Below are 72,089 nucleotides of genomic sequence, written 5' to 3'. Positions count from 1 at the left end.
GATTAGTCATACGGTTAGGGTTACAGTTAAGGGTTAGGGTTAGGTTTAGGTTTAAGCTTAGGGTTAGAATTAAGGTTAGGGATAGGGGTTATGGTTAGGGGTTTTGGTTAGTGTTACAGTTACCGTTAGGTTTAGGGTTAGGGGTCAGAGTTAGGTTTAGGATTCGGGATAGGGTTTGGGGTAATGGTTAGTGTTAGGGTTAGCATTTGGGGTTAGTTTTAGGGTTATGGTTAGGTTTAGGTTTAGGGTTACGGTTAGGATTAGGTGTTAGGGTAAGTGTTATGTTCAAGAGTTAGTGTTAGGGTTAGGGTTAGTTGTTAGGGGTCAGGGTTGTTAGGGTTCAGGTTTGGTTTATGGTTAGCATTAAGGTTTGGGGTAGGTTTAGGGTTATGGGTTAATGCTGTTAGGTTTATGGTTATGGTTAGGGTCAGTGTTAGGATTAGTATTAGCTGTTAGGGTTGTTAGGGTTAGCGTTAGGGTTAGGGATAGTGTTAGGGTTAGGGCTAGGGCTAGCGTTAGGGCTAGGGCTAGGGCTATGTCAAGGGCTAGGGTTAGGGCTAGGGCTAGGGCTGCTGTATGCAGGGTCGAGACTGGGAGCATGGCTGGTAATCCACTCCGTTGTACCCAGGTCATGGGACCCTGGGTCTCATGTGTGACACAGGAGTGGAGCGTCATCTCACGCATGGCATGTGTTGGTTGTAGGCTTGCTTATATCTGTGAATGGAAGAAGTGTGAGAATTACATTTAGGGTTAGGGTAATGGGTTAAAATTATGGTTAGGGATAGGTTCTGTGGTTAGGGTTAAAGTTAGGGTTTAGAGTTAGTGTTGGGGGTTAGGGTCAGGCATTAAGTTTAGGGTTAGGGGTTAGGGTTAGTGTTAGGGCTTAGATATAGCAGTCCTCTGTAAGGGCAGAGGACCTGTCTAGTCTATGGTGACAGGGATGCAGACAGGATCAGCGCAACACCACACCGTTGTACCCTGAGCCATTGGCCCTGACCCTCATGCATGACTCAGGGAGAAACTAATCTCACGCATGGCATGGCTGTGTTGTAGGCTTGCTTAACTCTGAGAATGGAAGAAGTATGAGAATTAGGGTTAGGGTTATGGTTAGGGTTTTGGGGTTAGGGGTTAGGGTTAGGGGAGAGGGCTTAGGGATCTGGGTTAGTGTTAGGATTAGGGGTTAGGTGTTAGGTTTACAGGATAAGGTTAAGGTTAGGTCTAGCATCAGGGGTTGGTGTTAGGGTTAAGGTTAGTTTAAGGGTTAGGATTAGGGGTAATGGTTAGGGTTAAAGTTAAGTTTAAAGGTTAGTGTTAGGGTTAACGGTTATGGTTAATTTTAGGGTTAAGTGTTATGGATAGGGTTAGGGTTAAGAGTTAGGGTGTTAAGAGTTAAGGTTTGGGTTAAGAGTTAGTGTTAGGGTTAGTTTTAGGGTTAAGCGTTAGGATTAGGGTTAAGGGTTAGGGTTAGTGTTGGGTTAAGCGTTAGTATTAGGGTTAAAGCTTAAGGTTAGGGCTAGGGTTTGGTTTAGGGTTAGGGTTAACGGTTAGGGTTAGGTTTACGGTTAAGGTTTTTGGTTAGGGTTAGGGTTAGGGTTAAGTATAGGGTCAAGTGTTACAGTTAGGGTTAGGATTAACAGTCAGTCTTAGGGTTAAGTTTTAGGTTTATGGGTTTCAGGTTACGGGTTAGGGTTTTTGTTAGGGTTAGGGGTTAGGGGTTAGGCTTTGGGGTTAGTGTTAGGTTTAGGGGTTACGTGTTAGGTTTACAGGTTAGGGTTAGGGTAGGTTTCAGGATTAGGGGTCAGTGTTCAGGTTAGGTGTTAGGGTTAGTGTTAAGGGTTAATATTCTGGTTAAGGGTTAGGGTTGGGGTTAGGTTTAAAGTCTAGTGTTAGGGTTAAAGTTTATGGTTAGGCTTAGGGTTAAGGGTGAGTTTTAGGGTTAAGGTTGGAGGTTGCATTTAGGTTAAGGGTTAGGATTAGGGTTAGAATTAAGGCTTATGGTGAGGGTTAACGGTTAGGACTAGGGTTAAAGGTTAGGTTTAGGGTTTAGGGTTAGTGTTAAGGTTTCAGGTTAGTGTTAGGTTTGGTATTAAGGGTTATTTTTAGGGTTAGATATTCGGATTAAGTTTAGGGTTCATGGTTAGGGTTAGGGTTAGGGGTTAGGGTTAGGGTTAAGGGACAGGGTTAGGTATAATGATTTTGGTTACAGTTAGGGTTAACGGTTAGAGTGAGGTTTAATGGTTAGTCTTAGGGTTAAGTGTTAAGTTTAGGTTTAGGGGTTTGGGGTTAGGAGTTAGTATTAGTGTGAGCATTAGGGTTTAGGTGTTAGGGTTAGGGTTATGCCTTAGGGTTAGGTTTAGGGTTCTCGGTTAGTGTTAGGGTTAGGACTAGGGGTTAATGTTCGGGTTAGGAGTTAGAGTTAGGATTAGGGTTAAGAGTTTGTGTTAGTGATACGGTTAAGTGTTAGGCTTAGGGTTAAGGTTTAGGGTTAGGGTCAGGGGTTAAGCGTTAGTGTTAGTTTTAGTGGTTAGGGTTCAGGGTTAGAATTAGGGTTAAAGGTTAATGTTAGGATTAAGGTTAAGGGTGAGTATTAGGGTTAAGGTTTGTGTTAGTGTTAGGGTTAAGGGTTAGGTTTAGGGTTATCGGCTATGGTTAGCTTTGGGTTTAAGGATTTGGGTTAGGGTTTGTGGTTTAGTTTTAGGGTTAGCTTCAAGGTTTCAGGTTATGCTTAGTGTTAGAGTTAAGTGTTATGGTTAGGCATAGTGGTTAAGGTTAGGATCAGGGTCCACGGTTAGTGTTGGGGTAAGAGGTTAAGGTTAGGGTTAGGGTTTAGGGTTAAGGTTAGGTCTAGGCTTTAGGGTAAGGTTTAGGGTTTAGTTGTTATGGTTATAACTTGGAGTTAGGGTTAGAATCATGGGATAGGCATTGTTGTCAATGTAATTGTTATGCATTACGGTTAGGTGAAGGGGTTAAAATTAAGGCTATTGTTAGGTTTACATGTTAAGGTGACAAATAGGGTTAGATTAGGTGTTATATTTAGGGTTAGGGTATGGGTTAGGGGTACTGATTATGCTTAGGGCATGGGCTCTGTCTGCACTGGGGGTGGTTAGGGTGCTGGGATTGTCGCCGGGAACCCACTCTATTATACCCTGGGTATGAGTCCCTGGGTTCCCTGCAGGACACAGTGACAGAGCCTCCTTTCACGCATGGCATGCAAGGATTGTAGGCTTTCTTAACTATGAGAAAGCAAGAAGTCTGAGAATTAGATGTAGGGTTAGGATTATGGTTAGGATTAGGGAATAACGTTACTGTTAGGGTGAGGGCTTAGAGTTAGTGGTTAGGGTTAGGGCTAGAGATGTTGTAAGTGGTAGTGTTAGGCTTAGGGCTGTCATTAGGGTTAGGGTTAGGGTTAGTGTTTTACAGTTACTGTTATGGTTTAGGTACTACTGTTATGCTTATGAGTTAGGGTTAGATTTAGGGGTTAGAGGTTGGGTTTAGCATTAGGTTAGGGTTAGGGTTAGGGTTAGCAATAGGGTTAGACTTATGTGTTAAGGTTAGGGTTAAGGGTAGCGGTTAAGATTAGGGATTAGGGTTAATGCATGGGCCTTATCTGCTCTATGCCAGGTGGGGAACATGGAGCATCACCGGGACCCCACTCCATTGTACCCAGGGCATGGGACCCTGCCTCTCACTTGGGATACTGGGGCGGAGCCTCATCTCATGCATGGCTTGGGTTGGTTGTAGCATTCCTTATCTCTGCGAATGGAAGTTGAGAATTACATTTAGGAATAGGATAAGGGGTTAGGATTACCATTAGGGTTAGGGATTAGGAGTAGGTTTAGGGGTTAATGTTAGAGTTAGAGGTTAGGGTTAAGGTTAGGGTTTAGAGTTAGGTTTGGGGTTTATGGTCCGGGGTTAGGTTTAGGGTTAGGTGTTAAGGTTAGTGTTAGGGCTTAGATTTAGAGGTTAGTTTAAGGCCACAGGACCTGTCTATCTATAGTGAGAGCAGGCAGGGTCGCTGCAACACCACTCCATCGTACCCTGGGCTTAGGGCCCTGACTGTCATGCAGCACTCAGGCGGAGCCTCGTCTCATGCATGGCATGGCTGGATTGTAGCCTTGCTTAACTCTGAGAATGGAAGAAGTGTGAGAAACAGGGTTACGGTTTGGGTTAGGGGTTAGGAGTTAAGGGCTGGGGTTAGTATGAGGGTTAGGGATTGGTTTAGGGTTAGCGGTTAGTGTTTGGGTTAGGATTAGGAGTTAGCGTTATGGTCAGGTGTAAGGGTTAGGATTAGGGTTAAGAGTTAGGATTAGGGTTACGGTTAAGTGTTAGCGTTAAGGTTTAGGGTTAGGGTCAGTGTTAACGGTTAGGGTCAGTGTTAACGGTTAGGGTTGGGATAAGCGTTAGAATTAGGGATTAGGGTTAAGGATTAGGATTAGGATTAAGGGTTAAGGTTAGGGTTAGGGTTAAGGGCTAGTATTAGTGTTAAGGGTTTGTGTTAGGGTTTGGTTTGAGGGTTAAGTTTAGGGTTAATGGTTAGGGTTAGGTTTAGGGTTAAGGGTTAGGATTAGTGGTTTAGTTTTAGGGTTAGGTTTAAGGGTTCAGGTTAGGGTTAGTGTTAGAGTTAAGCGTTATGGTTAAGCTTAGCGGTTAGGGTTAGGATCAGGGTTCAGGTTTAGTGAAAGAGGTTAGAGTTAGGGTTAAGGGTTAGGGTTAGGTTTACGTTTAGGTCTAGGCCTTAGGGTAAGGTTTAGAGTTTAGGTGTGACGTTTATGGGTAGGAGTTAGTGTTAGAGTTATGGGATAGGGGTAGATTTCAGGGTAAGTCTTATGCATTAAGTTTAGTTTATGGGATTATTGTTAGGGTTAGGGTTACATTTATGTGTTATGGTGAGCTTTAGGGTTAGGTGTTATAATTAGGGGTAGGGTTATGGGCTAGGGGTAGTGTTTATTCTTACGGCATGAGCACTAGCTGAACTAGGGTGGTGAGTTGGGGGGCTGGGATTGTCTTCAGGAACGTACTCTATCATACACTGGATATAGCCCCGTGGGTTTTATGCAGGACACAGTGGCAGAGCCTCCATTCATGCATGACATGCGAGGATTGTAGGCTTGTTTAACTCTGAGAATGGAAGAGTCTGAGAATTAGATTTAGGGTTAGGATTATGATTAGGGTTAGGGATTAACATTAGTGTTAGGGTGAGGGCTTAGTGTTAGGGGTTAGTGTTAGGGTTAGGGCGATTGTTTGCTTAGGGTTAGGGCTAGAGACTTTGTAAGTGGTAGTGTTAGGCTTAGGGTTGCCATTAGGGTAAGGGTTACAGTTAGTGTTTTACAGTTAGTGTTATGGTTTAGGTACTATGGTTATGGTTACAAGTTAGGGATAGAGTAAGAGATTAGAGGTTTGGTTTAGTGTTAGGGTTAGGGTTAGGGTTAGCAGTAGGGTTAGGTTTAGATATTATGGTTAGGGTTAGTGGTAGCGGTTAGGCTTAGGGATTAGGGTTAACGCGTGTGCCCTATCTGCTCTATGCTGCGTTGGGAACAGGGAGCATGATCGGGACCCCACTCCATTGTACCCAGGGCATGGGACCCTGCCTCTCACTTGGGATACTGGGGTGGAGCTCATCTCATGCATGGCTCTGGTTGGTTGTAGGCTTGCTTATCTCTGTGAATGGAAGAAGTGTGAGAATTACATTTAAGATAAGTGTAAGGGATTAAGAATATGGTTAGGGTTAAGGATTAGGAGTAGGTTTAGGTTTTAGGGTTAAGATTAAGGGTTCATGTTAAGGTAGGGTTTAGAGTTAGTGTTGGGCGTTAGGCACAGGGGTTACGTTTAGGGTTACGTGTTAGGGTTAATGTTAGGGCTTAGATGTAGTGGTTAGTTTAAGGGCACAGGACCTGTCTATCTCTGGTGAGAGGGGGGCGGGCAAGGTCACTGTGACACCACTCCATCGTACACTGCATCTAAGACCCTGACTGTCATGCAGCACTCAGGCGGAACCTCGTCTCATGCATGGCATCGCTAGATTCCAGGCTTGTCTAACTCTGAGAATGGAAGAAGTGTGAGAATTAGATGTAGGGTTAGGGGTAGGGTTAGGGTTAGGGCTTCGGGTTTGGGTTAGGGTCAGGGGTTAGGGGTAGCATTAGGTGTTAGTGTTAGCATTAGGGTTATGGTTAGGTGTTATGTTTAGGGTTAGGGTCAGGGTTTAGGGTTATGGATTCAGGTTAGGACATGGGCCCTATCTGATCTATCAGTGGTGGGCAACTGGGAAGATCGCCTGGGCCCCACTCCATTGTACACAGGGCATGGGCCCCTGCCTTTCATGTAGGCTACAGGGTCAGAGCTTCATCTCACACATGGCATGGGTGGATTGTAGGCTTCCTTAACTTTTAATATTGAAGAAGTTGGAGAGTTACATTGGGGTTAGGGTAAAGGGTAACGATTAAGGTTAGGGTTAAGAGTTCAGGACTAGGATTAGGGTTAGGGATTATGGTTAGAGGTTAGAATTAGGGTTAAGGTTACAGTTACAGTCAAGGATTAGAATTATGTTTAGTAGTTAGGTTTAGGTTTAGGGTGAGGGGTTATGTTTAGGATTAGGGATTAGGGTTACTGTTAGGATTTAGGTTCATGGGTTACTGTTAGGGCTAGGGATTCGTGTTAGTGTTAGGTTACGTTTAATGATTAGTGTCAGTGCACAGACCCTGTCTACTCTATGGGGCACTGCGGTTGTGGAGCGTGGGTGCGTCCCCCCTCCATCATACCATGGGTCTTGGGCTCTGATCGTCACGCAGGACTCAGGCAGAGCCTCATCTCACGCATGGCATGGCTAGATTGTAGGCTTGCTTAAATCCTAGAATGGAAGAAGTGTGAGAATTATATTTTGGGTTAGGATTAGGGTTAGGGTTTAGGTTTAGGGTAAAGGGTTAGGGTTAGGAATATCATTAGGGTTAGGGGCTAACAGTGTTAGTGCTAGGGTTTAGGGTTAGGGGTTAGGGTGAGGGTCATTGTTCGGTTAAGGTTAGGGCTAGGTTCACTGTAAGGGGTAGGGTTAGGGTTAGGTATGTGGTTAGGGTAAGTGTTAGGGATAGCGTTTTAGGGTTAGTGTTAGTGTTTATGTATTATGGTTTTGGTTACAGGTTTTTCTCAGTGTTAGGGGTTAGGGGTTGGGGTTAGGGTTAGGGATGAGGGTTTGTTTGAAAGGTTAGGGTTAAGCTGAGGGTTAGGTTTAGTTTATAGTTTTAGCATTATGCTTAGGGTTACTGGTTAGAGTGAGGGATTAGGATGAAGTCAGGGGCCCTATATGCTCTATGCGGGGTCGGGACTGGGAGCATCGCCGGGACCACACTCGGTTGTACCCAGTTGATGGGATCCTGTCACTTATGTGGGATACACGGGAGGAGCGTCATCTCACACATTGCATGTGTTAGTGGTAGGCTTGTTTACTTCTGCGAATGGAATAAGTGTGATAATTACATTTAGAGTTAGGGTAACTGGTTAGGATTATGGTTAGGGATAGGGTCTGTGGTTAGGGTTAAGTTTAGGGTCTAGAGTTAGTGTTGGGGGTTAGGGTCAGGGGTTAAGTTCAGGGTTAGGTGTTAAGGTTAGTGTTAGGGCTCAGATTTAGTGGTTGGTTTGAGGGCACAGGACCTGTCTAATCTATGGTGAGAGGAGTACGGAGAGAATCGCCACGACACCACCCCAATTTACCCCTGCATTAGGCCCAGACCTACATGCAAGACTCAGGCAGAGCTCATCTCATGCATGGTATGGCTGGATTTTAGACTTGATTAACTCTTAGAATGGAAGAAGCATGAGAATTAGGGTTAGGGTTAGGTTTAGGGGTTTGGGGTTAGGGAATAGGGTTAGTGGTAGGGTTAGGGATTAATGGTTAGGGTTAATGTTAGGGTCAGGATTAGTGTTAGGGTGAGGGTTAGGGTTGGGGTTAGGTTTAGGGTTAGGGGTTAGTGTTATGGCTAGGGGTTAGGGTTAGGGTTAGGGTTGTTTGTAGGGTTGTGGTTAGGGTTAATGGTTTAGGGTTAGGGTTTAGGTGTTACAGTTATGGTTAGGAGGTACTGTTACAGTTAGGATTAGTTTTAGGGCTTAAGGTTAAGTTTAGCGTTAGGGTGGGGGTTGGGGTTAGGGTTAGGGTTTAGGGTTAGAGTTGTGGTTGGGGTTAGGGTTGGGGTTGGGGTTAGGTTTAGGTTTAGGTTTAGGGTTAGGGGTTGGAGTCCTGGTGTAGGTTGGGATTGGGGTTAGGGTTCAAATTAGGGGTTAGGGTTTGTGTTAGGCATTAGGTCAATCCTAGAATCCACCCCTTTATAGTGGCTTTCTCTCCGTGAATGTAAGGGTTCTTGTTTATGACTCCTCTCAGGCTAAGAGTTACCCACTTCCTATGAAATGACTCTTTCTTCATTGTGTTTGACAGAACCTCTCACATTTCTTCCACTCTCAGAGTTAAGCAAGACTACAATCCAGTCATGCTATTTGTGAGATGAAGCTCCGCCCATGTCCTGCGTGACAGTCAGGGCCTCATGGCTAGGGTACGCTGGAGTGGAATCCCTGTGACGCTCTCCGTCCCCGAGCCCTCATAGAGTAGACAGGGCTCGAGCCTAAACCTAAATGTTAAACCTAAGCACTAACCCTAAACATAATCCTCACCAAACTGCTGACTCTAACCCCTAACACTAAACTTAACGGTAATTGCTCACCCTAACCCTAACTCCTAAAAATAATCCTAATTCCTAACCCTAACCCTAACCCCTAACTCTATTCCTAACCCAATTCCTAACTCCTAACCCTAACCCTAAATCTAAATCTCATACTTCTTCCATTATCAGAGATAAGCAATCCTACAATATCCTCATGCCAAGCGTGAAATGAAGCTGCACCCTTGTGTTCCACATGAAAGACAGAGATCCTCGCCCTCCATACGATGGAGTCGGGACCCAGAAATTCTCCCAGTTCCTGACTCCCCGCCATAGAGCAGATAGTGTCCATTTCCTAACCCTAAACCCTAGCTCTCACCCATCACTCTAATCCTACCCATACCACCTAATCCTAACCCTAATGCTAACACCAAACCCTAACCCTAACCCTAAAAGTAATCCTAACCCTAAGCCCAAACCCTATCCCTTAACACTAACACTAACCCCTATTTATAACCGTAACACCTAAACTCTAACACTAACTTAAAAACTCCCACCCTAACCCTAACACTATCGAAACCACTAACCTTATCCTTAACCCTAACAACAACCTTAACCCTAACAAGGACCCTAACAGTAACACTAAACCATAACCCTAATCTTAACCCTACCCCTACCCCTAAACTCTACCCCTAACAGTTAACCCTAACCTTAACCCTAACACTAAACCTTAACCCTAACCCCTAACACAAAACCTAACCCCTAACCAGAACCCTAACAACAATCCTACTTTCAACCCCAACCCCAACCCCTAACCTTAACCCTAACCCTAATTCTCACACTTCTTCCATTCTCAGAGTTAAGCAACCTTAAAATCCAGCCATGCCATGCGTGAGATGAGGCTCCACCTGAGCCTTGATAGTAGGTCTGGGCCCAAGGCAAGGGTACAATCGTGTGGTGTCACGGCGACCCTCTCCACACCCCTCTCACCATAGATTAGACTGGTCCTGTGCCCTTAAACTAACCATTAAATCCAAGCCATAACACTAACCCTAACACCTAAACCTAAAGCTAACCCCTGACCCCAATCCCCAACACTAACTCTGAACCCTAACCTTAACACTAACCACAGACCCTATCCCTAACCATAATCCTAACCCATTATCCTAACCCTAAATGTAATTCTCACACTTCTTCCATTCGCAGAAATAAGCAAGCCTACAACCAACCCATGACATGTGTCAGATGATGCTCTGCCCCTGTGTTCCACATGAGAGCCAGGGTCCCATGACCTGGGTACAACAGAGTGGGGACTCCGCGATGCTTCCAGTCTCGAGCCCAAATAGAGCAGATAGGGCCCATGCCTTAACGCTAATCCCTAACTCTAACCCATAACCCAAGCCTAATGCTAAACCAACCCCCTAAACCTAACTGTAAGCTTAACCCTAACTTTTCAAAGTAACCCTCATCCATAACCCTAATCCTAACCACAACCCCTAACTGTAACATGAACCCATAACCAAAACCATAATACCTAACCACCAACACTAACCCCAACACTATCCCTAACCCATACCCTAACCACAACCCTAACCGTAACCCTAATCCTGTAATCCTGTACAATGAACCTAATCAATGAACCTAACCTTAATCAAACAATGACCCTAACCCTAAAGCCTAGCCCTAACACTAACGTTAGCCCCTAACCCTGATATTTCTAACCATAACTTTTTACCTTAAACCTAAACCCTAACCCTAATCCTAACCCTAAATCTAATTCTCATACTTCTTCAATTCTAGGAGTTAAGCAAGCCTACAATCTAGTCATGCCATGCGTAAGATGAGGCTCTGTCTGAGTCCTGCGTGACAGTCAGAACCAAGGCCCAGGGTATGATGGAGTGGGAACGCAACCACACTCCACACCCCCAGTGCCCCACAGATTAGACAGGGCCTGTGTCCTGACACTAATAATTAAACCTAAGCTAATACTAACGCGAACACCTAGCCCTAATGGTAACCCAGGAACCTAACTCCTAATAGTAACCCTAATCCCGAAACCTAAACATAACCCCTCACCCTAAACATAAACCTAACTACTAAACATAATCCGAATCTCTAACCATAACAGTAAATCTATCCCTAATTCTAACCTCTAACCATAACCCCTAAACCTAATCCTGGTCCTTAACACCCAGTGCTAACCTTAATCCTAACCCCTTACCCTAACGCCAAATCTAATTCTCAGACTTCTTCAGTTTGCAAAGTTAAGGAAGCCTACAATCCACCCATGCCATGCGTGAGATGAGGCTCTGCCCTTGTGTCCTACATGAAAGGCAGAGCCCATGCCCTGAGTACAATGGAGTGGGGACCCGGCTATCTTCCCTTTTCCCCACCACTGATAGATCAGATAGGGCCCATGTCCTAACCCAAATCCGTAAACCTAACCCCGGACTCTAACCCTAAACATAACACCTAACCCTAACCCTAAGGTTAACCCTAACACATAATGCTAACTCTGACCTCTGACCCTAACCCTAACCCAAAACTTAAACCCTAACCTTAACCCTACCCTTAACCCTAACCCTAAATCTAATTCTCACACTTCTTCCTTTCTCAGAGTTAAACAAGCCTACAATCTTCCCATGCCATGCGTGACAGGAGGCTCTGCCACTGTGTCCTGCCTGAAACCCACGGACCCATACTCTGCATATGATAGAGGGGCTTCCCGGCTACAATCCCAGCCCCCTAACCCACACTTCTACTGCAGACTGGGCCCGTGCTGTAAGCATCAACACTACCCCTAACCCATAACCCTAACCCTAAAAATAAAACCTAATCCTAACCCTACTGCTCACCTTAACACGTAAACCTAATCGTTACCCTAATCCTAATCCCTTAACCTTCATCCATAACCCTTACCCTAACAAAAATACCTATCCTATATCTTTAACCTTACCTCCTAGCCATAACCATAACACCTAAAGATTAACCCTAACCCTAAACAAGTAACCTGAACGTTAACCCAATGAAAAACCCTAAACCTAACCCTAAAACTAACCCCTAACCCTAATCATTAAGCTAATCATTAAACCTAAGCTAACGCTAACATGAACCACTAGCCCAAACCCTAACCCAGGAACCTAACTCCTAACAGTAACCCCTATTCCTGAAACCTAAACATAACCACTCACCCTAAACCTAAACCTAACTACTAAACATAGTCCTAATCCCTAACCCTAACAGTAACCCTAACCCTAATTGTAATCTCTAACCGTAACCCCTAAACCTAATCCTAGTCCCTAACATCCAATGCTAACCTTAATCCTAACCCCTTACCCTAACCCAAAATGTAATTCTCAGACTTTTTCAGTTTGAAAAGTTAAGGAAGCCTACAATCCACCAATGCCATGCGTGAGAGGAGGCTCTGCCTCTGTGTCCTACCTGAAACTCAGGGGCCCATGCCTTTGGTACGGTGGAGTGGGGCCCTGGCGATCTTCCCATTTCCTCACCCCTGATAGATCAGATAGGGCCCATGTCCTAACCTGAATCCACTAACTCTAACACGTAATGGTAACCCCATCCCCTGACCCTAACCCTAACCTAAACCCTAAACCCTAACCCTAACCCTACACCTAACACTAACCTTAACACTAATCCTAAGTCTAATTCTCACACTTCCATTCGCAGAGATAAGTAAGCCTACAACCAACACAAGCCATGCGTGAGATGAGGCTCCGCCCCAGTATCCCAGTCAGTCAGGGTCCCATGCCCTGGGTACAATGGAGTGGGGTCCCGGTGTTGCTCCCTGTTCCCGACCCAGTATAGAGCACATACGGCACATGTGTTAACCCTAATCCCTCACCCTAACCGCTACCCCTAACCATAACCATAACACATAAACCTAACCCTATTGCTAACACTAACACTAACACTAACCCTAACACTAAACTAAACCTCTAATTCCTAACTCTAACCCTAACCCATAACCATAACCGTAGTACCATAACACTAACTGGAAAACACTAACCCTAACCCTAACCCTAATGACAACCCTAGGCCTAACACTACCACTTACAACATCTCTAGCCCTAACCCTAACCAAACCACCACCCTTACCCTAACACTAACCCCAACCCCTAAACCATAACCCCTAACCCTAACACTAACCCTAACCCATAACCTCAAACCCCTAACCCTAACCCTAATTCTCACACTTCTTCCATTCTCAGAGTTAAGCAAACCTACAGATCAGCAATGCTATGCGTGAGATGAGATTCCACCTGAGTCATGCATGAGGGTCAGAGCTAAAACTCAGGGTACTATGGTGTGGTGTCGTGGTGATCCTGTCCGCATCCCTCTCACCGTAGATTAGACAAGTCCTGTGCCCCTAAACTAACCACTAAATCTAAGCCCTAACACTAATCCTAAACCCTAATCCTAAACTTAACCTCTGACTCTAACACTCAACACTAACCCTAAACCTTAACCTTAACTCTAACCGGAGACCCTATCCCTAACCATAATCCTAACCAGTTACCCTAACCCTAAATGTAATTCTCACACTTCTTGCATTCGCAGAAATAAGCAAGCTTGCATCCAACACATCACATGCCTGAGATGATGCTCTTCCCCTGTATCCCACATGAGAGCCAGGGTCCCATGACCTAGGTACAAAGGAGCGTGTTCCCGTCCATGCTTCAAGTCCTGACCCTGCATAGAGCAGATAGGGCCCATGCCTTAAACCTAATGTATAACTCTAACCCTAACTCTAACCCTAAGGCTAAACCTAACCCCTAAACCTAACCCTAAGCATAACCCTAATCTCTCAAATGAACACTTATCCCTATCAATAACACTAATCCCAACCCCAAACCCCTAACTCTAACACAAACCCGTAACCAAAAGTGTAACCACTACCACTAACACTAAAACGCTAACCCTCACCATAACCCTAAATACTACCCTAACCTGAACCCTACCCCTTAGAATGAACCTAGCCCTAAGCCTAACCAATGACCCTAACTTTAACCCCTAACCCAAAACCGTAGCGCTAACACTAATGTTAGCCCCAAACCCTAACCATATTCCTAACCCTATCCCTTTACCCTAACACTAAACCTAATCTTAAACCCTAACCCTAATCCTAACCATAAACCTAACGCTGACACTTCTTCCACTGTAGGAGTTCAGCAAACCTACAATCTAGCCATGCCATGCGTGAGATGAGGCTCTGCCTGAGTCTTGCGTGACAGTCAGAGCCTAAGGCCCAGGATACAATCGAGTGGGGATGCAGCCACACCGCCAGTGCCTTATAGATTAGACAGGGCACTTGCCATAACACTAATCAGTAGAACTGAGCCCTAACCCCAACACTAACCTGAAACCCTAGCCCCGACCATAACCCATGAGCTTAACTCCTAACAGTAACCCTAAGACCTAAGCCTCACTATAATCCCTCATCCTAAACTTAAACCTAACCACTAAACATAGTCCTAATCCCTAAGCTTAACAGTAACACTAACCCTAATTCTAACCTCTAACCATAGCCCCTAAACCTAATCCTAGTCCCTAAAACTTAATCCTAACCTTAATCCTAACCCCTTACCCTAACCCCAAATCTCATTCTCAGACTTCTTCAATTCAAAAAGTTAAGGAAGCCTACAATCCACACATGCCATACATGAGATGAGGCTCTGCCCCTGTGTCCTACATCAAAGGCTGGGGCCCATGCCCTGTGTACAATGGAGTGGGGCTCAGACGATCTTCCCAGTCCCCCATCCCAGATAGATCATATAGGACCCATGTCTTAACCCGAATCTGAAACCCTAATCCCTCACTCTAACCCTAAAAATAACACCTAACCCTAACCCTAATGCTAACCCTAACACCTTACCCTAACCCTAACCCAAACCCTAAACCCTAACCTAACCCTAACCCTAAACCTAAACCCTAATCCTAATGCGAAACATAAGCCCTAACCCCTAACCCTAACACTAACCCTAACCACTAACCCCTAACCCTAACCCTATTTCTCACACTTATTCCATTCTTAGAGTTAAGCATGCCTAGAATCCAGCCATGCCATGCATGAGATGAGGCTCCATGTATTATTGCATGTAGGTCTGGGCCCAAGGCCCAGGATATGATGGAGTGGGGCCCCAGCTATCTTCTAAACCTAACAGCAATCATTAACCCTAACACTAACTTTTAAACTTAACGCTAACCCTAACCCTTAACCCTATCCTAACTCTTAACCCTAACCCTAACCTTAAGCCCTAAACCTAACCCTGACACTAACCCCTAAACCTGACCCTAACCACACCCCTAAACCTAAAACCTAACCACCAACCCGAACACTAACACCAATCCCTAACCCCTAACCACTAACACCAACACCAACCGTGACCCCTAACCTCAAACCCCTAATCATAACCCTAACCCTAATTCTCTCACTTCTTCCCCTCTCAGAGTTAAGGAAGCCTACAATACAGCCATGCCATGCATGAGATGAGGCTCCATGTACTCTTGCATGTAGGTCTGGGCCCAAGGTTCAGGGTACGATGGAGTGGGACTTCAGTGATCTTCCCATTTCCACACCCCTGATAGATCATATAGGGCCCATGTCCTAACCCGAATCCGTAAACGTAATCCATGACCTTAACCCTAAAAGTAACACCCAACCCTAACCCTAATGCTAAACCTAACATCTAATCCTAACCGTAACCAATGACCCCAATACTAACCCTACCCCTAAAACTAACCCTACCCCTAAACCCTAACTGTAATGCTAACCGCAACCCCTAACCCTTAACACTAACACTAACCCTAACCCCTAACTCCCAACCCTAAACCCTAACCCTAACCCTGTTTCACACACTTCTTCCATTCTCAGAGCTAAGCAAGCTTGCAATCCAGCCATGCCATGCATGAGACGAGGCTCCGCCTGAGTGCTGCATGACAGTCAGGGCCCTAGGCCCAGGGTACGATGGAGTGGTGTCGCAGCAACCCTGCCCACCCACCTCTCACCATAGATAGACGGGTCCTGTGCCCTTAAACTAACCACTAAATCTAAGCCCTAACACAAACCCTAACACCTAACCCTAAACCTAACCCTTGACTCTAACAGCCAACCCTAACTCTAATCCCTAACCTTAACTCTAACCCCTAACCCTAACCTTAACCCCTAAACCTACTCCTAATCCCTAATCCTAACCATAATCCTAACCCCTTACCATTATCCTAAATGTAATTCTCACACTTCTTCCATTCCCAGAGATAAGCAAGCCTGCAACCAACCCAAGCCATGCATGAGATGTGACTCTACCCCCGTATCCCAAGTGAGAGGCAGGGTCCCATGCCCTGGGTACATTGGAGTGGGTTCCCGGTGATGCTCCCTGTTCCTGACCCCGCATAGAGCAGATAGGGCCCATGCATTAACCCTAATCCCTAAACTTAACCGCTACCCCTAACCCCAACCATAACACCTAACCCTAACCCTATTGCTAACCCTAACCCTAACTCTAACGCTAAACCCAACCTCTAACCCCTAAATCTAACCCTAACCCATAACCATAACAGTACCTAACCCATAACACTAATTGTAAAACACTAACCTCAACCCTAATGATAACTCTAACCCTAACACTACCACTTACAACATCTCTAGCCTTAACCCTAAACAAACAAGCACCCTAACCCTTACTCTAACCACTAACCCGAAGCCCTCACCCTAACGCTAACCTTAATCCTTAACCCTAACCATAATTCTAACCCTAAATCTAATTCTCAGACTTCTTGATTCTCAGAGTTAAGAAAGCCTACAATCCTCCCATGCCATGTGTGAAAGGGGGCTCTGCTACTGTGTTCTGCATGAGACCCAGGAGCTCATACCCAGAGTATGGTAGAGTGGGTTCCTGGTGACAATCACAGCACCCTAACCACCCCTAGTGCATACAGAGCCCATGCCCTAAGCATAATCACTACTCCTAATCCATAACCGTAACCCTAATCATAACACCTTACCCCTAACCTTATTGCTCACCTTAACAAGTAAACCTCACTGTAACCGTAACTTTAACTGCTTAACCTAACTGTAATGCATACCACTTACACTGACAACAAACCCTAGCGCATAATTCTAACCCAAACTCCTAATATAACTGTAACAACCAAATCCTAAACCTTGCCCTAAAGCCTAGACCTAACCCTAACCTTAAGCATAAACCCCACCCCTAATGCTAACCTCTTACCCTAACACTAACACTGAACCCAGATCTTAACACTAACCGCTAAGCCTAAAAATCACACTTAACTCTAACACTAAGGCTAAACTGAATGCTTAAACCTAACCGTATAACTAAACCACAAATCCTAACCCTAACCCTTAACCCTAAAGCTAACCATAAACATTAATGCTAACACTAACCCTTAACCCTAACCCTAACAAAAAATCTTTACCTTAATACTAACCCTTATCCCTAAACCTAATCTTAACCCTTAACCTTCATCCTAACCCTTAACCCTAACCACTAACCCTAACCCTAACACTTACCCCTAACCCTAACCGCTAACACTCACCCTAAACCATAACCCTGACCCTAACCCTAAACCTTAACCATAACCCTAACACTAAACCGTAACCCTAACACTAACTATTAACCCTAATCCTAATTCTTACACCTAACCCTAACATTAACCCCTAGTCTTAACCCTAACACTAACCGTTAACCCTAAACCTAAGCCTAACCCATAACCCTAACCCTAACACGTAACACATAACCCTCACACTAATCCTAACTCCTAACCTCAAACCGCTAACCCTAACCCTAACACTTAACCCTAAGTCTAACCATTAAATGTCACCCTAAATCTTAACCCTAACCCCAACCCAAACCATTATATCTAACCCTGACTCTTAACCCTAACCCTAATCCTAAACCCAAACCCTAACCCTAATATCTAACCCTAAATATAACACTTAACACCAACCCTAACGATAAACCAAACTCTTAACCCTAACCCTAACCCTAAACGTTAAGCCTCACCCTGAGCCTTAAGCCTAACCCTAATCCTATCCCTAACAATTAACCCAAAACCTAAACCTAACCTCTAACCTTAACCGTAAACCTCACCCTTAGCCCTAAGCCTAACCCTAAACTTTAAACCTAACCCCAACCCTAACCCTTAACCAGAACATTAAACCTTAACAGTAACCTAAGACCTAACACTGACACTTAACCACTAAACCTAACCCTAACCCTAACCCATAAACCTAACACTTAACCCGTAAACCAAACACTAACCCCGAACCCTAACCTCTAAGCGCTAACCCTAACAATAACACTAACCCCTAACCCCAAACCACTAAACCTAAACCTAACACGTAAACCTAAGACTAACTGTTAAACCTAACCCTAACCCTAAACCTTGACCCTAAACTAACCCTAAACGTTAACCCTAACCCTAACCCTAACCCAAACCTTAACCCTAAACCGAACTCTAACTGTTAACCCTAGCCCTAACCCTTAATCCTAACCCGAACGCTAAGCCTTAACCCTAATACCAACGCTTAACCCTAACACTAACCCTAACCCTTAAACCTAATCCTAATCCTTAACCCTAACAACTAACCCTAACCTTAACCTTTAAACCTAACCCTAACCGTTAACACTCACCCTAACCCTTACTGCTAATTGGAACTCTTAACACTAACCCTAACCCTAACACTAACCCCCTAACCCTAAACCTAACGCTAATCCTAACCCCCAAACCTAACCCCTAACCCTAACACCAACCCCAACCCTTAACCCCTGTCCCTTAACTCTAACACTAACCCTAACCCTAACCCATAACCCCAAAATCCTAAACCTAACCCTAATTCTCACATTTCTTCCATTCTCAGAATTAAGCAAACCTACAACCCAGTCATGCCATGCGTGAGATTAGATTCTGCCTGAGTCATGCATGAGGGTCAGGGCCAAAGGCTCAGTGTACAATGGTGTGGTGTCTCGGGGATTCTGTCCGCATCCCTGTCACCATAGATTATACAGGTCCTCTGCTCTTAAACTAACCACTATATCTAAGCCCTAACACTAACCCTAAACCCTAACCCTAAACTTAACCCCTGGCCTTAACCCCTAACACTAACTCTAAACCCTAACCTTAACCCTAACCAAGGAACCTATCCCTAACCATAAAATTAACCCATTACCCTAACCCTAAATGTAATTCTCACACTTCTTTCATTAGCAAAGATAAACAAGAATACAACCAACACATGTCATGCGTGAGATGATGCTCCACCCCCGTATCCCACATGAGAGCCAGGGTCCCATGACCTGGGTTCAAAGGAGTTGGTTACAGGCCATGCTCCCTGTCCCGACTCTGCATACAGCATATAGGTCCCATGCCTTAACCCTAATGCCTAACTCTAACCCCTAACTCTAACCCTAAGGCTAAACCTAACACTAAACATAACCCTAACCTCTCAAACTAACCCTCATCCCTAACTCTAACACTAATCCCAACCACAAACCCCTAACTCTAACACAAACCCGTAACCAAAAATGTAATATTTAACCACTAACACTAACCCTAAAATGCTAAAGCTCACTCTAACCCTAACTACAACCCTAACCTGAACGCTACCCATTACAATGAACCTAGCCCTAACCCTAACCAAACAACGACCCTAACCCTAACCGCTAACCCAAAACCCTAGCTGTAACACTGACATTAGCCCCAAGCCCTAACCATATTGCTAAACCTATCCCTTTACCCTAACCCTAATCCTAACCCTAAATCTATTGCTCACACTTCTTCCATTCTAGGAGTTAAGCAAACCTACAATGTAGCCATGCCATACGTGAGATGAGGCTCTGCCTGAGTCTGGAATGACAGTCAGAGCCTAAGGCCTAGGGTACAATGGAGTAGGGATGCAGCCATGCTCCACACTGCCAGTGCCCCATAGATTAGACAGGGCCGTTGCCCTAACACCAATCAGTAAACATAAGCCCTAACCCTAACACTAACACAAATCCCTAGCCCTAAAAATAACCCATGAGTCTAACTGCTAACATTAATCCTAATCCCTAACCCTAACAATAACCCCTCACCCTAAACCTAAACCTAACCACTAAACATAGTCCTAATCCCTAAGCTTAACAGTAACACTAACCCTAATTCTAACCTCTAACCGTAACCCCTAAACCTAATGCTAGTCTCTAACACCTAACCCTAAGCTTAATCCTAACCCCTTACCCTAACCCTAAATCTAATTCTCAGACTTCTTCAATTTCAAAAGTTAAGGAACCCTACAATCCACCCATGCCATACATGAGATGAGGCTCTGTCCCTGTGTCCTACATGAAATGCTGAGGCTCATGCCCTGTGTACAGTGGAGTGGGGCCCAGGCAATCTTCCCAGTTCCCCACCACTGATAGATCATATAGGGCCCATGTCTTAACCTGAATCTGAAAGCCTAATCCCTCACCCTAACCCTAAAAATAACACCTGAGCCTAACCAAGATCATAACCCTAACCCTAACCCTAAACCCTAGCTATAACCCTAAACCCTAACTATAACCCTATCCCTAAACCTAACCCCAACCCTAAACTCTAACCCTAACACTAAACGTAAACCCTAAACCCTAACCCTAACCCTAAGCCTAACCCCTAACCCCTAACCCCTCACCCTAACCCTAACCCTATTTATTTATTCCATTCTCAGAGTTAAGCATGCCTAGAATCCATCCATGCCATGCGTGAGATCAGGCTCCACCTGAGTGCTACATGACAGTTAGGGTCCAAGGCCCAGTGTACAATGGTGTGGTGTTGCAGTGACCCTGTCTGGACCCCTCTCAACATAGATTAACCCTATCAGTAACACCAAATCCTAACCACTAAACTTAGTGCTAACCTTTACGCCTAACCCCAAACCTCACATTCTAACCCTAAAAGTTAACGCTAAGACTAACTGTTAAACGTTACCCTAACACTAACCCTAGCAATAACACCTAACCTCAACCTTAATTTTAACCCTAAGCCTAAACCTAAACCCAACCCTATCCCCTAAACCTAACCCTAACCCCTAATCCCAACCCTTACCCTAACGCTCACCCTAACCCAAAACAGTTAACATAACCCCTAACCCTAAACCTAGCCCCTAACACTAACCCTAACCCTATCCACAAACCGTAACACTTACCCTACCTTAAAACCTAACCCTAACCCTAAACCTAACCCTAACACCTAACTCTAACCATAATCTTAGCCCTAACTCTAACCCTATCTCTAACCCTACCCCTTGCCCTAGGCCTACTCCTAGACATAACCGTAGCCCTAGCCCTAGACCTAGACCTTACCATAAACATAGCCCTAGCCCCGAAACTAAAACTAACCCTAAATCTAATACTAGCTCTGGCCCTATTGCTTGCCCTACCACTAACCCTAACAATAAACCTAACTCTAACCCCTAACCCTAATCCTAACCCTAACCCCAACCTCTAATCCTAATCCTAACCCTAAACCTACGCCTGGCCCTAGCCCTAATCCTAACCCAATCCTAGCCCTAACCATCACTCTAACCCTACCCATAGCTCCAGCACTAGTCCTAGCCCTAACCCTAACACTAGGCCTAATACTAACCCTAACCCTAAACATAGCCTTAACCCTATCCCTAGCCCAAACCCTAGCCCTAGCTCTAGCCCTAGACCTAACCCTAACCCTAGCCCTAGCCCTAGCAATAGCCCGACAATAACCCTAGCTCTAACCCTAGCTCTAGCCCTAGCTCTAGCCCTAAACCTAACTCTAGCCCTACCTCTAAACCTAACCCTAACATTTAAACCCATCCCTAATCCTTAACCCTAATCTAAACCCTTTACCCTAACCCCTAACCCTAACACTAACCCCTAACCCTAAACCTAACCCTAACTCTAACCCTTAAACTTAACACCTAAACCCTAACTCTAAAACTAACCCAAAACTCTAACTCCAAACCCCTACCCTTAACACTAACCCTATGCCCTATCAACGAACCCCTAACCATAACCCTAAAAATTAACACTAAGACTAACTGTTAAACCTCACCCTAACCCTTAAACCTAACACTTAACCCTAACCAATAATCCTAACTGTAAACTTAACCCTAACCGTTAACCCTAAACTCTACCCTAACCGTTAAACCAAAACCTAAACCTTAACCCTAAATCTAACCTTAAACCTTAACCCTAATACTAACACTTAACCCTAAACCTACCTAACCCTTAACCCTAACCCTTAACCCTAATCCTCACCCTTAACCCTAACCACAAACCCTAACCCTAACACTTAACCATAAACCTATCCCTAACCGTTAAGCCTACCCCTAACACAAACACTTAACGGTAAAACAAACACTTAACCCTAACCCTAACCTTCCCTTTAAGCCTAATCCTAAACCTTAACTTAACCCATAACCCTGACCGTTAACCTTACCCCTGACCGTAACCGTCAACATTCACCCTAGCCATTAACACTCACCCTAACCCTAAAACTTAACCCTACCCCTAACACTTAACCATAACCCTAACACTAACCCTTAATCTTAATCCTAACCCTTACCCCTAACCCTAACACTAACCCCTAGTCCTAAACCTAACACTGACCCCTAGCCCTAAACCTAACCCTAAATGCTAACCCTAATCCTAACACCTAACCCCTAACCCTCACACTAACCTTAACCTCTAAGTGCAAAGCGCAACCCTAAACCTAACACTTAACCCTAAGACTAACCATTAACCCTCACACTAACCCTTAACCCTAAATATAGTCCTAGCCCTAACACTTTATCCTACCCCTAAACTAAACCCCTATCATTAATTCTAAACCTCACCCTTAACCCTAAACCTAACTGCAAATAGTAACCCTAACACTAACCTTTAAACCTAAAGTTAACCCTACACCTTAAATCTAATCTTAACCCTTAATCCTAACCTTAACCACTAACACTAACACTAAACCCTAAACCTAATCCTAACCCTAACCCTATGTCCTAAACCTAACACTTAACCGCTAACCCTAACACTTACCTCACACAGTAACCCTTAACTCCTAACCCTAACAATAACCCAACCACTCTTCCCCAACCCATAACCCTAACCCTAACTGTTAACACTCACCCTTACACTTCAGCTTAACCCTAACCCTAACACTTAACCCTAAGTCTAAGCTTTAAGCGTAACAATAACCCTTAACCCTAAACTTAACGTTAACTGTTAACCCTAATCCTAACCCTAACACTTAATGCTAAACCTAACCCTAACCATTAACCCTAACCCTAAAACTTAACCCTAGCACTAACCCTAACACTTAACCCTAATACTATCCCTTAACTCTAACCTTACTCTTTAACCCTAATCCTAACCCTTAACACTAACAATTAACTCTAACCCGAACCCTTAACCCTAACCCTAACCATTAACACTCACCCTAAACCTTAACCCTAATACTTAACCTATCATTTAACCCTAATCCTTAACCCTAACACCTACCGCCTAAACCTAACACTAACTCTAACCCTTAACCACTAACCCCTAACACTAACACTGACCCTAACCCCAAACCGCAAACACCTAACCCTAACCATAACCATAATTATCACACTTCTTCCATTCTCAGAGTTAAGCAAACCTGAAATCATCCCATGCCATGCGTGAAGGGAGGCTCTACCACTGTGTCCTGCATGAAACGCACAGGCCCATACCCAGTGTACAATAGAGGGGGTTCCCGGCAACAATCCCAGCCACATAAAGCACCACCCTAGTGCAGGCAGGACCCTTGTCCTAGGAATAAACACTACCTCTAACCCATAACCCTACCCCTAAACATAACAACTAACCCTAAATCTATTGCTCACCATAACACACAAACCTAACCCTAACTTTAATCCCGTAAACTTACCTTAATGCATGACTTTTCCTGACAACAGCCCCTATTCCATAATTGCAACCCTAACTCCTACTCATAAACGTAACACTTAAACCCAAACCCTTACCCTAAAGCCTAGACCTAACCCTAAACCTAAACCTACCGCATAACCCTAACCCTAACCCCTTACCTTAACAATAACCTGGAACCCTCATCCTAACCCTAACCCCTAACAATAACCATAACCCTTAGCTCTAACACTAACCCTAAACCGAACTCTTAGCCCTAACCCTAAAACTAAACCACAAACCCTAACCCTATCCCTTAACCCTAAACCTAACCCTAACCATTAAGCCTAAACCTATCACTAACCCTTAAAACTAATCCTAACAATTAACCCTCACCCTAACGGTTAACCCTCACCCTAACCCTTAACCTTGACCTTAACCCTAAACCTAACCCTTAACCCTAACCTTAACCCTAACTTTTAACCCTAATTCTAACTCTTAACCCTAACCTTAACACTAACCCTAACCCTAAGTGCAACCCTAACACCTAACCCCTAACGCTCACACGAACCCTAACCCCTACACCAAACCGCGACCCCTAACCCTATCCCTAATTCTCACTCTTCTTCCATTCTCCAAGTTAAGAAAGCCTACACTGCAGCCATGCCATGCGTGAGATGATGCTCCTCCTGAGTCCTGCGTGACAGGCTCATGCCCATAGAACGATGGAGTGGGGTCCGTTGGTATGTAGGCTTGCTAAACTCCAGTTTGGAAGACTTGCGATACTCATATATAGGGTTGCTTACATTTACTTATAGGAAGCAACTATTGGGGTGTGCTTTGTAGGCTTGGATGAAGTGGGTGAGTCCTATATAGGAACTTTAGCATTGAGTTAGAGGGAGCATCTATGAGGACTGATTTTTAGGCTTGCTAAACTCTAGTTTGGAAAAAGTTGGAGAGTCATATATAGGAACGATTTCATTCATTCAGAGAAAGCAATTATAGGGAGTTTATTTGTAGGCTTGCTAAGCTCTACTTTGGAGGAAGTTGAGAGTCATATATAGGAATGCTTACATTCACAGAAAGCACTTATGGGGAGTGGTTTCTAGGCTTCTTAAACTCTAGTTTGGAAAAAGGGGAAAGTCATGTATATGAACGCTTACATTCACTTAGAGGAAGGAAGTATCTGTGGGGATTTGCAGTATTGCTAAAATCTTAGATTGGAAAAATCGTGGGAGTGATATATAGGAATGTTAACCTTCACTTAATGAAAGCAACTATAGGGGGTGGTTTCCAGGTCTGCTATACTCTAGTTTGGAAGAAGTGTGACAGTCATATACAAGAAGGCTTACATTAACTCAGAGAAAGAAATTATGGGTAGGTGCATTGTAGGTAGGCATGCTAAACACTAGTTTCGAAAAAATTTGAGAGCCATATATAGTAAAGCTTACACTCACGTAGAGAAAGCAACAACCGGGGGTGGTGTGTAGGCTTGCTAAACGCTAGTTTGGAAGAAAGACCATAGTCATACAGAAATGCTTAAATTCATTCAGAGAAAGCAGCTGTCGGGGATTGGTTTGTAGGCTTACTTAACTCTAGCGTGGAAGAAGTGCGAGAGTCATACATAGGAAGGTTTACATTCACTCAGACAAAGCAACTATGGGGGTGATTTGTAACCATGCGAAAGTCAAGGTTGTAATGCGTGCGTCAGTCATACAAAGGAATGCTTAAATTCACTCAGAAAAAGCCACTGTGGGCAAGAGGTTTGTAGGCAGGCTAATCACTACTTTGGAAGAAATTCGAGTCACATATAAGAAGGCTTATATTCACTCAGAGTCAGTAACTATGGGGTGTGTAATTTTGGCATGTTAAAGTCTAGTTTAGAAGGAGAACGAGAGTCATATATAGGAACACTTACATTCACGCAGAGAAAGCAACTATGGGGTGGTCTTAGATAAGCATGCTAAACTCTTTCTTGGGAGGAGTTCCAGAATCCTATTTAGGAAAGGTAAGAGCGACTTGGGAAAAGTAAATGTCGGCGGGTGGTTTGTAGGCCTGTGAAACACTATTTTCAATGAAGTGTATGTGTCATATACGGGAACGATTATATTCACTCAGAGATAGCAACGTTGGGGTCGTGGTTTGTAGGCATACTAAACTCTAGTTTGGAAAAAGTACGAGTCGTATAAAGAAACGCCTACATTCAGGCAGAGAAAGCAACTATGGGGTACTGTTTTTACGCATGTTAAACAATAGTTTGATGGAATTTCGGGAGTCGTGTCTAGGGAAGCCTACAGTGACAGAGAAAACAACTCTCGGGGTGGTTTGTAGGCCTGCTAAATTCTGTTCTCAATGAAATGTAAGAGTTATATATGGCAATGCTTACATTCACTCAGACAAAGCAACGATGGGGTGGTGGTTTGTAGGCATTCTAAACTGTAGTTTGGAAAATGTAGGAGAATCATATATAAGAACGCTTACTTTCATGCAGAGAATTCAACCATGGGTGGTGTTTTGTAGGCATGCTAATGGGTAGTTTGGAAGAAATTCGAGAGTCTTATATAAGTGTGAGAGTCATACATGGGACAGCTTATATTCAGTCAGAGAAAACAACGTCGGGGTGGTGGTTTTTAGGTGTACTAAAGTCTAGTTCGGATGAATTGTGGCAGCCATACAAGGGAAGACCTACATTCAGTCAGAGAAAGCAACTATGGGGTGGTGTTTGGCAAATCTCTAGTTTGGAAGAAATTCAAGAGTAATATATAGGAAATCTTGAGTCGCTTAGAGAAAGCAACTCTCGGGATTGCTTGGTAGGTCTTCTGAATTCTATCTTTGGAAGAAGTGTGAGAGTCATGTATGGGAATGCTTGCATTCACGGAGAGAAAGCAACTGTGGGGTGGTGATTTCTAGGTATTCTAAACTATAGTTTGGAAATTCAAGAGTCATATATAGGAAAGCCTACAGTCACTTAGAAAAAGCAACTCTTGGGTGGTGGTTTGTAGGCCTGCTAAACTTTACTTTGGAGGAAGTGAGAGAGAGTCATGTATGGGAATGCTTACATTGACTCAGAGAAAGCAAAGTTCAGGTGATGGTTTGAAGGCATACTGGATTGTTGTTTGGAGGAAGTACGAGTGTCATATATAGGAACCCTTACATTCACGCAGAGAAAGCAGTTATGGGGTGTTGTATTGTAGGCAAGCTAATCTCTAGTTTGGAAGAATTTCAAGAGTAATATATAAGAAAGTTTCCAGTCACTTACAGAAAGCAACTCTCGGGCGGTGGTTTGTAGGCCCGTAAACTCTATATTCAATTAAGTGTAGGAGTCACATATGACAACGCTTATATTCCCTCAGAGAAAGTTACTTTTTCTGCATGAATGTAAGCGTTCCTATATACGGCTTGTACTTCTTCCAATCTAGAGTTTAGGATGCCTACCAACCAACACCCCATCGTTGCTTTCTCTGAGCGACTGTAAGCGTTCCTATATATTACTATTGAATTTCTTCCAAACTAGATTAGCACGCTTACTAAACACCACCGCACAGTTGCTTTCTCTGCATGAATGTATGAGTTCCCGTATACGACTGTCACACTTCCTCTAAAATAGAATTGAGTGCCCCCTGTGTGTTCCTTAATCTAAGTTACTCAAGCTTTCATACCTATTACTCTTGAACTTCTTCAAAACTAGCGATTTGCCTGCCTATCGAACACCACACCATAGTTGCTTTCTCAGAGTGAATGTAAGCGTTCCTATGTATGACTCTCACTCTTCACCAAGCTAGATTCAGTATGGCCACAAACCACGACCCCAACGTTCCTTTCTCTGAGTATAAGCGTTCCCATGTATGACTCTCACACTTCATCCAAATTAGAGTTTAGCATGCCTACAAACCACCTCCAGAGAGATGCTTTCTTTAGGTGACTATCATCTTTCCTATATACAACACTCCAACTTCTTCCAAACTACTCTTTAGCATGCCTACAAAACACCACCGCATAGTTGAATTCTCTGCATGAATGTAAGCGTTCCTATATATGATTCCCCTACTGTTACCAAACTACAGTTCAGTATGCCTAAAAACCACCACTCCAACGTTGCTTTATCTGAGTGAATGTAAGCGTTCCCATAGATGAATCTTATATTTCATTGAAAATACAGTTTAGCAGGCCTAGAAACCACTCTCCGTGAGGTCCTTTCTCTATGTCACTGGAAGCTTCCCTAGATATGACTGTCGAAATTTCTTCAAACTACAGTTCAGCAAGCATGCAAACACTACCACATAGCTGCTTTCTCTGTGTGAATGTAAGCGTTCCTACATATGACGCTCGTACTTCTTCCAAACTACAGTTCAGTAAGCCCTCAAAACACCACCCCATCATTGCTTTCTCTAAGTGAAGGTAAGCGTTCCCAAATATTACTCCCACTTCTACCAAAATATTTTGCAGGCCTGCAAACCACCTGCAGAAACTTCCTTTTTCAAAGTGGTCGATATCTCTCCTGAATACCACAGCCCCATCATTGCTTTCTTTAAGTGAATGTAGGTGTTCCCATATATGAGTCTCACACTTAAACCAAAATAGAGTTCAGTAAGCCTGCATTCCACACCCTGAGAGTTGCTTTCTCTAAGTAACTCTAAGGTTTCTTATATATGACCCTCACACTTCTACCGAACTACAGTTTAGTGTGCCTACAACCCACCAACCCATCGTTGCTCTCTCTGAGTGAATGTAAGCGTTCACATATATGACTCTCGCACTTTTTCCAAAGTAGAGTTTAGCAAACCTACAAACCACCCCCTGAGAGTTGCTTTCTCTAAGTGACCGTAAGCTTTCCTATACATTACTCTTGAACTTCTCCCAAACTGGAGATTAGCATGCTTAAAAAACATCAACCCATAGTTGCTTTCTCTGCCTGCTTTTCAGGCACACTGATCTGTAGTTTGGAAAAGGTAGGAAAATCATATATAGGAATGCTTACATTAACGCAGAGAATTCAACTATGCGGTGGTGTTTTGTAGGCATGCTAAACTGTATTTGGGAAGAAGTTCGAGATTCTTATATAGGAAAGATTCCGGTCACCTAGAGAAAGCAACACTCTGGAGGTGGTTTGTAGGCCTGTAAAACTCTAATTTGGATGAAGTGTGAGAGTCATACATGGAAACGCTTATATTCACTCAGAGAAAGGAACATCGGGTCGTGGTGTGTGGCCATACTAAAGTCTAGTTTGGATGAAGAGTGAGAGTCATACATGGGAACGCTTACATTCACTGGGAGAAAGCAACCATGAGGTGGGGTCCGGTAAGCAGGCAAATCACTAGTTTGGAAGAAGTTCAAGATCAATATATAGGAAAAGTTCAGTCAGATTAAGGAACTCACAGTGGGTCCTTTGTAGGTCTTCTCAATTCTATTTTGGAAGAAGTGTGAGAGTCCTGTATGGCAACTCTTATATTCATGCAGAGAAAGCAACTATGCAGTGGTGTTTAGTAAGCATGCTAATCTCTAGTTTGGAAGAAGTTCAAGAGTAATATATAGGAAAGCTTACAGTCACTTGGAGAAAGCAATCTCGCGGGGTGGTTTGTAGTCCTGATAAAGTCTACTTTGGAAGAAGTGTGAGAGTCATATAGGGGAATGCTTTACATTCACTCAGAGAAAGCAATGATGGGGTGGTCGTTCGTAGGCTCAGTAAACAGTTGTTCCGAAGAAGTATGTGAGTCATATATTGGAACCCTTACATTCACGCAGAGAAACCAACAGTGGGGTGGTGTTTCCTAGGCATTCTAAACCCTAGTTTGGATGAAGTGTGAGAGTCATATATCAGAAAGCTTAGAGTTACTTAGAGAAAGGAACTTTTGGGATGAGGAATGCAGGCCTGCTAAACACTTTTTGGTTTGAGTCTCATATATGGGAATGCTTACATTCACTTAGAGAATGCAATGATGGGATGGTGTTATTCAGGAAAGGTAACAGCCATTTAGAGAAAGGAAGTGTCGGCGGGTGGTTTGTAGGCCTGCAAAACTCTATTTTCGTTTACGTGGGATTCATACTCAGAGGAAGCAATGATGGAGTGGTCGTTTGTAGGCATACCAAACTCCAGTTTGGAAGACGTACTAGTCATCTATAGGAACACTTACATTTATGCAGAGTATTCAACCATGGGGTGGTGTTTTGTAGGATTCTAAAGTGTAGTTTGGAAGAAGTTCGAGAGTCTTATATAGGAACGATTATAGTCACCTAGAGAAAGCAACTCTCTGGAGGTGGTTTGTAGGCCTGCTAAACTCTAATTTGGCTGAAGTGTGAGAGTCATATATGAGAACGCTTACCTTCAGTCAGAGACAGCAACGTCGGGGCGGTGGTTTGTAGGCATATTAACTCTAAATTTGACGACCTACTTGTCATATGTAGAAACGCTTACATTCACGCAGAGAATTCAACTATGGGGTGGTATTTTGCAAGCATCCTGATCTCTAGTTTGGAAAATGTTCAAGAGTAATATATAGGAAAGCTTAAAGTCACTTAGAGAAAGCAACTCTCAGGTGGTGGTTTGAAGGCCTGCTATACTCTGGAAGAAGTGTGAGAATGATATATGGGAACCCTTACATTCACTCAGAGAAAGGAACGATGGGGTGGCGGTTGGTAGGCATCCTAAACTCTAGTTTGGAAGAAGTACGAGTCTATATAGGAAGGCTTACATTCATGCAGAAATAGCAACTTTCTATGAGTGAATATAAGCATTGTCATATATGACTCCTGCACTTCATTGAATATAGAGTTTAGCGGGCCTACAAACCACCGCCCGAGAGTTGCTTTCTCTAAGTGACTGGAATCTTTCTTATATATTACTCTTGAAATTCTTCCAAACTAGAGATTAGCTTGCCTACAATACAACACCCCATAACTGCTTTCTCTGAGTGAATGTAAGGGTTCCTACATATGACACTCGTACTTCCTCCAAACAACAATCCAGTATGCCTTCAAACCACCACCTGAACTTTGCTTTCTCTGAGTGAATGTAAGCATTCCCATATATGACTCTCTCACTTCCTCCAAAGTAAAGTTTAGCAGGCCTACAAACCACCCCCCAAGAGTTGCTTTTTCTAAGTGACTGTAAGCTTTCCTATATATGACTCTTGAACTTCTTCCAAACTAGAGTTTAGAATACCTAGAAAACACCACCCCACAGTTGCTTTCTCTGTGTGAATGTAAGCGTTCCCCTACATTACTCTCATACTTCTTCCAAAGATAGAATTCAGAAGACCTACCAAGCAACCCCGAGAGTTGCTTTCTCTAAGTGACTCAAGCTTTCCTATATATTACTCTTGAATGTCTTCCAAACTAGAGATTTGCATGCCTACCAAATACCACCCAATAGTTGCTTTCTCTGACTTAACGTAAGCCTTCCCTTGTATGGCTGCCACAATTCATCCAATTTAGACTTTAGTACCCCTACAAACCACCACTCAGACTTGCTTTCTCTGAGTGAATATAAGCCGACCCAAGTATGACTCTCACACTTCATCCAAAATAGAGTTTAGCAGACCTGCAAACCACCTCCAGAGAGTTGCTTTCTCTAGGTGACCGTAATCATTCATATATAATACTCTCGAACTTCGTCCAAACTACCCTTTAGCATGCCTACAAAGCACCACCCCATAGTTGAATTCTCTGCGTGAAAGTAAACGCTCCTATATATGATTGTCCTACATTTTCCAAACTACAGTTTAGAATGCCTACAAACCACCACCCCATCGTTGCTTTGTCTGACTGAATGTAAGCATTGCCATATATAACTCTTACACTTCATTGAAAACAGAATTCAGCAGGCCTACAAACCACCCCGAGAGTTGTTTTCTCTGTCACTGTAGGCTTCCCTAGACACGACTCCCGAAATTCAATCAAGCTTTGTTTAACATGCGTAAAAACACTACCCCATAGTTGTTTTCTCTGTGTGAATGTAGCCGTTTCTATATACGACTCGTACTTTTTCCAAACTAGAGTTTAGTATGCCTACAAACCACGACCCCAACGTTGCTCTCTCTGAGTGAATATAATCGATCCCGTATATGACACATACACTTCATTGAAAATTGTGTTTCGCAGGCCTACAATCCACCCGCTGACACTTGCTTTTCCTAAGTGGCTGTCACCTTTCCTAAATAGGATTCTGGAACTCCTCCCAAGAAAGAGTTTAGCATGCCTACCTAACACAACCCCATAGTTGCTTTCTCGGCGTGGATGTGAGCGTTCCTATATATGACTCTCGTTCTCCTTCCAAACTAGACTTTAGCATGCCAAAATTACACGCCCCCCCATAGTTACTGACTCTTGAGTGAATATAAGCCTTCCTATATGTGACTCAAATTTCTTCCAAAGTAGAGATTAGCCTGCTTACAAACATCCTTCCCATAGTTGCTTTTTCTGAGTGATTTTAAGCATTCCTATGTATTACTGACGCACGCATTACAACCTTGACTTTCGCAGGCTTCAAATCACCCCCATAGTTGCATTCTCTGAGTTAATGTAAACCTCCCTATGTATAACTCTCGCACTTCTTCCACACTAGAGTTGAGTAAGCCTACAAACCAATCCCCGACAGCTGCTTTCTCTGAATGAATTTAAGCATTTCTATATGACTATGCCCTCTCTTCCAAACTAGAGTTTAGCAAGCCTACACACCACCCCCGGTAGTTGCTTTCTCTATGTGACTGTAAGCTTTCCTATACATGGCTCTCAAAATTTTTCGAAACTGGTGTTTAGCATGCCTACAATGCACCCACCCATAATTGCTTTCTCCGAGTGAATGTAAGCCTTCCTATATATGACTGTCGCAGTTCTTCCAAGCTAGAGTATAGCAGACCTGGAAACCACCTCCTGATAGTTGCTTTCATTAAGTGAATGTTAACATTCCTATATATCACTCCCACGATTTTTCCAATCTAAGATTTTAGCAATACTTCAAATCCCCACAGATACTTCCTTCCTCTAAGTGTATGTAAGCGTTTCTATACATGACTTTCGCCTTTCTCCAAACTAGACTTTAGGAAGCCAAGAAACCACTCCCCATAGGTGCTTTCTGTGAATGTAAGCATTACTATATATGACTCTCAACTTCCTCCAAAGTAGAGCTTAGCAAGCCTACAAATAAACTCCCTATAATTGCTTTCTCTGAATGAATGAAATCGTTCCTATGTATGAATCTCCAACTTCTTCTAGAGTTTAGCAAGCCTAAAAAGCAGCCCCCATAGATGCTCCCTCTAACTCAATGCTAACATTCGTATAGGACTCACCCACTTCTTCCAAACTAGTGTAAGGTAAGCCTACAAACACACCCCAATCGTTGCTTCCTATAAGTAAATGTAAGCAACCCTGTATATGAGTATCGCAAGTCTTCCAAACTGTAGTGTAGCAAGCCTACATACCCACGGACCCCACTCCATCGTACTATGGGCATGGGCCTGTCACGCAGGACGCAGACGGAGCCTCATCTCACACATGGCATGGCTGCAGTGTAGGCTTCCTTAACTCGGAGAATGGGTTGGGGTTTGGTGTAGGGGTTAGGGTTACTGTGAGGGTTAGGCGTTAGGTGCTAGGGTTGGGTTTAGGGTTAGGGTTAAGAGTTAGAATTAGGGTTAAAAGTTAAGGTTAGGGTTAAGGGTAAGGGTTAGGGTTAGGGTTATGGTCAAGGTTAAGGGTTAGGGTGAGGGTTTACAGTTAGGGTGAGGGTTAAGGGTTAGGATTAGCTTTACGGGTTAGTGATAGTTTTAGGATTAACGGTTAGGGTTAGGTTTAGGGTTAAGGGATAAGGTTAGGATTTGTGGTTCCAGGTTATTGTTATGGTAAGGGGTTAGGGTTAAGGTTATGGGTTAGGTTTAGGTTTAGGTCTAGGCTTTAGGGTAAGGGTTAGGGTTTAGGTGTTAGTTTATGGGTAGGAGTTAGGGTTACAATTATGGGATAGGGGCTGTTGTCAGGGTAAGTCATGCATTAAGGTAAGTTTACGGGATTAAAGTTAGGATTAGGTTTGTGTGTTTTGGTGAGCAATAGATTTAGGGTTAGTTGTTATGTTTAGGGGTAGGGTTATGGGTTAGAGGTAGTGTTTATTCTTAGGACACGGGTCCTGCCTGCACTAGGGTGGTGGGTTATGTGGCTGGGATTGTCGCCGGGAATCCCCTCTATTGTTCACTGGGTATGGGCCTGTGCGTTTCATGCAGAAAACAGCGGTAGAGCCTCCCTTCACGCATGGCATGGGATGATTGCAGGTTTGCTTAACTCTCAGAATGGAAGAAGTGTGATAATTATGGTTATGGTTAGGGTTAGGTGTTTGCGGTTTGGGGTTAGGGTCAGTGTTAGTGTTAGGGAGTTAGTGGTTAAGGGTTAGAGTTAGTGTTAGGTTTAGACGGTAGGTGTTAGGGTTAGGGTTAAGGATTAGGGTTAAGTGATAGGTTTAGTATTGGGGTTAAGGTTTACAGTGTTAACAGTTAGGGTTAGGGTTAAGGGTTGGGGTTAGAGTTAGTTGTTAGTGTTAATGGTTAGGGTTAGGGTGAAAGAGTACTGTTAGAGTTAAGGGATAGTATTAGGTTTAAGTGTTAGGGTTAGTTCTAGGGTTAAGGTTTAGGGTTAGGGTTAATGGTTAGGGTTAGGTTTAGCATTAAGTGTTAGGGTTAGGATTAGGGTTAATGGTTAAGGTTAAGTTTAGGCTTAAGGGTTAGGGTTAGGGTTAAAGCTTAGACTTAGGGTTAGGGTTAGGCTTAAGTGTAAGGGTGAGTGTTAACAGTTAGGGTTAGGGTTAGGGGGTGGGGAAGAGTGGTTCAGTTATTGTTAGGTTTAGGGTTTAGTGGTTAAGGGTTAGTGTTTGTGGTTAGTGTTAGGGGTAGCGGTTAAGTGTTAGGTTTAGGGCATAGGGTTAGGGTTAGGATTAGGTTCAGTGTTTAGTGTTATTGTTAGTGGTTAGGGTTAGGATTAAGAGTTAAGATTAGATTTGGGGGTAGTGTTAACGTTAGGTGTAAAGGTTAGTGTTAGGGTTACCATTTGCAGTTAGGTTTAGGTTTAAGGGTGAGGTTTAGGATTAATATTAGGGGTTTGGTTTAGGGGTAGGGTAAAGTGTTAGGGTTAGGACTAGGTTTAGGGTTAAGGGTGAGTGTGAGGGTTAATGGTTAGTCTTAGGGTTAAGTGTTAGGTTTAGGGTTGGGGTTTTCGATTAGAGTTAAGGTTAGTGTGAGGGTTAGTGGTTAGGTGTTAGGATTAGGGTTAGCATTTAGGGTTAGGTTTAGGGCTAGAGGTTAGTGTTAGGGTTAGGACTAGGATTTAGTGTTAGGGTTAGGGTTAAGGGTTAAGATTAGGTTTAAGGGTTAGTGTTAGGGTTACGGTTAAGTGTTAGGGGTAGGGTTAAGGGTTAGGGTTACGGTGAGTGTTAATGGCTAGGGTGAATGTTGACGGTTAGGGTCAGGGGTAAGGTTAACGGTTAGGTTTAGGGGTTAAGTTAAGGTTTAGGATTAGGCTTAAGGGTAAGGTTAGGGTTAGGGTTAAGTGTTTGTTTTACCATTAATTGTTTGTGTTAGGGGTAGGCTTAACGGTTAGGGATAGGTTTATGGTTAAGTGTTAGGGTTAGGGTTTGTGATTAGGGTTAAGGGTGAGGATTAGGGTTAAGGGTTAGGGTTAGGGTTAAGTGTTAGGTTTAGGTTTAGGGTTAAGTGTTAGTATTAGGGTTAAGGTTTAGGGTTAGATTTAGGGTTAAGGGTTAAGATTAGGTTTAACAGTTAGTGTAGGGTTTAGGGTTAAGGGTTAGGGTTAAATTTACAGTTAGGGCTAATGGTTAGGGTTAAGTGTTAGGTTTAAGGGTTAGGATGAGTTTTAACTGTTAGTCTTAGTGTTAATTTTTAGGGTTAGGGTTAGGGGTTCGTTGATAGGGCATAGGGTTAGTGTTAAGGGTAGGGGTTAGGGGTTAAGTTTTGGGTTAGTTTTAGGGTTAGGGTTTAAGTGTTAGGTTTAGGAGTTAGAGTTAGGGTTAGGTATAGGGTTAGTGGTTAGTGTTAGGGTTAGGGGTTAGGGTTAGGTTAAAGGGTTTAGATTAGGGTTAAAGATTAGGGATAGGCTTAAATGTTAGGGTTAGGGCTAGGTTTAGAGGTAGGGTTAGAGTTTGATTTAGGGCTAGAGCTAGGGATAGGGATAGGGTTAGGGCTAGAGTTATTGTTGGGCTAGGGCTAGGGCTAGGGCTAGGGTTAGGGTTTGGGCTAGGGATAGGGTTAAGGCTAGGTTTAGGGTTAGGGTTAGTATTAGGCCTAGTGTTAGGGTTAGGGTTAGGTTTAGGGTTAGTGTTAGGGCTAGGACTAGTGCTAGAGCTATGGGTAGGGTTAGAGTGATGATTAGGGCTAGGGTTGGGTTAGGATTAGGGCTAGGGCCAGGCATAGGTTTAGGGTTAGGATTAGGATTAGAGGTTGGGGTTAGGGTTAGGGGTTAGGGTTAGGGTTAGGGTTAGGGTTTAGAGTTAGATTTAGTGTTAGGGTTAGTGCTAAGATAAGCAATAGGGCCAGAGCTAGTATTAGATTTAGAGTTAGTTTTAGTGTCGGGGCTAGGACTAGGGTTATGGTTTGGTCTAAGGCTAGGGCTAGGGTTAGGGTCATGTCTAGGTGTAGGGCTAGAGCAAGGGCTAGGGTTAGAGCTAGAGTTAGAGCTGGGCTAGGGTTATGGTTAGAGTTAGGTGTCAGGGTTAGGTTTAGGATTAGGGTTAGGTTTTAGGGTTAGGGTAAGTGTTACGGTTTGGGGATAGGTTTAGGGTTAGTGTTAGGGGTTAGGTTTAGGGTTAGGGGTTAGGTTAAGGGTTTTGGGTTAGGGTTAGCGTTAGGGTAAGCTTTAGGATTAGGGTTTAGTTTTAGGGCATAGGGTTGGGTTTAGGGTTAGGCTTAGGGTTAAAATTAAGGGTGAGGTTAGGTGTTATGACTAGGGTTAGTGTTAGGGTAAGGCTTAACAGTTAGTCTTAGGGTTAACTGTTAGGGTTAGGATGTGAGGTTTGGCGTTAGGGGTTAGGGTTAGCACTAAGGTTAGGGGTTAGGATTTGGTGTTACTGTTAGAGTTAGGTGTTAATGTTAGGTTCAGTGATAAGGGATAGTGTTAGGTTTAGGGTTAGTGGTTAGTGTTAGGTTTAGTGGTTGGGGTTAGGTTTTTGGTTAAGATTAGGGTTAAGTGTTAGGGTTAGGGTTCGGATTAGGGTTAGGGGATAATGTTAGTGTTAGGGTGAGGGTTAATGCTTAGGATTAGGGTTAGGCTAGAAATAGGGGTTAGAGTTAGGGTTAAGGCTTAGGATTTTGTTTATGTTTATGTTTAGGATTAAGGTTAGAATTAGTGTGAAGGATAGTGGTTAGGGTTAGGGTTATGGTTAGTGGTTAGGGTTAAGCTTAGAGTTAGCGTTAGGTGTTAGTAGTTAGAGTTAGTGTTAGGGTTAGTCTTAGCGTTAGGGTTAGGGTTAGGTTTAGGGTGTTGTTTTAGTGTTAGGGTTAAGCTTAGGGTTAGGGGTTAGGGTTAGGATTAAGGTTACCGGTTAGGGTTTGGGTTAATGTTTGGGATTAGGGTTAGGTTTAGCATTAGGGTTAGGATTAGGATTAGGGTTTAGGGTTTGGATTAGGGGTTAGGGTTAGCTTTACATATAGGGTTAGGGTGAGAATTAGGGTTAGGGTTAGTGGTTAGTGTTAAGGTTAGGGTTAGAAGTTAGAGTGAAAGTTAGGGTTAGGGTTAGGGTTAGTGGTTAGAGTTAGGGTTAGGGTTAGGGTTTGGGGTTAGGTTTATTGTTAGGGTTAGCGGTTACGACTGTTAGGGTTAAGGTTAGGGTTAGGGTTAGGGATAGTGTTAGGGTTAGTGTTAGGGCTAGGGTTAGGGCTAGGGCTATAGCTAGGGCTAGGTTTAGGTCTAGGTCTAGGGTTAGGGCTAGGGTTAGGGTTAGGGCGGGGTTTAGGGTTAGGGTTAGGGGTTAGTGTTAGGGTTAGGATTAGAGGTTAGGGTTAGGGTTAGGGTTAGGGTTAGGGCGGGGTTTAGGGTTAGGGTTAGGGGTTAGTGTTAGGGTTAGGATTAGAGGTTAGGGTTAGGGGTTATTGGTAGTTTTCAGGTTAGGGTTTAACATTGGACTGGGGGTCGTGTTAGGTTTAGGAATAGGGGTTAGGGTTAGGGTTTAGTGTTAGGTTTATATTGATGGTTACGGTTAGAATTATGATTAGGTTTAGGGCTTAGGGTTAGGGTTTGGCTTAGGGTTAGGGTTTGGGGTTTTGGTAAGTTTAGTTTAAGGTTAGGATTAGGGTTAGTGTAAGTGTTGTGTTAGGTTTAGGGTTAGGGTTAGGGATTAGGTGTAGGTTTAGTGCTAGGGAGTTAGGGTTATATTTGGTGTTAGGGGTTAGGGTTAAGGTTAGTGTCTGGTTAGTGTTATGGTTAGGGATTGGGTTAGGTTTAGCGTTAGGGTTAGGTGTCAGGGTTATATTTAGAGTTAGTGTTAGGGCTAGGGCTAGGGCTATGATAAGAGCTAGGGCTAAGTCTATGGCTAGGGCAAGGGTTAGGTCCAGGTTTCAGTTAGATCTAGGGTTAGGGTTAGGCCTGGGGTTAGGGATAGGGTTAGCCATTAGGGTTATGGTTAGGGTTGGGATTAGTGTTATGTTTAGGGGTTAGGGTTAGGTGAAGTGTTAGGTTTAGGGCTTATGGATAGGGTTAGGTTAGTGTTAGGGATTAGGATTACAGTTAGAAGTTCAGGTAAGGTTTAGGGTTAGGGTTAGGGTTTAGTGTCAGGGCTGTTAGTGTTAGGGTTAGGATTAGGGGTTAGGGTTAGTGTGTAGGGTTAGGTTTATGTTCAGGGTTAGGGTTAGTATTAGGATTAGGTTTAGAAGTTAGTGTTTGGGTTTGGGTTTGGGTTAGGGTTAGGGTTAGGGCTTAGGGTTATGGTAGATTTAGGTTAGGGTTAGGGTTAGGGTTAGGGTTAGTGTAAGAGTTGTGTTAAGTTTAGGGTTAGGATTAGAGTTAGCGATTACGGGTACGTTTATTGTTAGGAGATTAGTGTTAGGGTTCGGGTTAGGGGTTAAGGTTAGGGTTAGTGTTCTGGTTAGTGTTATGGTTAAGGGTAGGGTTAGGTTTAGAGTTAGGGTTAGGTGTTAGGGTTAGGTTTAGGGTTAGTGTTAAGTGTTAGATTTAGGATTAATGGTTAGGGTAGCGTTTAGGTTTAAGGGTTAGCATGTTTAACGTTTAGTCTTAGGGTTAACTGTTAGGGTTAGCGGTTTCAGGTTCAGGGTTAAGGATAGTGTAAGGATAGGGGTTACTGGTTAAAGTTTGGGGTTAGTGTTAGGGTTAAGGGTTTAGTTTTTGGTTTATGGGTATAGGATAGGGTTTTGTTTAGTGTTAGAGGTAAATGTTAGTGTTCAGGTTTGGGTTAGGGTTATGGATTAGGGTTAAGTTTAAGGGCAACTGTTAGGTTTATGTTTAGGGTTAGGGTTAGAAGTAGGGTTAGGAATCGGTGTAAGGTTTAGGGTTAGGGTTAGGGTTTGGGGTTAGGTTTAGAGTTAGGGTTAGGGGTTAGGTTTAGGGTAAGGGTTTGGGTTAGGGGTTAGGGTTAGGGGTAGTGATAGGGTTAGGTTTTAGGTTTAGGCTTAGGGTTAGGGGTAGGATTAGGGGTTATGGTTAGTGGTTAGGGTTAGGTTTAGGCTTAGGATTAGTGTTAGGGTTAGAGTTAGTGGTTAGAGTTAGGATTATGGTTAGTGTTTGGGGTTAGGGTTAGGGTTAAGTTTAGGGATTATGGTTAGGGTTTGGGTTAGAGGTTAGGGTTAGGTTAACGGTTAGGGTTAGGGGTTATGGATAGGGTTATGTTAGATTTGGGGATTAAGGTTAGGGTTAGAGGTTAGGGTAATTGTTACGGTTAGGGTTAGGGGTTAGTTTTAGGGTTAGGGTTAGTGTTTAGCATCAGGGCTAGGGTGGTGTTAGGGTTATGATTAGGGTTTAGGGTTAGGTTTATGTTTAGGGTTCAGGTTAGAATGAGGTATAGGGTTAGAGGTTACGGTTAGGGTTAGTGTTTAGGGTTATGTTAGGTTTAGGTTAGGGTTAGCATTTGGGGTAGCGTTAATTTTAGGGGTTAGGGTTAGGGTTTGGGTAAGGGATTAGGGTTAGGGTTAGTGTTCTGGTTAGTGTTATGGTAAGGGATAGGGTTAGGTTTAGGTTTAGGGTTAGGTGTTAGGACTAGGTTTAAAGTTATGGTTAGGCTTAGGGTTAGTGTTAAGTGTTAGGTTTAGGGTTAATAGTTAGGGTAGCATTTACGGTTAAGGGTTAGGATAAGGTTTAACAGTTAGTCTTAGCATTAACTTTTAGGTTTAGGGTTAGTGGTTTGGGGTTTGTCGTTGGGGATAGTGTTAAGGTTAGGGTTTAGGGGTTAGAGATTGTGGTTAGTGTTAGGGTTGGGGGTTAATTTTAGGTTTAAGGGTAAGGGATAGGGTTAGATTTAGGGTTAGGGATTAATGTTATGTTTAGGGTTGGGTTAGGGTTATGGGTTAGGGTTAAGGTTAAGGGTAATGGTTAGGTTTATGTTTAGGGTTAGGGTTAGAAGTAGGGTTAGGGATAGGTGTTAGGTTTAGGGTTAGGGTTAGGGGATAATATTCGGGTTAGGGTTAGGATTAGGGGTTAGAGTTGTTAGGGTTCATGTTAGGTTTAGAATTAGGGTTTGTGATTAGGTTTAGGGTTACTGTTAGGGTTAGTTGTTAGGGTTAGGTTAGAGCTTGGGTTAGGCATTAGGGTTACTGTTAGGGGTTAGGGTTAGGGTTAGGGTTTAGGGTTATGATTAGGGTTAGGGTTAGGCGTTAGGCTTTAAGATTAGCAATAGGGTTAGGTTTTATGTTTAGGATTAGTGTTAAGATTAGGGTTAGGATTAAGGGTTAGGGTTAGTGGTTATGGTTAGGTTTAGGTTTAGGGTTAGTGTTAGAATTAGGGTTAGGGTTAGCGGTTAGAGTTAGGGTTATGGTTAGGGTTATGGGTTAGAGTTAGGGTTAGGGTTAGGGTTAGTGGTTAGTGTTAGGTTAATGATAGAGTTAGGGTTTGGGTTTATGGTTAGGGGTTAGGGCTGTTAGGCTTAGGGTCATGGTTAGGGATAGTGTTAGGTTTAGAGACACAGCTAGAGTTAGGGCTAGGGCTAGGGTTAGTTTTAGGGTTAGGGTTAATGTCCAGGCTAAGGCTAGGACTAGGGCTAGGGTTAGATCTAGGACTAGGGCTAGGTCTAGGTTTAGAGCTAGGGTTGAACTTAGGGCTAGGTTTAGGATTAGGGTTAGGTTTAGGGTTAGGTGTTAGGGTCAGGGTAAGGTTTAGGATTTGGTGTCAGTGTTAGTGTTAGGGGTAGGGGTTAGGTTTAGGGTTAGGGGTTAGGGTTAGGGTTAGGGTTAACTGTTAGGGTTAGGGTTAAGTTTGGGGCCAGGGTTACGGTTAGGGTAAGGTTTAACAGTTAGTCTTAGGGTTAACTGTTAGGGTTAGGATGTACAGTTTGGTTTAGGGGATATGGTTAATGTTAAGGTTAGGGGTTAATGTTCGGTGTTACTGTTAGAGTTAGGGGTTTAGTGTTAGGTTTAGGGGTAAGGGATAGGGTTAGGATTAGGTTTAGCTGTTAGGGTTAGGTGTTAGGGTTAGGTTTATGGTTAAGATTAGGGTTAAGGGTCAGGGTTAGAGTTTGGGTTATTGTTAGGTGCTAAAATTAGTGTTAGGGTTAGGGTTAGTGGTTATGGTTAGGGTTAGGGTTAGGAATAGGTTTTAGGATTACGGGTAAGGTTTAGCGTTTGGTTTAGCTTTAGGCTGCAGGTTAGAATTAGAGTTATGGATAGGGGTTAGGGTTAAGGTTATGATTAGGGGTTAGGGTTACGGTTAGAGTTAGCATTAGGGTTATGGTTAGGGGTTAGGGTTTAGAGTTAGTGTTAGGGTTATTCTTAGCATTAGAATTAGGGTTAGGTTTAGGGATTAGTGTTAGTGTTAGGGTTAATGTTAGGGGTTAGAAGTTAGTGTTAGGGTTAGGTTTAGGGGTTAGTATTAGTGTTAAGGTTAGAGTTAGGGGTTAGGGGTTAGGGTTAGGGTTAGTGTTAGGAGTTAGGGTTAGGGTTAAGGTTAGGGATTAGAGTTAGGGTTAGGGTTTAGGTTTAGGTTTAGCATTAGGGTTAGGATTAGGATTAGGGTTTAGGGTTTGGTTTAGGGGTTAAGGTTAGATTTATGTTTAGGGTTAGTGTTAGAATTAGGGTTAGGGTTAGGGGTTAGTGTTAGAGTTAGGGTTAGAAGGTAGGGTTAGATTTAGGGTTAGGGTTAGCATTAAGGTTAGGGTTTGCGGTTAGAGTTGGTGTTAGGGTTAGGGGTTAGGGTTATTGTTAGGGTTAGGGGTTAGGGGTGTTAGGGTTAGGGTTAGGGTTAGTGTTAGGAGTTAGGCTTGTCAGGGTTATGGTTAGGGTTAGGGATAGTGTTAGGCTTAGTGTTAGGGCTAGGGTTCTCACCAGACCTAGGCCTAAGGCTAGGCTTATGTTTATGGTTAAGGTTAAGGTTAGGGCTAGGGCTAAGGCTATGATTAGGGCTAGGGCTAGGGCTATGGCTAGGGATAGTGTTAGGTCTAGGTCTAGGTTTCGAGATATGGTTAGGGTTAGGGCTGGGTTAGGTTTAGGGTTAGAGGTTAGGGTTAGGGTTCAGGTTCGGAGTTAGTGTTAGTGTTAGGGCTTGGGTTAGTGTTCAGTTTAGGATTAGGGTTTAGGGTTAGGTTTATGTTTAGGGTTAGTGTGCGAGTTAGGATTAGGGTTAAACATTAGGTTTAGGGTTAGGGTTTAGGGTTTTGGTAGGATTATTTTAGGGTTAGGTTTAGGGTTAGTTTAAGGGTTGTGTTAGGTGTAGGGTAGGGTTATGCTTAGGGATTAGGGATAGATTAATTTTTAGGGCATTAGTGTTTGGGTTAGGGTTCAGGCTTAGGGTTAGGTTTAGGGTTAGTGTTAGCAGTTAGGGTTGGATTTAGTGATAGAGTTAGGGTTTGCCGTTATGGTTAGAAGTTAGAGCTCTTAGGGTTAGGGTCGGGTTGAGAGATAGTTTTAGGTTTAGGGTTAGGTTTAGGGTTAAGTATAGGGCTAGAGCTAGGGCTAGGGCTAGGGTTAGGTTTAGTGTTAGGGTTAGTGTCAGGGCTAGGACTAGGACTAGGGATAGGGTTAGGACTTGGTCTAGAGCTAGGGCTAGCTAAGAGCTAGGGTTTAACTTAGGTCTAGGTTTAGGTTTAGGGTTAGGAGTCAGGGTTGGAGTTAGGGTTATGGGTTAGGGTTAGGTTAACTGTTAGTGTTAGTGTTTAGGGTTAGGGATAGAGATAAGGTTTAGGTTATGGTTAGGGGTTAGGTTTAGGGTTAGGGTTAGGGTTTAGTGTTAGGGTTAGGGTTAATGGTTAGGGTCAGCATTAGGGTTGGCTTAGGACTAGGGGTTACAGTTAGGTTCATGGGATAGTGTTAGGTTTAGGTTTAGGCTGAAAGTTAGAATTAAGGTTAGGGTTAGGTGTTAGGACTAGCGTTATGGTCTGTGATAGTGTTAGGATTAGGGTTATTGATAGGGGTTAGAGGTTAGAGTTAGGATTAGGGTTAGGAGTTAGTGTTAGGATACAGATTATGGTTAGGGGTTATGGATAGGGTTATGTTAGTGTTAGGGATTAGGGTTAGGGTTAGGGTTAGTGTTAAGTGTTAGGTTTAGGGTTAATGGTTAGGGTAGCGTTTGGCATTAAGGTTTTGAGTAAGGTTTAACGGTTAGTCTTAGAGTTAACTGTTAGGTTTAGGGTTAGTGGTTTTGGGGTCATGGTTTGGGATAGTGTTAAGGTTAGGGCTTAGGGGTAAGGGTTTGGAGTTAGTGTTAGGGTTAGGGGTTTAGCTTTATGTTTAGGGTTAAAGGATAGGGTTAGATTTAGGGTTAGGAGTTAATGCTAGGGTTGAGGTTTGGGTTAGGGTTATGGGTTAGGGTTAAGCTTAAGGGTAAGGGTTAGGTTTATGTTTAGGATTAGGGTTAGAAGTAGGGTTAGTGATAGGTGTTAGGTTTAGGGTTAGGGTTAGGGATTAGTGTTCAGGTTAGTGTTAGGTTTAGGGGTTAGGAGTTAGAGTTGTTAGGGTTCGTGTTAGGTTTAGGGTTAGGTATGGGGTTAAGTTTAGGGTTAGGGTTAGGGTTAAGTTTTGGGTTAGGAGTTAAGGTTGCAGTTAGGGGTTAAGGTTAGTGTTAGGGTTTAGTGTTATGGTTAGGATTAGGGTTAGGGGTAAGGGTTAGGGTTAGCCATAGAGTTAGTTTTAGGGTTATCGTTAGGGTTAGAGTTAGGATTAGGTGGTAAGGATAGGAGTTAGTGTTAGCTTTCGGTTTAGGGTTAGTGTTAGAATTAGGGTTGGGTTAGCGGTTAGAGTTAAGGTTATGGTTAGGGTTAGGGTTAGGTTTGGCGTTATGGTTAGGATTATTGGTTAGGGTTAGGTTTAGTGGTAGAGTTAGGGTTTGGGGTTATGTTTAGGGCTTAGGGCTGTTAGGCTTAGGGTCAGGGTTAGGGATAGGGTTAGGGCTAGGGCTAGGGCTAGGGTTAGGGATAGGGCTAGGGCCAAGGCTAGGGTTAGGTTTAGGGTTAGTGTTAAGGCTAGGACAATTGGTAGGTCTACGGCTAGGGTTAGGGTGAGGGTTAGGCCTTGGGTTCGGGTTAGGTTTAGGGCTAGGACCAGCCTTAGGGTTAGGGTTAGGCTTAGGGTTATGGTTTAGGGATAGTGTTAGGGTTAGTGTTAGTGTTAGGAGTTAGGGTTAGCTTTAGGGTTAGGTCTAGGGTTAGGGTTAGGGTTACCAAATAGGGGTTACGGTTAGTGTTAGGGTTAGTCTTAGCATTAGGGTTAGGGTTAACGTATAGGGTTAGCATTAGGGTTATGGTTAGCATTAGGTGTTAGAGGTTATGCTTAGGGTTAGTGTTAGGGGTTAGAGTTAGGAATAGGAATGGGCGTTAGGTTTATGTTTAGGGTTAGGGTTTAGGGTTAGGGTTAGCATTAGGGTTCGGGTTAGGATTAGGGGTTAGGGTTAGGGTTAGGGGTTAGGGTTAGGATTAGTTTCAGGGTTAGGATTAGAATTCGATTTAGGGTTAGGGGTTAGGTTTAGGATTAGTTTTATGGTTAGAAGTTAGGTTTACATTTAGGGTTAGCATTAGTGTTAGGTTTAGTGGTTAGGGTTAGGGCTTTGAGTTAAGGTTACAATTAAGGTTTGTGGTAAGTGTTAGGGTTAGCATTAGGGTTGGGTTAGGATTAGGGGTTAGGGTTAGGGTTAGGAATTAGGGTTACGTTTCGGGTTAGCATTAGGGTTAGTGTTAGCGCTTAGGGTTAGGGTTTTGGGTTAGGGTTAGTGTTAGGGTTAGGTTTAGGCGTTAGGGTTCTTAGGGTTAGTATTATTATTGGTTTAGGTTTAAGTTTAGTGTTAGGGTTTAGGGTTGTTATGGTTAGTATTTGAGATAGTGTTAGGGTTAGGAAAAGGGCTAGGGTTAGGGCAAGGGCTAGGACTACGGCTAGAACTAGGGTTAGGTTTAGGGTTAGGTTCAGGGCTAGGGCTAGGGCTATGTTTGGGGCTGGTTCTAAGGCTAGTGCTAAGGTTAGGTCTAGGCCTAGGGTTAGACCTAAGTCTAGGTATGACCTAGGGTTAGTGTTAGGGCTAGGGTTTGGGTTAGGGTTAAGGCTAGGGCTAAGGCTAAGTTTAGGGCTAGGTCTTGGGTTTGAGTTAGGGCTGGGTCTACAGTTAGGGTTAGGGCTAGTTTTAGGGTTAGGGTTAGGGCTAGATTTAGGGCTAGGATTAACTTTAGGCTTAGGGTTAGTGTTAGGGTTAGGTTTAAGTGTTAGGGTTAGTGTTAGTGGGTTAGGGTTAGGTATAGGGCTAGGGTTAGGTTTAGGGTTAGGGTTAGGGGTTAGGGATAGGGTTAGGGGTTATAGTTATGGTTAGGGGTTAGGGTTAGTGTTAGGGATTAGGGTTAGGGCTAGGGTTAGGGTTAGGGTTTGGATTAGGATTATGGATTAGGGTTATGGTTAGCATTAGGGGTTAGCATTAGGGTTAGGATTAGGGTTAGGGGTTAGGGTTACGGTTAGGTTATGGAAAGGGTTTCATTAGTGTTAGGGATAGGGTTAGGTGTTAGAGGTTAGGATTTGGTATTAGTGTTAGTGTTATGTGTTAAGTGTTAGGTTTAGGGGTTAGAATTAGGGTTATGTTTAGGGTTACGGGTTAATGTTAGCAATAGGTGTTAGGGTTAGTGTTAAGTTTTAATATTAGGGTTAGTAGTGTTAGTGTTAGGTTTAAAGGTTAATTTTAGGGTTAACATTTACAGTTAGGTTTAGGGTTAAGGGTGAGGTTTAGGTTTAAGGTTAAGGGTTAGGGTTACAGTTAGGGTTAAGTGTTAGGGTCAGAATTGGGATTACGGTTAAGTTTTAGTCTGAAGGTTAATGGTTAGGGTTAGGGTTACGGGTTAGGTTTAGGGTTTAGGTTTAGTGTTAAGGTTTCGTGTTAGCGTTAAGTTTAATGTTTTTGTTTAGGATTAGGGGTTAGGGTTAGATTTAGGGTTCATGGTTAGTGTTAGCGTTAGGGGTTAGGGTTAGTGTTAGGGGTTAGGGTTAGGATTAGGTTTAGGTCTAGCCATTAGGGGAAGGGTTAGGATTAAGCTTAGGTGTTGGTGTTGGGGTTTTGGTTGGGTTTGGGTTTAGGGTTGGGGTTAAGGTTAGGGGTAGGGGTTAGGGTTGGGGTAGGGTTTAGGGTTAGGTTTGGGTTTAGGGTTCGGGGTTAGGGTTATGGTTAGTGTTAGGGTTATGTGTTAGGGTTAGAAATTAGGGTTAGGGTTTAGAGTTAGAGTTAGGATTAGCGTTAGGGTTAGGGTTAGGAGTTAGCGGTTAAGGTTAGGGTTAGGGTTAGGGGTTATGGGTTATGTATAGGGCTAGGATTAGGGTTAGGTGTTAAGTTTAGGGTTAAGGTAGGGTTAGGTTTAGGGTTAGGGTTACGTTTAGGGGTTAGGGTTATGATTAGGGTTAGGGGTTAGGGTTTGGGTTTAGGTTTAGTGTTAGGGTTAGTTCTTAGTGTTAGAGTTAGGGTTAGGTGTTAGGGTTAGGGTTAGGGGATAGGGGTTCTGGTTCTGGTTAGGATTAGGGTTAGAGGTAAGTTCAGGGTTAGGTTTAGGGTTAGGGTTTAGGATTAGGGTTGGTTTAAGTGTTAGGCTTAGGGTTAGGGTTTGGGGTTAGTGTTGGGTTAGGTTTAGGGTTTGGGATTATCGTTAGGGTTATAGTTTAGGATTAGCATTGGGGTTAGGGTTCGAGGTTAGCTTTGGGGTTAGGTTTAGGGTATGGTTAGGGTTAGGGTACGCATTAGTTTTAGAATTTGCAATAGGGTTTAGAGTTATGGTAAAGCTTAGTGTTAGGGTTAAAGTGTTAAAGGTTAGGGTTAGGGGTTAGGGGTTATGGTTAGAGTTAGGGTCAGGTATTACAATTAGGGTTAGGGTTATGTGTTCGTGATAGTTTTAGGGTTAGGGTTAGGTGTTAGGGTTAGGGTTAGAGTTAGTGGTTAGGTTTACGGTTTGGGGATAGCCTTAGGGTTAGGGTTAAGGTTTAGTCTTAGAGTTAGGGTTAGGTGTTAGGTTTAGGGTTAGGGTTAGCGGTTATGGGTTCTGGTTGGGGTTATTGTTAGGGTTAGGTTAGAGTTAGGATGAGAGTTAGGGGTTAGTATTATGGTTAGGTTTAGGCGTTACAGTTAGGATTACAGTTTGGGGTTAGGGTTATAGTTAGGGTAAGGAGTTAGTGTTAGGGTTCAAGATTAAGATAAAGGGTTAGGGTTAAGGGTAAGGTGAGGTTTAATGGTTAATGTTAGGGTTAAGGTTTAGGGTTAGGGGTTATGGTTAGGGTTATGTTTTCAGGTTAGGGTTAGGTTTAGAGTTAAGTGTTACGGTTCTGGATAGGGGTTTAGGGTTAGGTTTAGGTTTCAGGGTTAGTGTTAGGTTTAGGGGTTAAGGTCAGGGTTAGCTTTAGTGTTTAGGTTTAGCGTTATGGTTAGAGCTTAGTGTTAGTGTAGGGTTTAGGGTTAAGCTTAGGTTTAGGGCTAGGCATTAGGGTAAGGGTTAGGGTTAGGGTTAAGTGTTAGGGTTAGGTTTAACTGTTAGGGTTAGGATTAGGGTTTAATGTTTTTGTTAGGGTAGGGTGTAGTGTTAGGGTTAATGGTTAAGGATTAGGGTTAGGTCTAAGCGTCAGAGTTAGCATTAGCTTTTAGGGTTAAGTTTAGTGTTTAGAGTTAGTGTTGGGGGTTAGTTTCAGGGGATGGGTTTAGGATTTGGGTTTAAATTTACTGTTAGGAATTAGTTTTAGCAGTTAGTTTAGGGCCCAGGACCAGTATAATCTAATGTTGAGAGGGGTCCAGACAGGGTCACTGCGACACCACACCACCATACACTGGGCCTTGGCCCCTAACTGTCATGTAGCACTCAGGTGGAGCCTGATCTCACGCATGCCATGGATGGATTCTAGGCATGCTTAACTCTGAGAATTGAATAAATAAATAGGGTTAGGGTTAGGGTGAGGGGTTAGGGGTTAGGCTTAGGGTTAGGGTTAGGGTTTAGGATTTACGTTTAGCATTAGGGTTAGAGTGTAGGGTTGGGGTTAGGTTTAGGGATAGGGTTAGAGTTAGGGTTTAGGGTTATGGTTAGGGTTTAGGATTAGGGTTAGGTGTTAGGGTTATTATTAGGGTTAGGCTTAAGTGTTACTTTTAGGGTCAGGGTGAGGGATTAGGGTTTCAGATTCAGGTTAAGACATGGGCCCTATATGATCTATCAGTGGTGGGGAACTGGGAAGATCGCCTGGGCCCCACTCCATTGTACACAGGGCATGAGCCTCAGCCTTTCATGTAGGACACAGGGACAGAGCCTCATCTCATGTATGGCATGGGTGGATTGTAGGCTTCCTTAACTTTTGAAATTGAAGAAGTCTGAGAATTAGATTTAGGGTTAGGGTAAGGGGTTAGGATTAAGGTTAGGGTTAGGTGTTAGGGACTAGGATTAGGTTTAGGGGTTACGGTTAGAGGTTAGAATTAGGGTTAGTGTTACTGTTAAGCTTAGGGATTAGGACTATCTTTAGTGGTTAGGTTTAGGTTTAGGGTGAGGGGTTATAGTTAGGGTTAGGGATTAGGGTTAATGTTAGCAGTTAGACTCATGGGTTATATTTAGGGCTAGGGATTTGGGTTAGTGTTAGGGTTAGGGCTTATGTTTACTGATTAGTGTTAGAGCAAGGGCCCTGTCTAATCTATGGGGCACTGGAGGTGTGGAGCATGGCTGCGTCCCCACTCCATTGTACCCTAGGCCTTAGGCTCTGACTGTCACGCCAGACTCAGGCAGAGCCTCATCTCACGCATGGCATGGCTACATTGTAGGTTTGCTTAACTCCTAGAATGGAAGAAGTGTGAGCAATAGATTTAGGGTTAGGATTAAGGTTAGGGTTTAGGATTAGGTTTAGTGTTAGGGTAAAGGGATATGGTTAGGAATATGGTTAGGGTTTGTGGCTAACATCAGTGTTACAGCTAGGGTTTTGGGTAGGGGTTAGTGTTAGGGTGGTTGTTTGGTTAGGGTTAGGGCTAGGTTCATTGTAAGGGGTAGCGTTCAGGTTAGGATTGTAGTTAGGGTTAGGGTGAGTGTTAGCATTTTAGGGTTAGTGTTAGTGGTTAAGTATTACACTTTTGGTTATGGGTTTGTGTTAGGGGTTTGTGGTTGGGATTAGTGTTAGAGTTAGGGGTGAGGGGTAAGGCATGAAACCTATATGCTTTATGCAGTTTTGGGACAGAGAGCATGACCTGTAACCCACTGCTTTGAACCCAGGTCATGGGACCCTGGCTCTCATGTGGGATACGGGGGTGGAGCATCATCTCACGCATGGCATGTGTTGGTTGTATTCTTGTTTATCTTTGCGAATGAAAGAAGTGTGAGAATTACATTTAGGTTTAGGTAATGGGTTGAAATTATGGTTAGACATAGGTTCTATGGTTAGGGTTAAAGTTAGGGTTTAGAGTTAGTGTTAGGGGTTAAGGTCAGGGGTTAAGTTTAGGGTTATTGTTTGGGGTTAGTGTTAGGGCTTAGATATAGTGGTTAGTTTAAGAGCAGAGGACCTGTATGGTGACAGGGATGCGGACAAAATTACCGAGACACCACACCATCATACACTGAGCCTTTGGCCCTGACACTCATGCATGACTCAGGCAGAATCCAATCTTACACATGGCATGGCTGGGTTGTAGGCTTGCTTAATTCTTAGAATTTAGGAAGTGTGAGAATTAGGGTTAGGGTTAGGGTTTTAAGGTTAGGGGTTAGGGTTAGTGTTAGATTTAGGGGACAGGGGTTAGGGGTTGAGGTTAGTGTTAGGGTTAGGGGTTAGGGGTTAGGTTTGGGGGTTAGGGTTAAGTTTAGGGTTAGGGGGTTAGTGTTAGGTTTAGGGTTAGTGTTAAGGGTTAGGATTCAGGGTAAGGGTTAAGGGTAAGGTTAGGTTTAAAACTTAGTTTTAGAGTTAACAGTTATGGATAGTTTTAAGTTAAGTGTTAGGGATAGGGTTAGGGTTAAGGGTTAGGGTGAGTGTTAACGGTTAGGGTTAGGTTTAAAGGTTAGGGTTAGGGTTAGTTGCTAGGGTTAAGGATTAGGATTAGGTTTAAGGGTTAGTGTTAGTGTTAGGGTTAAGCGTTAGTATTAGGGTTAAGGCTTAGCGTTAGGGTTAGGATTAAGGGTTAGGGTTAGGGTTAACGGTTACGGTTCGGTTTAGGGTTAAGGTTTTGGGTTAGGGTTAGGGTTAAAGGTTAGGGTTAGTTTAGGGTCAAGGGTTAGGGTTAGGGTTAGGTTTAACAGTTAGTCTTAGGGTTAAGTGTTAGGTTTAGGTTCAGTGGTTTGGGGTAGGGGTTAGTGTTATTGTTAGGGTTAGCGGTTAGAGGTTAGGGTTCGGGGTTACTGTTTGGTTTAGGGGTTAAGTGTTAGGTTTATGGGTTAGGGTTAGGGTTTGGTTTAGGTTTAGTGGTTAGTGTTAGTGTTAGGTGTTAGGGTTAGGGTTAAGGGTTAATGTTCTGGTTAAGGATTAGGGTTGGGGTTAGGTTTAAAGTTTAGGGTTAGGTTTAGGGTTAAGGGTGAGGTTTAGGTTTAAGGTTAGAGGTTAGGGTTAGGTTTTGGGTTAATTGTTAGGGTTAGGATTATGGTTAGGCTTCATGCTTAGGGTGAGGCTTAACGTTTGTGGTTAGGGTTAAGGTTTCAGTTTATCGTTAGGATTGGTGTTAAGTGTTATTTTTAGGGTTATATATTACGGTTATGTTTAGGGTTCATGCTTAAGGTTAGGGTTAGGGGATAGGATTAGGGTTAGGGTTAAGGGTCAGGGTTAGATATAATGGTTTGGGTTGCGATTAGGGTTAAGGTTTAGGGTGAAATTTAATGGTTAGTCTTAGGGTTTAGTGTTAGGGTTAGGGTTAGCGGTTTGAGGTTAGGAGTTAGGATTAGTGTGAGGGTTAGATGTTACATCTTAGGGTTAGGGTTATGGGATAGGGTTAGGTTTAGGGTTAGCGGATAGTGTTAGGGTTAGGACTAGGGGTTTTGTTAGGGTTAGGTGTAAGAGTTAGGATTACGGTTAAGAGTTAATGTTAGGGTTATGGTTTAGTGTTAGGGTTTGGTTAAGGTTTAGGGTTAGGGTCAGGGTTATGGTTTAGGGTGAGTGTTAGCGGTTAGCATTAGGGGTAAGCGTTAGGGTTAGGGTTAGTGGTTAGGGTTAAGGGTTAGGATGAAGGTTAAGGGTTAAGCTTAGGTTTAGGGATAAGGGTTAATATTAAGGTAAAGGTTTTTTGTTAGGGTTAGGGGTAAGGGTTAGTGTTAGCGTTAACGGTTATGGTTAGCTTTAGGGTTAAGGGTTAGGGTTAGGATTTGTGGTTTAGCTGTAGGGTTAGGTTTAAGCATTCAGTTTAGGCTTAGTATTAGAGTTAAGTGTGATTTTTAGGCTTAGCGGTTAGTGTTAAGATCAGCGTTCAGGGTTAGTGTTAGGGTAAGAGGTTAGCATGAGGGGCGGGGTTTGTGGTTAAAGTTAGGGTTAGGTCTAGGCTTTAGGGCAAGGTTTAGGGTTTGGTTGTTACAGTTATATTAGGAGTTTGGGTTAGAATTATGCGCTAGGGGTTGTTGTCAGTGTAAGTGTTATGCATTACAGTTAGGTTAAGCGGTTAAAGTTACGGTTACAGTTAGGTTTACTTGTTAAGGTGAGCAATAGGGTTAGGGTAAGGTATTATGTTTAGGGTTAGGGTTATGGGTTAGGAGTAGTATTATGCTTAGGGCATGGGCTCTGTCTGCACTAGGGGTGGTTAGGGTGCTGGGATTGTCACCAGGAACCCACTCTACCATACTCTGGGTATGAGCTCCTGGGTCTCATGCAGAACACAGTAGCAGAGCCTCCTTTCACACATGGCATGGGAGGATTGTAGGCTTTCTTAACTCTGAGAATCAAGAAGTCTGAGAATTGGATTTAGGGTTAGGATTATGGTTAGGGTTAAGGATTAAGGTTAGCGTTAGGGTGAGGGCTTCGGGTTAGTGGTTAGGGTTAGGGTTAGGGTGCTTGTTTGTTTAGGGTTAGGGCTAGGGCTAGAGGTTCAGGTTAGTGTTAGGGTTAGGGCTCAGTTCTACTGATTAGTGTTATGGCAAGTGACCTGTCTAATCTATAAGGCACTGGCGGTGTGGCTGCATCCCCACTCCATTGTACCCTGGGCCTTAGGCTCTGACTGTCACGCAAGACTCAGGCAGAGCCTCATCTCACGCATGGCATGGCTAGATTGTAGGTTTGCTGAACTCCTAGAATGGAAGAAGTGCGAGCGTTACGTTTATCGTTAAGATTAGGATTATGGTTTAAGATTAGGTTTAGTGTTAGGGTAAAGAGATAGGGTTAGGAATATGGTTAGGGTTTGGGGCTAACATTAGTGTTCGCGCTAGGGTTTTGGGTTAGGGGTTAGGGTTAGGGTCATTGTTTGATTAGGCTTAGGGCTAGGTTCATTCTAAGGGGTAGGGTTCAGGTTAGGGTAGTATTTAGGGTTATGGTGAGGGTTAGCGTTTTAGTGTTACTGGTAGTGGTTACGCTTTTGGTTACGGGTTTGTGTTAGAGTTAGGGGTTTGGGGTTGGGATTAGTGTTATTGATAAGGATAAGTGTTCATTTGAGAGGTTAGGGTTAAGCTTAGGCTTAGGTTTAGGGGTTAGGTTTAGCCTTAGGGTTAGAGTTAGGGTTAGAGTTATACATTAGGTTTAAGGGATGGGCCAGCTGCTCTATGTGGGGTCGGACTTGGAGCATGGACGGGAACACGCTCCTTTGTACCTAGGTCATGGGACCCTGGCTCTCATGTGGGATACAGGGGCAGAGCGTAATCTCAGGCATGTGATGTGTTGGATGCAAGCTTGCTTATTTCTGCGAATGCAAGAAGTGTGAGAATTACATTTAGGGTTAGGGTAACTGGTTAGGATTATGGTTAGGGATAGTGTCTCCGGTTAGGGTTAAGGTTAAGGTTTAGGGTTAGTGTTGGGTGTTAGGGTCAGAGGTTAAGTTTAGGGTTAGGGTTTAGGGTTAGTGTTAGGGCTTAGATTTAGTGGTTAGTTTGAGGGCACAGGACTTGTCTAATCTACGGTGAGAGGGATGCAGACAGGATCACCACGACACCACACCATAGTACCCTGGGTTTTAGCCCTGACACTCATGCATGACTCAGGTGGAATCTAATCTCACGCATAGCATTGCTGGGCTGTAGGTTTGCATAACTCTGAGAATGGAAGAAGTGTGAGAATTAGGGTTAGGGTTAGGGTTAGGGGTTTGAGGTTAGGGTTTAGGGTTAGTGTTAGGGCTAGGGGTTAGGGGTTAGGGGTTGGGATTAGTGTTAGGGTAAGGGTGGTGGTTTGTTTAGGGTTAGGGCTAGAGATGTTGTAAGTGGTAGTGTTAGGCTTAGGGTTGTCATTAGGGTTAGGGTTAGGGTTAGTGTTTTACAGTTAGTGTTATGGTACTACGGTTATGGTTATGGGTTAGGGTTAGAGTTAGGAATTAGAGGTTTAGTTTAGTGTTAGGGTTAGCGTTAGTGTTAGTGTTAGCAATAGGGTTAGGTTTAAGTGTTATGGTTAGGGGTAGCGGTTAGGGTTAGGGATTAGGGTTAACACATGTGCCGTATGTGCTCTATCCTGGGTTGGGAACAGGGAGCATCACCGGGACCCCACTCCATTGTACCCAGGGCATGGGACCCTGACTGACTTGGGATACTGGGGCGGAGCCTCATCTCACGCATGGCTTGGGTTGGTTGTAGGCTTACTTATCTCTGCGAATGGAAGAATTGTTAAAATTACATTTAGGATAAGGGTAAGGGGTTGGGATTATGGTTAGGATTAGGGATTAGGAGTAGGTTTAGGGGTTAGGGTAAGGGTTAGGGGTTAGGGTTAATATTACTTTTTACAGTTAGGGTTGGGGGTTACGGTCAGGAGTTAGGATTTAGGTTAGGTGTTAGTGTTCGTGTCAGGGCTTAGATTTAGCGGTTAGCTTAAGGGCACAGGGCCAGTTTATCTATGGTGACAGGGGGGCGGGCAGGGATGCTGTGACACCACTCCATCGTACACTGGGCCTTAGGACCTGACTGTCATGCAGCACTCAGACGGATCCTCATCTCATGCATGGCATGGCTGGATTGCAGGCTTGTCTAACTCTGAGAATGGAAGAAGTGTGAGAATTACATTTAGGGTTATGGTTATGGTTAGGGGTTGGGTTAGGGTTAGGGTTTAGGGTTTGGGTTAGGGTTAGGGTCAGGGGTTAAGGGTAGCATTAGGTGTTAGTGTTAGCATTAGGGTTATGGTTAGGTGTTATATTTAGGGTCAGAGTCAAGGTTTAGGGTTACCAATTCGGGTTAGGACATCGGCCCTATCTGATCTATCAGTGGTGGGGAACTGGGAAGTGTTTGGGTTAGGTTTAAGGGTTAGGGTTAGGATTGGGGTTAAGTGTTAGTGTTGTGGTTAGCGTTTAGGGTTTAGGATTAGGGTTAAGGGTTAAGGGTTAGAGTTAGGGTTAGGGTTTAGGGTTAGCATTAAGGTTAAAGTTAGGGTTAGCTCTAGGGTTTTTCTTGGGGTTATGTTTAGGGTTATCAGTTTCGGGTTAGCTTTAGGGTTTAGCAGTTACTGTTATGGCTAGGATGTAAGGTTAGTGTTATGAGATAGGGGTTGTTGTTAGGGTAAGGGTTATGCATTAACGTTAGGTTAAGGGGTTGGGGTTAGGGTTATGGTTCGGTTTATGTTTTAAGGTGAGCAATAGGGTTACAGTTAGGTGGTACGTTTACAGTTACGGTTATGAGTTAGGGGTAGTGTTTATGCTTAGGGCACAGGCCCTGTCTACACTTGGTTAGTGGGTTAGGGGGCTGGGATTGTCACTGGGAACCCCTTCTATTGTATGCTGTGTATGGGCCCATACGTTTCATGCAATATAGAGTGGCAGGGCCTCCTTTCATGCATGGCATGGGAGAATTGTAGTCTTGCTTAACTCTCAGAATGGAAGAACTGTGAGAATTATGGTTATGGTTTGGGTTAGGTGTTTGGGGTTAAGGGTTAGGGTTAGTGTTAGTCATCTCACGCATAGCATGGCTGGATTGTAGGTTTGTTTAACTCTGAGAATGGAAGAAGTGTGAGAATTAGACTTAGGATTAGGGTTAAGGTTAGTGTTAAGTGTAGGGTTAGGTTTAGGGTTTACGGTTTAGGTTAGGGTTAGGGTCAGGGGATGGGGTTACCATTACGTGTTAGAGTTAGCGGATTCAGGTTAGGTCATGGGCCCTATCTGATCTATCAGGGGTGAGGAAATGGGAAGATCGCCAGGGCCCCACTCCACCGTACCCAAGGCATGGGCCCCTGAGTTTCAGGTAGGACACAGGGGCAGAGCCTCATCTCACGCATGGCATGGGTGGATTGCAGGCTTCCTTAACTTTTCAAACTGAAAAAGTCTGAGAATTACATTTGGGGTTAGGGTAAGGGGTTAGGATTAAGGTTAGCATTGGATGTTAGGGACTAGGATTAGGTTTAGGGGTTACGGTTAGAGATTACAATTAAGGTTAGGGTTACTGTTAGGGTTAGGGATTAGGACTACGTTTAGTAGTTAGGTTTAGGTTTAGGGTGAGTGGTTATGTTTAGGTTTCAGGATTAGGGGTTACTGTTAGGAGTTAGGTTCCTGGGTTACGGTTTGGGCTAGGGATTCAGATTAGTGTTAGCTTAAGTTTAATGATTAGCTTAATGATTAGGGTTAGGGGTTAGTTTTAGGGTTAGCTTTAGGGTTTTCATTGGGTTAACGTTCAGGTTACTGGTTTAGCGTTAGGGTTAGTCATTAGGTGTTATGGTTATGGCTAGGAGGTAAGGTTAAAGATATGGGATAGGTATTTCTGTTAGGGTAAGGGTTATGGATGAAGGTTAAGGGGTTTGGATTAGGGTAATGGTTAGGTTAACGTGTTAAGGTGAGCCAGTAGGGTTAGGGTTAGGTTTTATTTTTAGGGTTAGGGTTATGGGTTAGGGGTAGTGTTGATGCTTACGACACGGGCCCAGTCTGCAGTAGAAGGGTGGGTTAAGGGGCTGGAATTGTCGCCGGGAAGCCACTCTATCATATGCCCATGGGTTTCATGCAGGACACAGTGGCAGAGCCTGCTTTCACGCATTGCATGGGAGGATTGTAGGCTTGTTTAACTCTGAGAATGGAAGAAGTGTGAGAATTAGATTTATGGTTAGGGTTAAGGGTAGGGTTAAGGTTACGGTTTAAGTTTTGGGTTAGGGTTAGGGTCAGGGGTTAGGGTTAGCACTATGTGTTACGGTTAGCATTAGGGTTAGGGTTAGGTGTTATGTTTAGGGTTAGAGTCCGGGGTTAGGTTTACGGATTTGGGTTAGGACATGGGCCCTATCTGATCTATCAGTGGTGGGGAAAAAGGAAGATAGCCGGGTCCCCACTCCATTGTACTCAGGGCATGGGCCCTGCCTTTCATGTATGACACAGGGGCAGAGCCTCATCTCACGCATGGCATGGGTGGATTGTAGGCTTCCTTAACTTTGCAAACTGAAGAAGTCTGAGAATTAGATTTGGCGTTAGGGTAAGGGGTTAGGATTAAGGTTAGCACTGGGTGTTAAGGACCAGGATTAGGTTTAGGGGTTACGGTTAGAGGTTAGAATTAGGGATAGATTTACTGTTATGGTTAGAGATTCGGATTATGTTTAGTAGTTAGGTTTATGTTTAGGGTGAGGGGTTATGTTTAGGTTTCGGGATTAGGGTTACTATTAGGAGTTAGGTTCCTGGGTTACCATTAGGGCTAGGTGTTCGCGTTAGTATTAGCTTAGGTTTAATTATTAGTGTCAGGACACAGGCCCTGTCTAATCTGTGGGGCACTGGGGGTGTGGAGTGTGGTTGCGTCCCCACTCCATCATACCCTGGGCCTTGGCTCTGACTGTCACGCAGGACTCAGACAGAGCCTCATCTCACGCATGGCATGACTAATTAGATTTAGGGTTAGGATTAGGGTTAGGGTTTAGGTTTAAAGTAAAAAGTTATGGTTTGGAATATCAGGGTTAGGGGCTAACGTTAGTGTTAGGGCTAGGCTTTAGGGTTAGGGTCATTGTTTGATTAAGGTTAGGACCAGGTTCATTGTACAGGATTACAGGATTAGGGTTACGGTTAGGGTTGTGGTTAGGGTATGGGTTAGGGATAGTGTTGGGGTTAGCGTTGGTGGTTAGGTATTATGGTTTTGGTTATGGGTTCATGTTACAGTTAGGGGTTGTGGTTAGGATTAGGGTTATGGATGAGGGTTACTTTGAAAAGTTAGGGTTAAGCTTACAGTTAGGTTTAGGGGGTTGCTTTAGCATTAGGCTTGGGTTATGGGTTAGAGTTAGGGATTAGCGTTAAGGCATGGGCCCTAGCTGCTCTATTTGGGGTCGAGACTGGGAGCATCGTGGAGTCCCCACTCCATTGTACCCAGGTCATGGGACCCTGGTCTCATGTGGGACACAGGGGAGGAGCATCATCTGACACATGGCATGGGTTGGTTGTAGGCTTGCTTATTTCTGCGAATGGAAGAAGTGTGAGAATTACATTTAGGGTTAGGATAATGGGTTAGGATTATGGTTAAGGATAGGGTCTGTGGTTAGTGTTAAGTTTAGGGTTCAGAGTTAGTGTTGGGGATTGGGGTCAGGGGTTAGGTTTATGTTTAGGTGTTAGGGTTAGTGTTATGGCTTGGATTTAGTGGTTAGTTTAAGAGCACAGGACCAGTCTAATCTATGGTGAGAGGGGTGTGGAGAGGGTCGCCATGACACCACACGATTGTATCCTTGCCTTGGGCCGAGACCTACTGTCAAAGCTCAGGTGGAGCCACATCTCACGATTGGCATGGCTGGATTTTAAGGTTGCTTAACTCTGAGAATGGAAGAAGTGTGAGAATTAGGGTTAGGGTTAAGGTTAGGGGTTGGGGTTGGGTTTGAGATTAGGATTGTTCTTAGGGTTCGGGTTAGTGGTTAGGTTTTGTGTTAGGGGTTAGGGTTAGGGTTTAGTGTTAGGGTTAAGGTTAGGGTTAACTGTTAAGGGTAGAGTTTAAGGGTAGGGGTAGGGTTAAGATTAGGGTTATGGTTTAGTGTTACTGTTAGGGTCGTTACTAGGGTTAGGGTTGTTGTTAGGGTTAAGGATAAGGTTAGTGGTTTCCATAGTGTTAGGGTTAGGGTGGGAGTTTTTAAGTTAGTGTTAGAGTTTAGGTGTTACGGTTATAAATAGGGGTTAGTGTTAGTGTTAAGGGGTAGGGTTTGGGCTTAAGGTTAGGGTTACTTTTAGGGTTAGGTTTAGGGTTTGGTGTTAGCATTAGGGTTAGGATTAGGTGGTATGGGTATGATTAGAGTGATGGGTTAGAGCTAGGGTTTAGGGTTAGGGAATGGACACTATCTGTTCTATGGAGGGGAGTCAGGAACGGGGAGAATTTCTGGGTCCGGACTCCATCGTATGGAGGGCAAGGATCCCTGCCTTTCAGGTGGAACACAAGGGTGCAGCTTCATTTCACGCTTGGCATGAGGATATTGTAGGCTTGCTTATCTCTGATAATGGAAGAAGTATGAGATTTAGATTTAGGGTTAGGGTTAGGAGTTAGGAATTGGGTTAGGAATAGAGTTAGGGGTTAGGGTTAGGGGTAGGAATTAGGATTATTTTTAGGAGTTAGGGTTAGGGTGAGCAATTACCGTTAAGTTTAGTGTTAGGGGTTAGAGTCAGCAGTTTGGTGAGGATTATGTTTAGGGTTAGTGCTTAGGTTTAACGTTTAGGTTTAGGCTCGAGCCCTGTCTACTCTATGAGGGCTCGGGGACGGAGAGCATCACAGGGATTCCACTCCAGCGTACCCTAGCCATGAGGCCCTGACTGTCACACAGGACAGGGGCGGAGCTTCATCTCACAAATAGCATGGCTGGATTGTAGTCTTGCTTAACTCTGAGAGTGGAAGAAATGTGAGAGGTTCTGTCAAACACAATGAAGAAAGAGTCATTTCATAGGAAGTGGGTAACTCTTAGCCTGAGAGGAGTCATGAACAAGAACACTTACATTCACGGAAAGAAAGCCACTATAAAGAGGTGGATTGTAGGATTGACCTAATGCCTAGCACAAACCCTAACCTCTAATTTGAACCCTAACCCCAATCCCAACTGTAACACTACCTCCTAGCCATAATTGTAACACCTAAACCCTAACCCTAACCCTAAACCATTAACCCTAACCACAACCCTACAAACAACCCTAACCCTAACCCCTAGCCGTAACACTAACCCCTAACCCTAAACCTAACCCCAACCCTAACCCTCACCCTAACACTAATCCTGACCCTAACATTAACCCTAACCATTAATCCCTAACCCTACCACTAACCCTATTCCCTAACACCAAACCCCTAAACCTAACCCTAACCCTAATTCTCACACTTCTTCCATTCTAAGAGTTAATCAAGTCTAAAATCCAGCCATACCATGCATGAGATGAGCTCCGCCTGAGTCTTGCATGTAGGTCTGGGCCTAATGCAGGGGTAAATTGGGGTGGTGTCGTGGCGATTCTCTCCGTACTCCTCTCACCATAGATTAGACAGGTCCTGTGCCCTCAAACCAACCACTAAATCTGAGCCCTAACACTAACCTTAACACCTAACCCTGAACTTAACCCCTGACCCTAACCTCCAACACTAACTCTAGACCCTAAACTTAACCCTAACCACAGACCCTATCCCTAACCATAATCCTAACCAGTTACCCTAACTCTAAATGTAATTCTCACACTTATTCCATTCGCAGAAGTAAACAAGCCTACAACCAACACATGCAACGTGTGAGATGACGTTCCTCCCCTTTATCCCACATGAGTGACAAGGTCCCATCAACTGGGTACAACCAAGTGCGGTCCCAGCGATGCTCCCAGTCCCGACCCCGCATAGAGCATATAGGGCCCATGACTTCATCCTAATCCCTCACTTTAACCAGTAACCCTAAGCATAATGCTAAACCTATAAACTAAACCTAACCCTCAGCTTAACCCTAACCTTTCAAACAAACCCTCATCCCTAACCCTAACCCCAACCCCTAACCCCTAACACTGACAAGAACCTGTAACCAAAACCGTAATACATAAACACTAACACTAACCCTAAAACGCTATCCCTAACACTTACCCTAACCACATCCTTAACCCTAACCCTACCCCTTACAGTGAACCTAGCCCTAACCCTAACCAAACAATGACCCTCACCCTAACCCCTAACCCTAAACCCTAGCACTAACACTGTTAGCCCCTAACCCTAATGATATTTCTAACCCTAACCCTTTACCCTAAACCTAAACCCTAACCCTAATCCTAACCCAAAATATAATTCTCACACTTCTTCCATTCTAGGACTTAAGCAAGCCTGCAATCTAGCCATGCCATGTGTGAGATGAGGCTCTGCCTGAGTCCTGCGTGACGATCAGAGCCTAAGACCCATGGTATGATGGAGGGTGGAAGAACCCACGCTCCACAACCGCAGTGCCCCATAGAGTAGACAGGACCTGTGCACTGACACTAATCATTAAACGTAACCTAACACTAACACGAATCCCTAGCCCTAACAGTAACCCATGAACCTAAATCCTAACAGTAACCCTAATCCCTAATCCTAAACATAACCCCTCACCCTAAACCTAAACCTAACTACTAAACATAATTCTAATCCTTGACTGTAACTGTAACCTTAATCCTAATTCTAACCTCTAACCATAATCCCTAAACCTAATCCTAGTTCTGAACTCCTAACCCTAACCTTAATCCTTACCCTTTACCCTAACCCCAATGTAACTCTCCAACTTCTTCAATATTAAAAGTTAAGGAAGCCTACAATCCACCCATGCCATGTGTGAGATGAAGTTCTGACCCTGTAGCCTACATGAAAGGCAGGGGCCCATGCCCTGTGTACAATGGAGTGGGGCCCAGGCGATCTTCCCAGTTGCCCACCACTGATAGATCAGATAGGGCCCATGCCCTAACCTGAATCCATAACCCTAAACCCTGACCCTAACCCTAAACATAACACCTAACCATAACCCTAATGCTAACACTAACACCTAATGCTACCCCTAACCCCTGACCCTAACCCAAACCCGAAGCCCTAACCCTAACCCTACCCCTAACCTTAACACTAACCCTAACCCTAAATCTAATTCTCACACTTCTTCCATTCTCAGAGTTAGACAAGCCTGCAATCTAGCCATGCCATGCATGAGACTAGGATCCGCCTGAGTGCTGCATGACAGTCAGGGTCTTAGGTACAGTGTAGGATGGAGTGGTGTCACAGCGACCCTGCCCGCCCCCCTCTCACCATAGATAGACAGGTCCTGTGCCCTTAAACTAACCACTAAATCTAAGCCCTAACATAAACCGTAACACCTAACCGTAAACCTAACCCCTATGTCTAACACCCAACACTAAGTCTAAACCCTACCTTAACATGAACCCTTAATCCTAACCCTAACACCTAAACCTACTCCTAATCCCTAACCCTAACCATATTCTTAATCCCTTACACTTATCCTAAACGTAATTCTCACATTTCTTCCATTCGCAGAGATAAGCAAGCCTACAACCAACCCGAGCCATGCGTGAGATGAGCTCCACCCCAGTATCCCAAGTGAGAGGCAGGGTCCCACGCCCTGGGTACAATGGAGTGGGGTCCCGGTGATGCTCCCTGTTCCCAACCCAGCATAAAGCAGATAGGGCACATGCGTTAACCCTAATCCCTAAGCTTAACCGCTACCACTAACCCTAACCATAATATCTAAACCTTACCCTACTGCTAACACTAACCCTAACCCTAACACTAAACCAAACCTCTAATCTCTTACTCTAACCCTAACCTGTAACCGTAACCATAGTACCTAAACCATAACACTAACTGTAAAACACTAACCATAACCCTAACCCTAATGACAACCCTAAGCCTAACACTACCACTTACAACGTCTCTAGCCCTAACCCTAACCAAACAATCGCCCTAACCCTAACCCTAACCCCTAACACTAAGCCCTCACCCTAACACTGTTAATCCCTAACCCTAACCATAATCCTAACCCTAAATCTAATTCTCAGACTTCTTCCATTCTCAGAGTTAAGCAAGCCTACAATCCTCCCATGTCATCCGTATATGGAGGCTCTGCCACTGTGTCCTTCATAAAACCCACGAGCCCATATCCAGTGTATGATAGAGTACGTTCCTGACGACAATCCCAGCCCCCCAACTCACCACCCTAGTTCAGCTAGGGCTCATGCCCTAAGTATAAACACTACCCCTAACCCATAACCCTACCCCTAAACATAAACCTAACCCTAAACCTTAACCATAAATCTAACCTCTTACACTAACCCTGAACCCTGATATTAACCCTAACTGCTAAGCCTAACCATAATGGTTAACTCTAACACTAATCCTAACCTGAAACCTTAAACCTAACCCTAAAACTAAACCACAAACCCTAACCCTAACCCTTAACCCTAAACCTAACCCTAACCATTAACCCTAAACTTAACCCTCAAACCTAACCTTAACACAAACTCTTAACACTAATACTAACCCTTAACCCTAACCCTAACCTTAACCCTTAATCCTAATCCTAACCCTTAACCCTAACCTCTAATCCTAACGCTTATCCCAACCCTAACCCTTAACACTGACACTAACCGTTAACCCTGACCCTACCCCTAAACCTTAACGCTAACACTTAACTGTAACCCTAACTCTTAACCCTAATCCTAACCCTTACACCTGACCGTTTCCCGAACCCCTAGTCCTAACGCAAACACTAACCGCTAACCCTAAACCTAACCCCTAACCCTAATACTAACCCTAACCCTTAACTCCTAACCCCTAACCCTAACCATAACACTGTTTCTCAAACTTCTTCCATTCTCAGAGTTAAGCAAGCCTACAATCCAGCCATGCCATGCATGAAGATGAGGCTCTGCCTGAGTGCTGCATGACAGTCAGGGCCCTGGGCCCAGGGTACGATGCAGTGGTTTTGCAGCGACCCTGCCCGACCCTTCTCACTATAGTAGACAGGTCATGTGCCCTAAAACTATCCTCTAAATCTAAGTCCTAACACTAACCCTAACACCTAACCCTAAACCTAACCCCGGACCATAAACCCCAACCCTAACTCTAAACCCTAACTTTAACCCTAACCCCTAACTCTAACATTAACCCTTAAACCTAGTCCTAATCCCTAACCCTAACGGTAATCCTAACCCCTTATCCTTATCCTAAATGTAATTGTCACACTTCCATTCACAGAGATAAGGAATCCTACAACCAACCCAAGCCATGCGTGAGATGAGGCTCCGCCCCACTATCCCAAGTTAGAGGCAGGGTCCCATGCCCTGGGTACAATGGAGTGGGGTCCCGGTGATGCTCCCTGTTCCCGACCCGGCATAGAGCAGATAGGGCCCATGCATTAACCCTAATCCCCAATATTAACCGCTACCCCTAACCCTAACCCTAACACCTAAGTCTAACCCTATTGCTAACCCTAACCCTAACCCTAACCCTAATGCTAAACCCAACCTCTAACCCCTAAATCTAACCCTAACTCATAAGCATAACAGTAGTACCTAAACCACAACACTAACTGTAAAACATTAACCTTAACCCTAATGACAGCCCTAAGCCTAACACTACCACTTACAACATCTGAATCCCTAACCCTAACCAAACAAGCACCCTAACCATAACCCTAACCACTAACCTAAGCCCTCACCCTAACACTAACGTTAATCCCTAATCCTAACCATAATCCTAACCCTACATCTAATTCTCAGACTTCTTGCTTTCTCAGAGTTAAGAATGCCTACAACCCTCACATACCATGAATGAAAGGAGGCTCTGTCACTGTGTCCTGCAGGAAACCCAGGGACTCATACCCAGGGTATGATAGAGTGGGTTCCTGGTGACAATCCCAGCACCCTAACCACCCCCAGTGCAGACAGAGCCCATGCCCTAAGCATAATCACTACCCCTAACCCATATCCTAACCCTAAATATAACACCTAATCGAACCCTATTGGTCAGCTTAACACGTAAACCTAACAATCACCCTAACTTTAACCCCTTAACCTAACCGTAATGCATAACAATTACATTGACAACAAGGCCTATTCAATGATTCTAACCCTAACTCCAAGTTATAACCGTAACAACTAATCCCTAAACCTTACCCTAAAGCCTAGACCTAACCTTAACCCTAACCCTAACCTTCACTTCTTACCCTAACACTAACCGTGAACCCTGATTCTAACCTTAACCACTAAGCCTAACCATAACACTTAACTCTAACACTAAGCATAACCTGAAACCTTAAAGCTAACCCTAAAACTAAACCACAAACCCTAACCCTAACCCTAACTCTTAAACCTAAAGCTAACCATAGGCAATAACCCTAACCCTTAACCCTTAACCCTAACCATAACACAAACCCTTAACCCTAATACTAACCCCTAACCCTAATCCTAACCTTAACCTTTAACCCTAATTCTAACCCTCAACCCTAACTGCTAAAACTAACACTAACACTTACCCCCTGACACTAACGCTAAATCTTAACCCTAACCTGAACAATTAACTGTAACAACCACACTAACTCTTAACCCTAATCCTAACTCTAACACCTAACCCTAACATTAACCCCAGTCCTAATCCTAACACTAACCGAGAACCCTAAACCTAACCCTAAGCCATAACCCTAACCTTAACACCTAAACCCTAGTGCTCACACTAACCCTAACTCATAACCCCAAACCCCTAACCCTAACCTTAACACTTAACCCTAAGACTAACCGGTAAACCTCACTCTAACCCTTAACCCTAACCATAACCCAAACCATTATACCTAACCCTGTCCCTTAAGCCTAACCCCTAACCCTAAACCCAACCATGAACCCTAAACTTAATCTTAATATCTACCATAAAATAACCTTTAATACCAAACCTAACGCTAACCCGAAACCTTAACACTAACCCTAAACCCCAAACCTAACCCTTAACCCTAGTCCTAACCGTTAACCCTCACCATAAGCCTTAATCCTAACCCTAATCCTAACCCTAACAATTAACCCTAAACCTAAACGTAACCTCTAACCTTAACACTAAAACTCACCCTTAACTCTAAGCCTAACCATAAACTTTAAACCTAACACTAAACTTTAAACCTAACACCAAACCTAACCCTTAACTGGAATATTAACCGTTAACCCTAACCCTAACACTTAACCCGAACACTAACCCCTAAACCTGAACCCTACCCTAACCCTAACCTGTAAACCTAACACATAACCCCTAAACCTAACACTAATCCCAAAGCTTAACCCCTAACACTTAACCCTAACAAAAACCCTAACCCATAACCTGAAACCCATAAATCTAAAACTTAACCCTAAGACTAACTGTTTATCCTAACATTTGACCCTAAACTTAACCATAACTGTTAACGCTAACCCGAACCCTAATCAAAAACCTTAACCCTAAACCTAACCCTAACTGTTAACCCTAACCCTAACCCTTAACCCTAGCCCTAACCTTGAGCTTTAACCCTAATACTAATGCTTAACCCTAACACTAACCCTAACCCTTAACCCTAATCCTAACCCTTAACCCTAAAAACTAACCCAGACCCAAACTCTTAACCCAAACCCTAACTGTTAACACCCTAACCCTTAACACTAACCCTATGCATAACACTTAACACTAAAACTAACCATAACCGTTAACTTTAATCCTAACCTTTAAACTTAACTTTAACCCTAACCATTACCCCGTATCCTAACCCTTAAATCTATCCCTAACCCTAACCCTAACACCAACCCCCTGATGCTAGTCCTAACCCTAACCCTAACACTATCCCCTAAACCTAGCCCCTAACCCTAACCCTAACACCAACCCCCTGATGCTAGTCCTAACCCTAACCCTAACACTATCCCCTAAACCTAGCCCCTAACCCCTAATCCTAACACTAACCCCAATCCCTAAGCCCTCTCCCCTAACCCTAACACTAACCCTAACCCCTAACCCCAAAACCCTAACCATAACCCTAACCCTAATTCTCATACTTCTTCCATTCACAGAGTTAAGCAAGCTTACAACACAGCCATGCCACGCATGAGATTAGTTTCTCCCTGAGTCATGCATGAGGGTCAGGGCCAAAGGCTCAGTGTACGATGGTGTGGTGTTGCGGTGATCCTGTCTGCATCCCTGTCACCATAGACTAGACAGGTCCCCTGTCCTTACAGAGGACCACTCTATCTAAGCCCTAACACTAACCCTAACCCCTAACCCTAAACTTAACCCCTGACCCTAACACCCAACACTAACTCTAAACCCTAACCTTAACCCAAACCACAGAACCTATCCCTAACCATAAATTTAACCCATTACCCTAACCCTAAATGTAATTCTCACACTTCTTCCATTCAGATATAAGCAAGCCTACAACCAACACATGCGATGCGTGAGATGACGCTCCGTTCCTGTGTCACACATGAGAGCCAGGATCCCATAACCTGGGAACAACGGAGTGGATTACTGGCCATGCTCCCAGTCCCGACCCTGCATAGAGCAGATAGGGCCCGTGCCTTAACCCTAATCCCTAACTCTAACCCTAAGGCTAAACCTAACCCCTAAACCTAACCCTAAGCTTAACCCTAACCTCTGAAACTAACCCTCATCCCTAACCCTAACCCTAATCCCAACCCCGAAGCCCTAACTCTAACACGAATCCATAACCAAAAGCATAATACCTAACCACTAACACGAATCCTAGAATGCTAACCCTCACCCTAACCATACCCCTTACAATGAACCTAGCCCTAACCCTAAGCAAACAAAGACCCTAACCCTAAACCCTAACCCTAAACCCTAGCCCTAACACTAATGTTAGCCCCAAAACCTAACTATATTCCTAACCCTAACCCTTTACCCTAACACTAAACTTAATCCTAAACACTAACCCTAATCCTAACCCTAAGTCTAATGCTCACACTTCTTCCATTCTAGGAGTTAAGCAAATCTACTATCTAGCCATGCCATGCTTGAGATGAGGCTCTGCCTGAGTCCTGCGTGACAGAGCCTAAAGACCCAGGGTACAATGGAGTGGGGACGCAGCCATGCTCCACACCGCCAGTGCCCCATAGACTAGACAGGGCCCTTGCCCTAACACTGATCAGTAAACGTAAGTCCTAACCCTAACACTAACCCTAACCCCTTGCTCTACTGTAACCCATGAGTCTAACTGCTAACATTAATGCTAATCCCTAACCCTAACCACAACCCCTCACCCTAAACCTAAACCTAAGCACTAAACACAGTCCTAATCCCTAACCATAACAGTAACCCTAACACTAATTCTAACCTCAACCATAACCCATACACCTAATCCTAGTCCCTAACACCTAACCCTAACCTTAATCCTAACCCCTTACCCTAAACCCAAATCTAATTCTCAGACCTCTTCAATTTGAAAAGTTAAAGAAGCCTACAATCCACCCATGCGATGCATGAGATGAGGCTACGCCCCTGTGTCCTACTTGAAATGCTGAGGCCCATGCCCTGTGTACAATAGAGTGGGGCCCAGGCGATCTTCCCAGTTCCCCACCCCTGATAGATCATACACAGCTCATGTCTTAACCTGAATCTGAAACCCTAATCCCTCACCATAACCCTAAAAATAACACCTAACAATAACCTTAATGCTAACTGTAAAACCTAATGCTAACCCTAACACTTTACCCTAACCCTAACCCAAACCCTAAACCCTAACTCTAACCCTCCCCCTAAACCTAACCTTAATGCTAAATGTAAGCCCTAACCCTAACACTAACCCTGGCCCCTAACCCCAAAACATATTTCCCACACTTATTCCATTCTCAGAGTTCAGCATGCCTACAATCCAGCCACGCCATGTATGAGATGAGGCTCCGCCCCAGTGCTGCATGACAGTCAGGGCCCAAGGCCCAGGGTACGACGGTGTGGTGTCGCAGTGACCTTGTCCGGACCCCTCTCACCATAGATTATACTGGTCCTGTGCCCTTAAACTAACTGCTAAATCTAACCTCTAACACTTACCTTAACCCCTAACCCTAAATCTAACCTCCGACACCAACCCCCAACACTAACTCTAAACACTAAACTTAACCTTAAAAGCTAATGCCAACCCTAACGTGTAAACCTAACCCTAACTCTTAACCCTTCACCCTAACACTACACCCTAACCCTAACCAAAACACTTAACACTAATCCTAACCCTAACACTTAACACTAATTCTGACCCTTACCTAATGCTTAGCCCTAAACATAACCCTAAACCTAACCCCTTACACTATCACTAAGACCTAACCATAACGTTAACACTTAACCCTAACCCTAATCCTAACTTTAACCCCTAACCCTAACACTAACCCTGAACCCTAAACCTAATCGTAACCCCCTAACCAGAACCATAACACTTAACTCTAAACCTAACGCTAAGCCGAAAACTTAACCCTAAACATAACCCCTAACTGTAATCCTTAACCCAAAATACCAATAAACCTCACCATAACAATTCATCCTAATCCGAATCCTAACCTTTACCCCTAAACATAACCCCTGACCCCATACACTAACCCTAACACTAACCTCTGAACCTGACCCTAATCCTAACCCCTAACCCTCATCCAAACCCTAAGTTTACCCCTAACCATAACCGCAAGCAGAATCCCTAATCCCTAACCTTAACCCTAACCAAAAACACTAACCCTAACACTAACCTCTAAACCTGACCCTAATCTTAACCCCTAACCCTAAACCTAACCCTAAATTTACCCCTAACCATAACCGCAAACAGAATGCCTTATCCCTAACACTAACCCTAACAGAAACACATAACCCTAACTCTAACCACAAACCCTAATGAAAGCCCTAAATCTAACCAAAAACCTTAACCCTAACCCCTAACTGTAACCCTAAACCTAACCCCTAAACCTAACCCTAAGCCTAACACTAAAGCCTAAACCTAACTCTCACCTTAACCCTAACCCTAATCCCTAACACCAAACCCTAACCCCTAACACCTAACACTAACCCTAACCCCAAACATAACCCTAACCGTAACCCTAAACCTAACAATAACCATAACCCTAAACCTAACCCCAAATGCTAACCGTAACACTAACCATTACCCCAAACCCTATGCCGAATGCTAACCCTAACCCTGACCCCTAACCATAAACCTAACAATAACTGTAACACTAACCAAAACCCCTAACCATAACCCTAACCATAACCCGAATCCCTAACCCTAATTCTAACCCGAAGCTTAAACCTAAACCTAAACCTAACCCTTAACTCTAACCCTAACCCTATGACTAATCTTAACCCTAACCCTAACCCCAACCCCTCACCCTCATCCAAACACTAGCCCCTAACCCTAACCCTAACCCCAACCCTTAAACGTAATCTTAACCAAAACCCTAACATTAACTCCTAACCTTCACACTAACCCCTAACCCTAAACCTTACCCTGTAACTTACCCCTAAACCTAACACTAAGCCACTAACCCTAACACTAACCCCAAACTCTAACCCTAACCCCTAATCTTAACACAAACCCTAAACCCTAACACCAAACCTCAAACCCTAACCCTATCAGTTAACCCTAAGAATAACTGTTAAACTTTACCCTAACACTAACACTAACCCTAACCCCTCACCCTAACCCAAATTCTAACCCTAACCCCAAACCTAAACTTAACCCTATCCTCTAAACCTACCACTTACCCCTAATCCTAACCCTAACCCTAACGCTAGCCCAAAGCATAAACCCTAACCCTAAACCATAACCCTATCCCTGACGCTAACCCTTACGCCTATCCCTAATGCCTAACCCTAATTCTAACCAAAGACCTTAAAGGTTACCCTAACCATAACACCTAACCCTCACTCTAACCGTAACCCATAAACCTAACCCTTATCCTACCCTTACGTGTAACCATAACTCTAACCCTAGCCCTAGACCTAGACCTAACAATAGCCCTAGACCTAGCTCTAGACCTAACCATAGCCCTTGCCCTAGTTCTAGTCCTAGCCCTAACCCTAGCCCTTGCCCTAACACTAACATTAACAAAAAACCTAACCCCAACCCTAACAACCCTAATCCCTAATACTAACCTTAACATTAACCCAAACCATTACCCTAACTCTAAAAGCCCTAACCCCTAACCATAATCCTAATGCTAACCCTAATCCTAACCTTAACACCTAACCCTAATCCTAATACTAACCCTAACGCTATACAGAAAACTAGCCCTAACCCCTAACCCTAATCCCTAATTCTAACCCTAACAGTAACCCTAGCTCTTACCCAAACCATAAACATAACCCTAAACTCTAACCCTAATCCGAAACCCTAACACTAATCCTAACCCTAAACATAACAACTAACACTAACCCTTACCTTAACTCTAACCCCTAAACCTAACCCTAACCCTAACCTCTATCCCTAACTCTAACACTAACCCTAATGCCTAACCCTAAACCTAACGCCAGCCCTGACCGAAACCCTAGCTCTAACCCTAACTCACAAACCTAAACCCAACTGTAACCGTAAGCCTAATCCTAATGCCAGACCTACCCATAACCCTAACCCAAACCCTAACAACTCTAACCACTAATGCCTATCCCTAACCCTAACCAGAACACTATCCCGTAAGCCTAACCCTAAACCTAACACCTATCTCTAACCCTATTTCTAATACTAACCCTAACCCTAAACCTAACGCTTACCATTAACATTAACCCTAACTCATAACTCTAATCGTAACCCTAACATTAACCCCTAACCCTAAACCTAACCGTATCCCTTACCCCTAAACCTAAAAATAAACGCCTAACCCTAATACTAACGCCAAAGCCTAACCCCTAACCCCTAACCTTAACAGTATCCCTAACCCCAAATCCCAAAGCGCTAATCCTAAGCCTAACAGTTAACCCTAAGACTAACCGTTAAACCTTACCCTAACCTTTAACCCTAAATGCTACCCTAACCATTAACCCTAAAGCTAACACTTAACACTAACCCGAACCATAACGATAACCCTAAACTTAACCCTAACACCTAACCCTAAACCTAAACATAACCTTATCCCTACCCACAAACCTAACGAGAACACTAACCCAAACCCTAACACCTAACCCTAACACTAACTCTAACCCCCTAACACTAACCTTAACCCTAATCCCTAACCCTAACGTTAGCCCTAAAACTAACACAACCCTAACACTAACCCTAACCCTAACTCTAGACTAACCCTATCATAACTCCAATCCCTAACCCTAATCATAACCCTAAGCCTAAGCCTAAGTCAAACCCTAACACTAACCCTAACTATAACCCTAAACCTAAACCCTAACACTAACCCTAACCTTAACACTAACCCTAACACTAAGTCTTAACCCTAAACCTAACACTACCCGTAACCCTAAACCCTAACCGTAACCCTAACCCTAAAAGTAACCCTTAACTCTAAACCTAACCATCTTACACTAACCCTAACGCTAAACCCTAACCATAAACCTAAAACTAACCCTAACCATAACCTTAACCCTAACACTAACACTAGCCCCTAACAGTAACCTGAACCCTGAACCTAACCTTTAAACATAAACTTAACCATAAACCTAACCCCTAACCCTAACACTAACCCCTACCCCTAAACCTAACCCTATCCCTTACCCCAAACCTAACACTAACTGCTAACCCTAACCTTAAACCTAACACCTATCGCTAAAACTACTTCTAACATTAACTCCAAATCTAAACCTAACCCTAACCCTTAAATTAACCCTAACCCATAACCCTAACCCTATCACTAACCCGTAACCCTAAACCTAATCCAATCCCTTACCACTAAACCTAAAACTAAACCCCTAACCCTAATGATAACCCCAACTGTAACCCCTAATCCCTAACCTTAACACTATCCCTAACCCAGA

Source organism: Lemur catta, chromosome 19 (genome assembly GCF_020740605.2).
Source record: "Lemur catta isolate mLemCat1 chromosome 19, mLemCat1.pri, whole genome shotgun sequence".
In the NCBI taxonomy this organism is placed as follows: domain Eukaryota; kingdom Metazoa; phylum Chordata; class Mammalia; order Primates; family Lemuridae; genus Lemur; species Lemur catta.
Note: the sequence above shows the minus strand (reverse complement) of the source record.